The sequence below is a fragment of the Aptenodytes patagonicus genome, chromosome 4 (assembly GCF_965638725.1).
Source record: "Aptenodytes patagonicus chromosome 4, bAptPat1.pri.cur, whole genome shotgun sequence".
Lineage (NCBI taxonomy): Eukaryota > Metazoa > Chordata > Aves > Sphenisciformes > Spheniscidae > Aptenodytes > Aptenodytes patagonicus.
In genome coordinates, this window is record NC_134952.1 from 72,995,700 (window position 1) to 73,067,788 (window position 72,089).

The window sequence follows — 72,089 nt, forward strand, 5'->3', positions numbered from 1 at the left end:
TGTGTGCTGAAATCACGACAGAAGTATTAGGAGAATTATTGAGCCAGCCACTGCTGAGCTGAAAAGATGTTACCTGTACACCAGGTACACCTTGTCTGTTCATGCCAGGTTAACTGTTCTATGACTGAAATAAAGAATGTTTTGTTAAAAGAAATCCTAACTCTACATGGGTCAAGGGAATTACTCTTTTTATTTGAGCAGGGAAGACTGTTGGCTTCTGCTAGTCTGCCATATACAAGAAAGGTCGCCTGCTTCTTCCAGATAGGAATCATGCCCAATGGTATCTATTCTTCGAGGGTAATATCCGGGTTGTGAATTCAACAGCCTCTCCATGCATACCGCTTTTAAGTCCTGTTGAAACTTTGACTGCAGCGTGCCAAGTCTGCATCTTTGTAATAGTAGAGTATTCCTACTCTAATCCATTTTTTCGTTTGTGTGTGTGTGTTTGTTTTTTCCAGGTTATTTGGCTTAGAAGTTATAAAGTGTCCTGAAACAACAGGAACTACCCAAGACATAGCTCTGCTAGCCCACTGATGGCTAGTAGTTCTTCAAACACTGAATTTCATTGCAGAAATTCAGAGCTTACCTCAAAGCTGGACAGTGTATCACAGTGACTGTCATGAGTCGATGCAAAGCTCATCGCTGGTAAAACTCATCTACGTTTATGTTTGCTCATACAGATTCAGATAACTTTCATGGCTCCATAATATATGTAAAATAAAAGTCTTTGGTAAGGATGAAGCACTGGCTGAATTGCTAGCATGCTAGTATGGCTGACTTCAGAACAAATTCCCATTGAATATTTCATTCATCTACCAAGAAATTATCCCAAACCTGGCCTAGAACACCATTATTTGTGAGCTTCAAATTCGAGGAGAAGCCGTACTGTAGATTAGGACTAATTCAAAGCCTCCTTAAAATTCTCTTTTGCTTTTACCCACAGGCTAACTCAATTCTTCTTCCCTCTGGCCAGAATGCATGTCAGTGAAGGAAAAATTTATTTCCTGAAACCATGCTGCCTTCAGCAATTTCAAATAGCTCTAAATTATGTGTAAGTATCTCATTTCTTATTGATGTTTCTCCTTTAATGTTACTGAGTGCATAGGTCTGTACTACTCATTTAGGATTTTTTTTCTTAAATATCAGTTCTAAATTACTAACCCTGTTTGGGCACTTATCATTATTCAGACTATCAAGGATTAAGCAAGTATAAAAAGTTCTTGTGTTCTGTTCTCCTCAATCCTGGCTTATAATTTACTTGAATTTAGAAAGCCTTGCAAACTTCAGATACGTTTAATGGTCTGCCTGCTTTAATGTTATCATAAAACTTTTTAACATTTCACCTTTGCATGCTTCAGGATGTGACCTTTAGCTTTCTCTGGAAGTACTAAGACAAGAATTAATTCTGCCTCTCCAACAATATCAAATTCTCTGTCACCAGCATCCTACTTTTGTTCCATAATGGTCCTATTAATGTCTTTCTTGATAGTTTGCTTATCTACATACAGAATTTCAGAGTGTAGATGAGAGGACCTGGGAACAACTCCACATATGCATTCAGGTCTAACAGTATGAGGGACACTTAGTAACCCATGGTGCATATGCAAGCTTTTGCACACTTCTGCTATTCATATGAATGCAACATGCCTCTATTGCGTGGTATATGTCATCATTTGGGTATTTATTACCAAGCACGAAAGAGTGATGCTGATCAGCCATTCTTGCAATGCCCCTTGACTAATATCTTGAATTTTCTTCATCTACATTTTTCCTATTAGCTGGGGACTTTCACCCTCAGATCTTCCTTTTCAACTGGAAGAAAAGAATAGTGCCAATATTGAACTAAATCTGAACATAATTCAGTGTCTGAATCTCTCCCTTATTCCTTGCATTAAAGTTCATTGGGCCAGGATTTAGAAAAAAACCCACAACCCTATATAAAAGTATTGTTAAAGAAAATACGCTGCGTAAAAGAGAAATTCCTCATAACTTCTCTCTTATGCCGCTTATCCCTTTTTCCTGTCTCCAGAATCATCCTTTAATCCTATTTTTACATTTTCCTGACATAAAAGCCTCAAAAGTTGCTGTAATATGTGAAAGTGTCAGCTCTAATAACACATCTGCTTGGGATACAGTAGTCTTTCTTTCTCTTCAGAGGAGTATAATCTAGTCTTTTATTAATAATACAAGTTATCTTCAGAAAGAGATGCTAAGGAGAACTGAACTTTCTTCTCTGTTTTGAATTCACTTTGTTAAAAAAATCCTGTAAATTCCAGGATTATGTCTGTCATCCAAAAAATCAAAGTGTCACTTTCTCTACTTCACCACAATATCATCTACAGCTGGATTTGCCTCCCCCCATCTTATACAAATTTTATGTTTCTTACTCATGCATTATTCCTATGGCCGGGAATGATTAATTTGTAGTTTTTGCTGTAATATTAAGGTTTTCTTGCACCAATTCTTTAAGAATCTTAGGGTTTTCCAGTCACTTCTATTTGAGCACATATAGTTCTGAGTGTATCCTTTTTGGATGCAGTCATTTCTATTTTCCAGCTCCTCATTTGCATTTGCCATCCTGACTTTGTCCTTATATTTAAAGAATTTGCCCCATACAGCAGTCCACTGGGAGGATTGGAGTTCTGACTTAGTACATCACAGTAGACCAATAACATCTGCTTTCTGTCCTCCATTCATCAAATTATTCAGAAATTAATCTGATTCTGTTAGAGTATGTAAACTTATCAAAAGCACGTGCATGATTTAGGAGTCTAATTTGTATTCTTATAACTGATGAAGCTGTCAGGCCTAGATTTTTTTAAAGGTATTAAGTGTCTAAATATTTAGCTGGACTGGTATTTCAATTGTGTCTAGGTGCCTAACTCATCGATTTCAGTGTACTTTCAAAGTTTCCTGCAGCGATCATTCAGATTATTGGATGTTTAAGCATCTTTCAAAAGGCTTGCCTTTGAAAGCTGGAATTTCAGAGTTTGCTAAGGCATTTCTGAAATTTCTACCGATTCTCTTTGGTTGAGTGAGAAATTACTGCACAGTGAAATTACTTTGTTTGCCTCTGCCAAGGAACCTAAATAATTCACATTTCTTTTAAGAAACATTTAAAAAATAAATCATTATTGATTCTATACAAGTTAATATCAGGTTCAACCTAAAAAATTTCCTCTTAAATGCATCTTCCTGTGATCCATGCCTCTGTTCTGGACAATGAGTACAGTATTTGAAGATTTAAAAAAAATAAGTCTAACACACATAGCGTTATACAGATCATATCAAGAATACACTCTCTGACTGAATATTATCAGAAAATCAACCACCAAAGCAATAAATTATAGCAGGCATAGCAGTGAAATTCTCAAAACAAAAAGGAGAAAATTGTAAATTAAAATAAAGCTGTGACAAGCCCCACAAACCAGATGAAGGAGTAAAGGCCACAGTTTTGTTCTCCTTTCCCTCTCAGAGAGGTTAATTGTTTTTCTGCGTTGGCAGAAAAAGTACTACTGAATGTGAGTGCATGTCTAGGGAAATGAGGTTAGTGATAGCCAAATGAATATCATGTACTGATAAATCAATACGAAAATGAATTACAGAAGCTCTTCCACAAGTGTAATCCATCTTACTTTTAAAGTCTCCTTCAAGTTTATGCACTGCTGTTTATTAGGTCTTTCACCTGAAGAGAGGAGAGCGGCCATGTTTTCCCTACTCCTTTCCATGACTCATTTACCCCCATATTGACTGATGTCTGCACAGTGCTGATTTACGCAGACGCTCCTTTCCTGGCATTGCGATGGAGAGAATAGATTAGAATAAAACAGGATTTTGAAAGTTAGTCTTTATGACCTGGAAACTGGATTTGTTTTGATTTTCTTCACAAATTCCTATTTGTGAAAGTTTTTGAGAACTGTGACTTACTTTCATTTGGTAAGCAGGTGAAATAAAAATAAAATCTTTCAAATGTTTTGAGACATGGGGCAGAACAGAAGCAGATATTCTTTCTGTGGCCAAAATCTACTGGACGACTTTGGTCTTCAGACAAGTTTTCGTTTAAGTTTTGTTGAGAGAAATGGGTTCCAGTAAATGTCTCAATTTAGGTGAAACAGCATATTTTGCTAAAACTATGATTAGTTGAAAACGTCCTGGCCAGCTCTAGCAGGAACACAGAAATTATATCATGCTGTTAGGCTGGTTTGCAGTCTGCTGACTTCACTATGCTTTTATGTTGTTTAAGCATCTGCACAAGAAGTGTGCTGCTGCTTTGAGCTCAAATCATCAGGAAAGCAAAGGAAGAAGCTGCAGCTTCTCATCAGGTCCTTTCTTCCCCTGTCCTGCCAGGTGGCTGGCTCTGTTCTGCTGCTTCCAGGGATTTCTCTCTCTCGCCAGCTGCTATAATTGATCCCCCCTGCAGCATTTTTCCCAGCTTCTACTCCTCTCTGTTCACTGGTCTCAAATGTTGATACTGGGACCCTTTTCTGCTGGTCACCTGAAGCATCCAGACAGCTACGATCCAGGCAGCGCTGCATGCTTCTTCTGCTCCCCTCACCCCGGGACTGTTTTCTTCCACAATGCACATTCTGGAGACGCCCCACTGCTTGGTGAAGGCTCTCCTCTTTCCCATACCTTCTCTTGTTTTGAGCTCAGTCACTGCTAATCCCCAGGACTGCACCCACCATTTCTTTCCAGCTGGCAAGGAATTTCTCCTTCTCTTCATCTGTTCATATCCCATTCCCAAAAGACACAGCTGGAGCTTGAAAGTGATAATTCAATCCACATGTCCAACAGAAGAAGGTAAACTAATAGCCAGAGCCCCTCAATACGTTTTTGAAAATCACAGCATTTAGGGCTTTGAGTACCCTGAATATAGCCACAGCTTATCCCAGAAGCTTGCTGAAATCTGCTATTGGATGACCCAGAGGGACCAAGGTATCATTTCTTCCCAAAGCTGCAGAAACAAAATGTAGCACTTTCAACTGCAATGCCTAATTGTGAACATTCAAAGCATTAAATATTTTGACAGCTGGAGGAGAAAACATGTCCTGGAAATGTCCAGGATTGTTTTTTATAAAGTAATGCAATGAGTAGAAAATCTAGTTACTTTAATAAATAAAAAAGTGAAACCTTGCATTTCCTGACAGAATCTAAATAACATCTTCCCTTGGAAAGGAAAAAGGGCAAGTGAAAGAAATCCTTTCTAGATGGTTACTATGTAATGGCAAACGCTCTGATAGCCTCTCTGTTAGACTGATCAGAATAACACTCGAGCCAGACAAGACCTCCCCTGACTTTAAGAGTCTTTGGATGAGGCTCTTAACTATATAGAAAAGATAGCTTGACATTTGCATGCAATAAATTACCCACTCTTGGCTTTATGCTGTTCCAATCTTAACCAACTTCCCTTACACACACACACACACACACAAAGTGCTTGCACTGGCTGCGAGCACAAAGAGGGTGGTCCGTATAAGGTCCTGCTTCCTCCTCCCTACTCCAACACAAAAGGCAAATGAACAGGAGCACAGGCCAGTTTTTATCCAGAAATGATTGTGAGAAAAAGGAGTTACGCATTCGAGATACCTAGAAATAAATTTACTACAACCAGCTGTCTAAGTAGAGTAAGTATAACACAGCCCCACAAGAGAGAGGATGTTTAAACTTTGAGCATCTGATGCTATGCCTTTGACTTACTTAACTGTGCTGCTTTGCTGAGTGGAAAATCTAGTTACTTGAATGTATAAAGAAAATGAAGACTTATATTTCATGACAGAATCTAAATAACATCTTATCTGTCCAAGTGAAAATCATGTCCATTACACTAGAATGGTTATGTACATCATCCTTCTAGTTTACATTGTTAGAGTGCTTTTACATCAAAGATGTCATTTTATCTTCCATCAGACATCCAGGGGTTTCATGTGCAGCCTCTCTCTCCTCCCGCTCTGCCCTCACTGCTCATTGTTTTACTACCAGGTACTATGAAATTGTAGCTATATTTTCTGAACTGTTTTCACAGGTTGGAGTAAAATATATTTATAACATGAGTAAATTCTTCATTTTAAAACATATAAAAGGTATTTATTCTGAAAACTGTCCGAACTTAGAGCAGCAAGTGTATTATTAGAAACAAGGTTTCACCATAAAAGCTTTAAATGGTGTCTTAAAGCTTTTTAAATACAGTGTGTTGTCTTTGTGGCTCTGTAAATCACTAGCCTGTTAGAGGTCAAAAGATTATCATTTAGAGAAAGGTTTCATTCTTTATGAGGGAAACTGGTAAACCAAAGTTATATAAATAAGCTGTCTGCCCTGAAACTTAGTCATGTGGCAAAATATATCTTTGCTGTCAAATGCAGAGACGCTAATATGAAGACAGTATCTATTGTTTTCATGCGGTGCTCATGGGTAGTACCATTTTGTTTATTGTGACAAAGTGTGGCTGGAGGATCATATATATCCTCAATGCTCCTAACTCTTTATCCGGAAAGATCAAGAATTTAAATTTACAGCAGACTACCTACCGTGGTGAGGTACCTGTAAGAAGGAAGCATTTCTCAGAGTCAATAAACACCCGCTCTACTCATTCAAAATTTCCTTGGTTTATATGTTTGACCTTGGAATAAGTACAGCATTCCAATAATGTGATTCAAGTATTATTATCTTTCTATTTCTGATTCATATTCTCAATCTTTAGTTCATCATAACATAGGTTCATAGTAAAATTACCAGTGTACCTGCAGAAATGCCTGTACGTATACATATATTTCAAAGAACTTGGTTGTGAAATATGACTCTCAAGTGTAAGGTATATAGCGTTATCAATATGCTTCTATGTTAACCTCTAACAAAATTGTAATAAATTAACCTCAAGCATGGCAGCTTGGATCCTTGACTGTCCAACAGCTTTGCCAGTCAGCAACACTATAATTAGGATTTAAGAATATGGAAACGTAAGTGGCTGCAATTTGTAATGCAGAATTCCAGATGCTTTTAAAACTCCCTTTAAAACCCCAGAACTGGGATGAATGTAAACGCCTGACTCCTATGAGCATGTAGGCACACGAGTAGAAGGAACCCTTTCCTAGGCAAAACATACAGGCATTAATTTATATTTTTAGTCTTTTTTTCATACGCTGGCGGCTTAATGCTGAAAGAAAGTTTTCATTATCCGAGTTGATAGCTAACAGTCAAAGTTGTTCTCTTGTCTCTGTATCTTTCAGTGACTGGGAAACTGATTTATAACAATACATGGATGCACTGAATTAGAAAAGACAGTTTTAGAGCAGTGACATGTTTTTTTTCCTACAGTGCACACTCCACTGGGATACGTCAAACAGGCTGTAGGAGAGCTGTGTGCACTTGGAAAGGTTCTCCTGCCCACTCTCTCTTTTTCTTCCTTCCCTTTTCCACTTGTCCTTTTGCCTCCTCTGGCTGCGACTGGAGGACTGCTCTGCCAGCCAGCGGGCGAAGGGGAAGGGGTGAAGGTCTTACTCCAGGGTTAAAAAGGGCACAGCAACTGGTGAGCTGAAACGCCGGCTCTTGAATCGAACTGAGCCCACCAGCTCAGTGGCACAAACAGCTTTTGCTGCTTTGTGGCTTGGCAATTCAAGATCTTATCCCAATTTCACCCTAGCGCAGCTCTAACAGGCTGTAAAGGCTTTGAACTTACACCCAAACTTGCTTTTACTTCTGAAATTTCCAGGAAAGATTGGATGATTTCTCAGTGATACTTAAGCATCCTAAACTGCTGTTTCAAAGATTGTTTCCTTAACAAAACGTCCACGTGCATTTATAAATCTAACACCAGTTTTTCAGGCTGAGATAAGGTCATTTGCAAACTAGACTTTATATGCCATTTTAATTATTTTATTTAATGAAATTTCAGAGATGCTATTTAATTGCACTAAGCTGTGTATACAATTTGATTTGCAAATCTAGGACAATATTCCTTTCCTACCCAGTTGTACCTGTATAGAATAAGCATGTCCTCTGTGGCTTTGGATATGAAACACATTCCTACCGCTGAAACATTTTTCCCAGTTCTTCCACTGTGTCCAGAATGCAAAAGGAAATTTCTTTCATACTTTTATGAAGTTTCAAATCCCATGAGCGGTGTCTACCTGTCCAGCTGGAATTTCTTTTACTTTTGCTAAACAGAGAAGAAATAACAAGAAAAAAATTCCTGTAAGATGTCACAATATGCATCTATCCTGTAACAAGGTGAATCCAAACTGAATATAAAATGGCTGCTCCTTCCAGAAGGCCCTTATGGAATACAGGTCAGTGTGCAAAAAGCACATTTGCAATGGTATACATATATATATATATGTGTACACCTATATGCCATATGCAGAAGTTTCTGACATAGACAAAATTGTCACATTCAGGATAGATTTTGTCACAAATGTCCACCTGACTGGATGAATGAACTTAGCCTTTCCACATACAAATATAGGCACAATAACGTCTAAGAAAATAGCCCTTGGATCTGATCTGCCATTGAGGTCACATCCTTTCATAACTGTTTGGAAACTGTATGCCATTGCTGGGGACTGCTAGAAGAAAATGATAAGATTTCTGAGCAAAATTTGGGCATAAACATTTGAACAGAAAGATGACAGCTGCTTCTGTTTGCCAATGACAAAATTGGAGTTCCTTAAAAAAAAAAAAAAGAAAAATAGCTTACAAAACAAATGTAACTTCATTGGCTTCATTGTAATTTACAAATGTAACTTTTTAAAAATTAATTTAAATATAGTGCTGATTATAGATGCGTGTGTCTGTATGTGTATACACATATTCACATATGCATATCTACAAAAAGGGTAATCATAATGGATTATCTTTTTGTTAGCAAATTTGCAAAATTGCAGAACCAAAAAATAAGTGTGGTTTAGGTGAGGAAGAGTATGCAATGTTCAGAAATAACATTTGCTTTCAGTCAAGCAACTGTGTCAGGAGTTTTCATGAGTAAAGTAAAAATTGTCAGGTCACTCAATATAATGGTTTTTATATAATGAAACAACTGATACAACAATAACATAATAATTTATTAATATTGACATTTGTTTTGATTTTCCACAATAATGAAAATAGTTCGCCATGAAATTTCGCCTAGCAAGGTTTCACTGAGAAGCTGTTTTATAACATAACTTAACACAAAGAGTTAAGATCATACTTACTGATTTATTGGAGAGGCTCCAACTTAATGTAACAACTTCAAATGCAATCAATTCCAGCAATGTATTTCAAGTCCTACTTTTTGTTCATATCTATTATATTTTTTTATTTTCTCATAAATTTTCTCTTTTTTTTTTTTCCCTAGGAAGTAAAATAAAGGTCTTCAAATCCAGAAGTAGTTCTCCACTCGCTGTGTGTTTTTCTCTGAGGAAATTATTGCTTTTTAATCTGCCATTCATCTCATCCACATAGGAACAAAGTGGATTTTCAGGTCAGATACCTCTCTTACAAATCAATACGGTGTCACTGAAAAGTTGAGTCTGAAAAGTATAGTAAAAATATATGTATGTGACTTCCATGTAAACGAGGTATTTACATGCGTACAATATTGAGAGACATTTGAATCCCTCTTCACCACCAGAATCCAAGTGGGTTCTTGGCTGGGCTGTGCAAGTGATGGAAATGAAGTCGTACTGAATTCACATTTTTGTCAAGGAGGTGTGCAGGGTGTTTTTCTTTCAGGCAACTTACTCCTTGAGATTAAATACATCCATGTACATAGACAAATTGGGTCATACTCTATTACGTTTTACAAAAATATAACTAGCAAAAAGTAGACTTTCTAAAAGGCTGTAGAAGTGCCACTGTGAGGCTGTGAGTACCTGGGCAGTGTGAACAAGATTCAGCTGTGTTGTGGGAGTTAGATAATGAAAATGTTTTTTTGAAATTGATCTGGAGTAAAAATAATTGATTTTTCAAAAGTAAAGCTTTTATAAATGAAAGGAAAAAATCTCCTGTTTTAATTTTAAAAGGAATAAATTATTATAATTGAGCTACAAAGACTGAGCTGGTATTTAAGGAATGGGAGTTTTCACAAGTGGATCACTCCAAAGACAAACATCAGGCTGGCCAAGCTTTGAGGCTTTTTTTTCTCCTATGCAGGATAAGCTTTATAAAACAACTGTCCATTGCCAGGTTTAACCATTATGTGGACCAAAGAGATGGGAACTGGCTACTGCCACTGAAGCAGTAAATGTCCTTCATCTCTCCTGATCATTTGAACTTGTTTGGCTGCAGCCAGCTCGTGAGGCATTTTGGCATTGAGACTATTTCCACACCGTGGCATTTGTTTCCACTTGGATCTACACTTGCTCCAATTAAAGGTTGTTCCCTGGTTTTCTGCTGCTCATAAATGCAGTGATTCAGGAGTAGTTTAATGATATGTATTTTTAAAAAAGGCTGACTTATCAAGTCTGATTTTTTTTTATGCCAATGTGTTGGTTCTGACAACATTTTCTGATCAAAACTAGACTCCATACTAAAACATTTAAGCAGCTGTATTTCTATGAATATCTTAACTTCATAACTCATCCTTCCTGAGATGAGGACCTGAAATGTGTCTTCTACGTGAAAGACAAATTTTATTTTTATGTACATAACATATATGTATATGTATACACATATTTATACATATATGCACACATACCTATAGACATGTTTCCCCATGCAAATGAAAGAAGAACCTTGATCTACAAGTAATTATTATATCATGGGCAGATTCCTGTACAAGAAATATGACATGATTCATACACTCTAATAGATTTCACCTCCAAGTAGTGAGGATTCTTCAGTCTTTTGAAGAAGAATTTCATGCTGTTAACAAAATATATTTAGACTGGGTAAACTTACTTCCCGAGTTTCCTTCCCTTTCCCTTCCTTGCAATACTAATTGACAAAACAAAAAGCTTTTGAATAAAATATTTTCTTGACTTGTGGGCTCTTCCCAAATGTTCCACTGCTCAAATCTTGCTCTTTCCTGCTTCAAACTTTCGTAACTTGGATGGGAGTTAATGAGCCCCACATGTCCTGGCTCCCAGCATATGGTCCTCTGCATCATCAGAACCACCCTACTCCGCTGTGCAGGATCATGAAAATGGACATCCTTTCCCAGTACCTTTGTCAAGTCTTTTTTTTTTTTGTTTATACTCTGAGGACTATATTTGCCTGTCAACTGGCCCTGAAAAAGGTACACGGAATTCAGAACACAGCAAATTCCCTGTGCAGCTATAAAGACAGTAGACAGAACAGCACTGCAGCGCTCCATTCTCTCTTCACTTCCCATGAAATATGATACCAAGATCAAAGTTTTAGACTTGATAAAGCCCTCTGCAGAAATTACCTATTTTACCAAAGGATCTACTCCCCTTTCCACTAACAAAATTACAAGGGAGAAAGCCCCAAGTGTGGCACCCGCTTTGAAGGGAAGTGGTTCTGTGGAACAATCAAGAATCTATTTAGTTTTAGAAAGGTATATGTGCATAGACGTATGTATACACGTGTATAAACTACTTTAATCTGTCTCAGAAAACAAATCACAATGAGCAGTAGAGAAGCAGCAAAAGCAACTCATCTGATAAAGCAAAAAATAGAGTAAGGCATCTAGATCAAATACGGTGATAATCATGGGAAAAGGAAAAAAAAAATTCCTCAAATCTCAAAGACAAGGCTGACACATAGATTTTTTCATATGTTTTTTCCGTATCAAGGCAGATGTCCATATCTAGCTATATAGGTATTCTTTGTTATTGCCATAGTAATTGCTTGTAGCATTTGTGTGCCATAACAGCCCTATAAGCCACATAACAGTCTGTGATTCACTGAAGTAGTTTGGCAGAAGAGATTGGCTAAGGGAATGGTCAGTGACTTCAATTACTAATTTTTTGTACTTAAAAGTATATGGGGAAATTCATGTGGGATGGGAAGAAAAGTCTAATTAATTAGGAAAGAAGTATTCCTTCTTAGGGACTGTTTAACCAGCATAAACCATAAGCCAAACAAATGAATGTCATCCTATTTCTTTCTCAGTTTGATTAGTTACTGTGCTGGTTTTGGCTGGGATAGAATTAATTTTCTTCCTAGTAGCTAGCATGGGCCTGTGTTTTGGATTTGTGCTGAAAACAGTGTTGGTAACACAGGGACGTTGTAGTTATTGCTGAGCAGTGCTGACACAGGGTCAAGGCCTTTTCTGCCTCTCACCCCACCCCACCAGTGAGTAGGCTGGGGGTGCACAAGAAGCTGGGAGGGGACACAGCCGGGACAGCTGACCCCAACTGACCAAAGGGATATTCCGTACCATATGACATCATGCTCAGCATATAAATCTGGGGGAAGAAGAAGGAAGGGGGGACGTTTGGAGTGATGGTATTTGTCTTCCCCAGTAACCGTTAGGCGTGATGGAGCCCTGCTTTCCTGGGGATGGCTGAACACCTGCCTGCCGATGGGAAGCAGTAAATGAATTCCTTGTTTTGCTTTGCTTGCGTGCGCAGCTTTTGCTTTACCTATTAAACTGTCTTTATCTCAACCCACAAGTTTTCTCACTTTTACCCTTCTGATTCTCTCCCCCATGCCACCGGGGGGGAGTGAGCGAGCAGCTGGGTGGGGCTTAGTTGCTGGCTGGGTTTAAACAGAAACAGATCTCTTAAGGGTAATTTTCTTTGATTGTTAGATGATAACTGAGTGTATTGGACACTTCAGTATTAATTTGATAAAGCAGAAAGAACTGCTGAAAGAACCCACTCAACCATCTATTTTGGGAGCTATCTCAGATAGTATCGGTTGCAAAATATGTGTGCTATACTTGCCTTATGTAGCATACAGCATCAGAAGCAAGGCTCCATCAAGGAAAACACTTAGGACTGAGGGATAACTTTAAGGCTGCATGTTTGCAGGGTTGGATTTGTTTGTCAGTCCCTTACTACTGTAATAAGTGGTAAAAACAGTGAGAGCAATTTTGCATCATAATACAGTAAGCCTTAGAAATGGTATATGCCATATAATAAGGTAAACATACCAACTGGGAGCCTGAGAACTGAAAACTGCTATAAAGTAGCATTTTTTTCAGTTTTCAATGAAAAGTAACTTATTGGGGGAATTTTTGTTAGGAAGGATGGGACAAAGCTATTATAATAGCACTTGTCTGTTAGCAAAGTCAGGCTGATTTTATAGGATTCATATGCAAATTTATATGGGGCTTTAGTTCAAGGCTGACTTTTATTTTATTACATTTTTTTCCTCTTGGGGTAGTTATGATTCTTAAATATGCAGTGCATGCATTTGATTTAAAATACACCAGGCTTTCATGGTTTTACAGTGTTAGGAAGAAAACACATATAATAAAATCAGTAGATGATAAAATTATTGTATTTTGCAAATAGATTTTGCAGTAGGTTGGTTGCCCTACAAAATACTAATAATGAGATGTCAGAGAAGTGCTCTCTTTCCCTCTTCTTTCTCTCTCTCCCCCTCTCAATTTGTGTATACATACAATGACAAACCTGATAATCTCCAGGGTGCTCAGCTCCATGAAACTCATTTCACATTTCTTCCATTGTGGAAGATCTATTAAAAAAAAAAAAACAACACCATTTCTCTGTTGTGATTTTGGGGCATCATAAATTAAACCTAGTAACAGAGATCAGGGCTAGTAATTTTCAAAGGGAAATATCTCTGAAGTGTCTTTCTCATTTCACAAATGTGTGAATCATAAGACTATGGATACACCTCAGCTGAGAACAGAGGTCAATTTGGTCTCATTTCCACATGGATGGGTCTTACATAGGTTCAGGGTTTTTTTCCTTTTTTATTTCTGTAAAAAGACATATTCTTTCAGGTGGGTTATTGCTGTTACAGTGCAAACACCTCTTTTGTGTTTCAAGGAAATAAATGAATTTATAAAAAATGGAGTTCCCTTCAGTTACACTCGCTTATGGCAAAGGAGATGTGAATGTGGCCCACATCAGGAGTCATACAGCAAAAGAGAGTTTATCTCCCTCTTTTAATCCTGTTAAAAGGAGGGACTTGTGCCACCCAGGCACTCACTGGTGACAGCAGAATTTGGCTCAATAGCAGATATTTCGGGAGGTGGACTTTACAGAGGCAATCAGGTCGGTTAATATATATAATCCAGGTAAAGCAGAAACACAGTACTTCCTTCTGCAGCCTCCAGGTGTTCAGCCTTACTCCAGTTAACTGAAGGGTAAGAAAGAGACGGCCCTTGACATCCACCAAAGCCAGAGAGAGTCCAGTGAGCTCCCTAACAGCACAAACAAATCAAACCATCCCGGGCCGTCAGACACTAATGAAATGAAATGAAGCTTGAGGATTAGTTACGAGAATAATGTCTGCTTGAAGTACTAGTTATGGATTGTAACCACGTTGAATTACTAATGGATCAACTGCTTTTTGTGGTTGAGTGCTGTTTGACCTGGGTGGATATCAGAAAGAGAATATGAACAGAACTTAGTCAAGAGGATATGTAAACTATAGCTACCAAAACTAAACTCTTAAAACATTATTGGCTGCAGATATGAGACATCCATATGATCTAAGAGTTTCCTTTAAACTTGATCTGGATTCAGTGATATGTACTTTGGCTGAAATTAAACCATTAACTCATCTGTACGCGTAGATACTTGAGTCAACACACTTCGTCCTTCTCATGCTCAGGTCAACAAATAGATTGGAGTTTATCTTTATTAGCTGTAAACAAAAGCTGGTGTTAAAGTCAGCTTAGGAAAAGGTTCTTTGACATCCCTGAATAAGCTGATGTGATCCCTAATGAAAATAATAATTATTTAAGAAAAAGGTTTCCACAGTTGAAAAATAAAGCACCCTGGTTTAGTTTCAAACCACAGCAGACGTGGGGAAGTACGTGCTGTTAGCTTTCATAGCACATACGACAGGTTACATATTACTTAACTGGTTTAAAACGAGTGCAGGTGTTTTGTCTAAAGTGATCATAAAATAAAGCTAACAACAAAAAACATCAAACTTGTCAAAACACGGAGGTTTTCTTAATATGTGCTTTGTACATTTATCACTTGGTTTTATAGCTTTTAGAATTCAAGTGACAAATTGTGAGGGATTTTTATTGTTAACTGTTGAACCATTTCTTTACCAAGGTACTCAAAAAAAAAAAAAAAAGATTTGAACTATGTTATAGAAGCTATATAAAAAATTAGTGTTTAAACAATACAGAATGGCTAGGAGAACAGTTCCTAGCAATAATACTAAACATTGCCATGGAGCTTAACTTGTGTAACACTTAATCCCAATAGCAATATACCAATTCCACTTAGACTCTGCCATTTATTTTTATCAAGTTTTCCTTTTATCTATATATTGAACTTCTTTAATGGGAATTATCCATATGCCATACTGTGTGCGCTTGATTTATTCTGCATTTGCTTAATAGCTTCATTTTGTGATAGAAGTCTGTGGAAGGACAAAACAAAAGACCAATATCTTAATAGCATGGGTGCCCTAAGAAAAGGCACCCACGAACAACAATTCTAAATACTTGAACACTGCAAAAGCAGCTTTTCGAGATTCATCACACAGTCCTTTTTACCGAACTTCTTGTTTCTCTAAAGATGTTATATATACATAAATACATACAAATACATATATATGTGTGTATATGTATAACCCTTGCAATTTATTTCAATGAAAAGTCTACACAGCTATATTTGGAAAGTAAGTGTGTCAGTTTATGCTTTAAGTTCCAGTCACCGTAGTATTACTATTTACTGTTTTAGTGAATTTATGAAGAAGAAATGCCAGCTGCCTCATTACATCATACTGAAGTGTTCCAGGATCTGACATAGATATTTTGGACCGCAGAATTAGGGGAAAAATGTGGGTGTACCCATCTTTATGTAGCCTGGTGAGAGAACGCATTCCAGTAAGTTAAGGTTATTTTGGAATAGTCTTGCATATTTATTTTAATTGATGTCCGATTGAAACAAAAATCTTTCTGATGGATGAAAACTATTCAAATGGCTCTAGAAAAACAGGGCACATATTTTTGCTATATTTCCTATACACTTTATATCTTTTTGCTGGCCATAAAAATGTTAAATTTTATAGTACAAAAGAACTATAAAATTATATAGTACGGAAGAACTATATATACAGAACTCCTTCATTTGAACTAATGGGTTTCGAATGAATTTTATGAATGCTAATACGTCCACAATACATTTCCTACAGTTGAGACATAATGCGCTACTTCTAAAATGGGTCTGCGTAAATTAACTTTGAAGGGTGTCTGTGTTAGTCTTTCACCCGTTAATTGCACGATGTGAACTCCCCCAGCAGCTGATTTGAGAGTTCACCCCGGCTGATTCTTGCTGGTGGAAATTTGCCAAAATGATTACATCAACTTTCAACAAACCACATGTGCGTGACAACAGTCAGCAAACAATTACTTAAAACCCTATAATATAATTTGTAATTTGACATAATAGACTCTTCTTTCAGGGTTCACATTTCCATGACAAAGCCGGGGGAATCGGGGCAGTTCTGCAAACAAGCGTGGGCTCTGGACATCGGTGCGGGAGGTGGCCCTCGTCCCTCTTCTCCCCAGTGCTCCAGGCTTGCACAGCTACCGTGCTGCCTGGAACCTGGGATTAAAACCGTGACAGTCATCATTTTGGGAAGCTCACTAAAATGCCACCATTTCTTTCTTTTTAGCCCTGAGTGATGACGATGCCCAGCTTATGTTTTGTCTAACAAGACAGTGAGGGGGTTGAGGAAAATAAATCTATAGTAATGATTTATGGAAACAATAACACTTCCTTGAGTTTTAAAAACATCTGAAAGCAAATGTCATGCCCCTGCCTCGTCCCCAGCTCTGTGTGATATTTTCTATCCTCCTGTGTTACAAAGACCTAGTAAAGGCTGAGTCTCAGGAAAGACATGTTGTAGTAAATATATTTCTGCTTTAATCTAATATTCTTCAGTAAGGTCACAAATCGCTATCTATGCAACATTTGAAAACTGCAAGATTATCGCAGATTCAGGCCTTGAAGCCCTTCTGTTTTCTTTGTTCAGACAGAGATCCTTGACGTATATTCAGGAGACAGATCGGTTTAAATTCTCTCCCTCTTTCTCCTTCCCCTCCTCTCTGCTTTTAGCCGAGTGATTTATTTGAAAAATGTGTGACTTCTCTAATTTTCTATTTACGGGCTAAGGGTTCTTTGTAGCAATAAAAGGACATAAGGCCAGCAAGGAGGAATTACGCAGCATCTATTGTAAGGAAATGTAAAATAATTGCAGTTTTATGTGGGGTGAGGACACTTAGAGGAATGTGAAGTCTTTATCTGCAGATATGTGTTAACATTTTGTTTAGCCTGTGTCTGCCAGAGAAAGATGTCAACAGACTCCTACTTTCTGTGATACTGTAAGGAGCAAAAATCTCACTTTCTAGTCTGGTTTCCAAATTAACTCAAAGATGGAAAATGGACTTTTTCTGTACATAATGAAAAAAAAAAAGGAAAGTTTGTCAGAACTTTGCAAGTGGTTGGGGGTATGGAAGGACAACAGTATTGCTGCGTAATATCTCCTGAATCACAGGAAAAGGTTATAAGCTACTTACAGAAAGCATACGATAGCATAAAACCATAGAATGTGGTTTTCAGGAATAGAGAGACTTACACAGAAGGGAAAAGAGCCATTACTATGAATACTGAAAGTTTATCGGTGGTGCTGTATGCAAGGCAGTTGATTTTAGGCTGTTACTAGCTATTATGTCAATTTGCTCTGCCTTCCCCGAGTGTTTCTCTGTGTGATCTGTTTTCACAGCCCCTTGGCCCGGACTCGGAGGCAGAGGAACCCGTACGTTCAGATGAATGGTAATGAGCATTGTCAGAGAGGCAAGAAAATTGAGTCCCCGCTCTGGCTGCCGGGCCGAGAGCTGCAGGAGCTAATTGTGTCAATGGTAATGAGACTGAGCAGGCAGCAGATGCTCACGTGCCTTTACAATCCAAATCCCACCAACAAATTCCTCCCACAGAAGCTTTGAGGGACGTCTTGGCACCCTGGAGATGGTGATAGACCTGGTCTCAGCCACATGCCACCTGCTAGAGCCATTGTTTGAAAAAGGAGGAAAAAAGCGCCTATTATGATAACAAAGTTGTTTGCTGTCTCTTGCAATGACTTTATGGCACCAGTTTTACCATACTGCAGCTATTGAAAAAAAAAAAAAAAGAGGAACATCTGATTCTTTAAAGAGAAACATTTGTATTGAGCACTGTTAACAACTTACTTGGGAAGCCGGATGTTCAGTATATGTTACATATTCTGCTGATAAACCATGCCTGCCTTTTTCCCATTACAGCTCCCACTGTGCCTGCTTCCTACAGAAGGTTTACATTTCCACATGTTTTCCCATGACATGGGAATGCAGGCAGCATTTTTTTTTCTCTCTTTTTTTTTCCCCAGAAAAATCAAGAATAAAAAAATGCAGATACCCATGTGGAGTGCTGTATAAATATTTACTATAAAATAAAATAAACAACATATCTGGTCCTTATTCACAAAGCAGGCTGGGTGGTGAACTGTGCCTGAGGTTTTGAAGAGAGGAAGGCCATTAAGGGTCCCTTAATGACAGTCCCTTGTAACGCAAGCTTGCTAAATGCTGCAGTAGAGAGAGGTTCAGATCCTACCCGGAAACGTTAGCCCAAGAACATCTATTTCTGGAGAACTCTGATCAAGTGTCCTTTCTTGCCGCAAGACTTTGTGTCCAGCTTTGCACTCCTGTGAGGCTCATGCTCTTCAAGACAATTTAAACTGACCCTGAAGCTGTTCAAAATCCTTCCGTGGATTGGGTTGGTTCCCATCAGCCCCAGTGTCAGAAGAAGACAAAAGTGTCTTAAAAACTTTGGCATTGGCTCTGGCTCCACCGCGGCTGCATGCAGCCGAGCTCTGGCTCTGCTGAAGTTGATGGACCCTTTCCCTTCACAAGAGTGTCCGACGTCCTTAGAGCATGCTGGTGGCAAACAGCTGCTGGCAGTAGGTACACATGAGTGGATCTGGATCATTTGGCTTAGGCTGTCAGTGGAAGATTGAACACATGCTTTGTCTGGTCTGAAGACACTTCAAACAGCAATTATGCTCCTTTTTTAAACTCCCAGGGGCAATGGCGAAAGTTATAGTTCCATGAAAAGCTTGGGTTGAGCTGGTATTTTGACAAAGTATGTATTGCAGCCCAGACTAAATTCACATCTACACCAAACTTCAAACCCTTCCTTTACGGAAACCCCATTCCTGTGAAGAAAAGAAGTACCACAAATGCAGCTGTTCCTTCTGCTCTCTATAAAGTAAGAGTGGCCTTGAAAATATCATCACATGCTGGTTAATGTGTTGCAGGGTACAAGAGCAAGACGTGTGTCAAAGCAGAACAGCAGTAGTGTAAGACACGGAAAGCCTTTCAAATTTATTCACGTAAAGTATTTCAAATTCCAGTGCATGCAGTATATTAATTTGTTAACATCTGGAATAAAACCAGATGTGGGAATGCAAGTACACCAGCATGTAAGGCTGAAAACTGGTAAGCATACCTCAGGCAAAGAGCACAGAGGTTGCTAGTTCTTTCCCCACGGGGAAAAAGAGGTCTAGGGTCTCTGACTGCACTGGTGACTGCTGCAGCCCCACGGTGGCTGCATCATTAGGGGACAGGAGGTGACAGAGCATCTTTGTTCCTCAAATTCCACTTTGCATGAACCGAAGGTTATAGCCACTGTCCTCTGAAGCATCTGGCTCTCCTTATTGTTTGTATTTGCAGCAATAGAGATGGACAGAAGGAAAAAATGATGCATTAGGAAACGGGCAGTTATATCTGTTGTACACAACGGGACCCACAGCTGGTTTTAGGTGGCTTTGTGAGAAAGTGGAACAGGGCCACACAGCCTTACCCTTGTTGGCTTAGCTGCGGTGGGAAGGAAGTGTGCCACAGTTCTGACCGGTGCCTTTTATCCCAAGCGTACGTAACACTCAAAACCTCATTTTCCTTACGTGTATATATTGCTCTTAAAGGCAATTTTGGGTAAACAGCTATCAAATAGAGATATTCTACTTCATGCTTTACCAGGAAATAGTTAAACAAAATGACAAATGCATTAGAGTGAGCAAAAAATGGAATTTCCATTATATACTGTGCCATATTAACTAATCCTCAAAACAATTCAAAAGCATCCAGTGATATATTACAGGCATTTGTTTTTAATAGAGACTTAGTAAACCATAAGTCTCAAGCATTTTTCTCTTTTGCACTTGATAAAACTTTGAGAGATAAATGTTTTATTGGTTCAGAAAGAGACTGAATATCTAGGTACGGTACTTACCATGCATGGAACATGTACGGGTTTAACTCGCTGTTTATATACACAATGCTGCATTGCAAAACTGCCATGGAAATTTACTCATGTAGCAGGAAATCTGATCCCCTGCCCTTTGCCACGATGATTGATGATAATGTAAAATCTAATTTTGAACTCACTTATCAAAAAAAATTTCTCACCCATCAGCAGGTGTATAGAATTTTGTGGTTTGATGTATTTTAATGAATGATCAGATTTTTTTTAAGCAAGTTGAAAAAGTGACAATTATAGATCAGGGCTCTCAACTAAATTTCATAGAATGGTTTGAGCTGGAAGGGACCTTAAAGAATATCTAGTTTCACCACCCCCTCCATGGGCAGGGACACCTTCCACTACACCAGGTTGCTCAAAGCCCCGTCCAACCTGGCCTTGAACTTCTCTGTTTATTCCTACTTCTGGGTACCTGACCTTTTGTTCCAGGGCTTCGACTGGCCGTTTGTTGGGGCAGGAAGTTACTTTTTCCTGACACAGCTATTATCTTTACCGAGTGTTTCCTGGGTGTCTCCGAGGTGATGCAGAGTGGCCTTTGAGACTGCTCGTGCTGGATGCTGCATAGAAGGGGCGGTGCTCTGACTGGGAACAGAAACCGTTAGGCAGGGGTATCTTCAGCAGGATTAATTTAAGGTATAGGTTTATATGTATATAGTTAAGATATAGATTTTGTGGAGGTCAGGATTGATAGTATCAAGCGGGTTTTTTGCTTTTCTGATTTGCCTGCCAGGATCCCTGACCCCATTTTAGATCATCAATTCTCTGCCTTTTCAGGTGAACCAGGTAACTGATGCCTGATTGAGGTACGCTGTTTAGTATTCCACAGATTAAAATATACGCCCTACCTAATGTATTTGGGCTTAATTAAGACAACTGTGATACAGAGGTCACGTTTGACAAGCCAATGGTCCGTTCTGCCTTTACTGTCTCTTAAAGTAATCCAGCCTCTGATGCACCTCAGTTCTGAAAAAGGTATGGGGTATAAGCGTGACTGATGAGATAGTAGATTGGACAAATACAGCATTAATTTGTGATGAGTTCTATAATATGGTTGTCTGTGCAAAAAAACAGACTGAAATGACAGCCTCCTTTCACCCACTCCACTGAACAGCATCATACTGACCTTTGATCAGCTTATTTGTGGGTCCAAGAGCGAGTATAAAATGGCAACACTCGTTTGCCTACAAGGATACTCTTTACTGAATTTGCACTCATGCTGCAACAGATGGAAATGTAAAGTACAAAGACCAGGGAGAGCTCTGTCATTAGTTTTACGTTGGGAAACAAACTTGTTGAAAAGGGATGGAGGGAGAGCAAGAGACAGAGAGAGAGGGAGGAAGAAAGGGAAGGGGAGGGAGAGAGGGAAGAGGGAGAGAGGTTGCCCCCCAGTTTTGTCATTCATTGTGATGGAAATGTTCTTTTAAAATACACTTCTGACTTAGGAAGACTTGTCTTTCACATTCATTATGCAGGTGTCAAATCAAATTTTATCTTGCTATGTCTTGTGCGCTGGAGCATAGTGCATATGACATTTTGTAACATGATGCAACATAAGGCAATAAATCATACTGAGAGTGAATAAAACCTCATTTTTGTGTGTGTGTGTGCGTGCGTGCTGGGAAGGGAATGAACCAAATGGCACTGTGCTAATTTCACCGTGCTCCTATCATTGTTAAGAAAATTATTTTCTTTCTCCCCTGTCCCTGCTGAGGGACTATTTCTCAAAATAGTTCTTCAAAGTAAATTCTCTGTCACCTAAACTTTGCATATATACTGTGCATCTAGGGGATCAGTAACTTTTAGAAGAAAATACATGCTTGAGAGCTCAATAAAGCTCCTCAGAGAAACAAGACAGACTTTAAAATGTATTGACCACAGAAATAAACCTACTTTCAGCTAAGTGAAAAATTAATTAATCTGCTGTGCAGCTGTGGTTTCTGAAATAGTACTGTAGGCAAATGGAAGTGCTATTTGGAGTCAGTTTGTTTTTCTTCCTCAGGTACATCACTGGAGAATTTGAATGCAGCTTTTGAGAAGAACGTTGTGGTGAATAGATCCCTATTAGGTGGGAATAACCGAGATTACTCTCCAGGAGGCCCGCAGCACTCCACTCACGTGCCTAACAGCATTCACAATACCACGCTCCCTAAGAAGTGTCTGCTGGCTGCACGTGGGACTCTCCCTTTTCTTTGTAAGGGAAGTCTGCCATGTCAAAGGTGGACCGGAGTTTAAGAGACTTTCAGACAAAACTCTTTCGCTGGATATGGGAGGAATCAGCCTTGGGAGTGCTGCGGTTGCTCATAAGCAACCTACAGAAGTATCACTTCTAGAAGCACCACGCACTTAAATATTGCTGCATCTAAACAACCAACCTCAAGATGTGTTCCTTCTCACTTGTAGGTTCAAATGAATGTCAGATGGAAAAAAAAAAGAAAATCAAGGCTTTTTCATTACTTTAGTTCAGAATTCAGATAAGGACTATTGTGCCGATGACATTTTATCGTCATTATAAGTGTAAATGGTTAGTTGCAAGACAGTGTGAACTTAAGTGATAATATTACATATAACCTGACTGGTGACGTTGAGAAATAAAAAATAAATTAAAAAAGGGAAAAAAAGAAAAGAGGTGCTGTAATTCCTATCTGTAGGTATCCTGCTATCTATTAATATACAGAGTATGTCTCGGAGAAAGACCGATGTGACGAAGTGGAATTACTATTTGGAAAGTGATAAAAATTGCATAAAGCAAATTCTGCATATCTAAATGTACCAAACAGTTACTTGGAAGATCACGTTATCATTTAAGAGTATATATAATATTTTAGTTTTTAAGCAGTGAAATTATTTTTCCTATGAATTATTCATCTCCTGTACTCATCATATAAAGAAGCAGTGACTTCTTTTATCAACAAAATACTTTTTATTGACACTAAGGACAGCATTTAATTGAACCTATTTCCCCAATTATCGTCAGAAAAGAGTTTACATTGGTGTTTTGGAAAACTGTTTTAGGAAGATTTATCAGAGCTGCAAAAAAAGCTGTCCATGAACTAATGGAATTAGATTATCTTTGAATTCTCTCCACCAGAACTTAGAATGGCCACTAATTCCTTTCTTTGCTCTTTTGGTGTTTGCAAAGGGGTTCACTAAAGCCTGAATTGATATAATTATTGGCTTGGATTGTTAGAGATTTAGGCCAGATGGCTATGGGTTTCTAAAGTCCCAGTTGCTTGTGTTAGCTTTTCTAGTTTGCCTATAGGGTTTGGGGATCAGCAATTTGAAAGGGCTGCAAACTTGTAAAACAGTATTATTCATGGGGGCAGAATGTTCATCAGCGTGACCCAGTACTAAATACGTTCATTATGGGCATTTCTATTCTGCACAATTTGCCACACGGCGCTGGTTTGTGAAAAAAAAAGAGACAATGGCTTATAAAATGCTTTTGAATGCTTAAAAAGAAGGAGAGTTCACGCTGAGCCTCCTCTGCTTTCTTTTTCAGCAAGAGCCTTCTTAGTGACTTTGGCTGAGCTCTGCTGAGAGTAAGTAAATTGGGAAAACCAGAGATTTACTTTTTACATTTTTGGACATGGGGGGGGGAATAGAAAAGAGAGAAAAGAGAGAAAAGAGCAATGAAAAAGAGTGATGGTATTATTATGGGCAACACCAATAATCAAATGGACAAAGTTAGCAGAAAAACAATGAAAAGCATGGCGAGACTGTGGCTAAAATAATAAACTTAAAAAGCAAATGCAAAGAAGAGGAAATAGAAATCACATCATAAATAGATACATTTGAAATGAGAAGAACACATCAGCTTCTGTGACCCGGGTGCAGCCTGAAGCTCACGTAACGACCTATAGCAGTTCTGGTGTACACAAAATACATTATCGACTCAGCCATAAGATTATTTTTTTGTGTGCAAATGTGGTGCAGCGTAAACGTGAAAACAGTTTTCGGCAATAGCAGAGAGGCAAGGAAATTGTCACTTTCCGAACCCTTAATCTATCTTGCGGCTTCCTTTTCTTTAAAACGCTTGGCATGTAGAAGGTGTACTTAGCAGAAATTGTCACGGTGAAGCATGAAGTGCTTTTTCAGCTCGGATGAAAAAGACCTGCTGAAGAACCACTGGAACAGCAAATAAAGAAGCGCAGAAACACACACAGAGGCAATTGCACTCATGCAGACACGGAAGAACCAAGCTCAGGCAAATGCAGCTGCGCTGAGGACAGAAATGCTGCGAGAGGGAGCCAGGGGAAGGACAGGAGTGTGCAAAATGTTACTGACTCGGAAAGAAGGAGGGAGAGGTTTCAAGCAATGAAGGAGATCTCTCCGCGCTCCACGCAGGAGCAGAGATGTTGAGGAAAAGCAGGTAATAGGTAAACGAGCAGCAAGAAGACGCTCTTGAGGCATGGTTAGAGAGACGTCATGCCCAGCTCGTTTACTAAGCAAACGCAGTAAAAGGATCCCAGTTAGTTAAACAAGGGAACCTAAAAGTATGTAAATGAGGAGCGCGATCGCATTTTTCGTGGCAGGAAGGGGAGGAATTAAAATCACAAAAACCCGCTTGAAAGCGCCCTGAAAATGCGGGGGGGGCAGAAGTTGATTTAAAGTTGCCCCTTAGTCATCTGTCTGCTCCCCCCCCCCCCCCCCGCCCACCCGGGCTCCCCCCGGGCCCCCCCCCCCGGGCCTTGGCGGCAGGGCTGGCGGAGGAGCCGCCCCCCCGCCCGCCCCGGCGCGCAGGGCTGCGGGGCGGCCGCGCTGTCCCCGGCGGGGCGGCGGGCTGATTGGCTGGACGGGGCTCTGCACATGCCGGGCAAAAAGCTTTGTCTGGGGAGTTGGAGTGAAGTTGCGGAGGATTTTAGGCTGGAGTCGGCGAGCGAGGGTGTTTAGTCTGGCGGCGAGCGGGGAGAGGGAAGGGAAGAGGAGCTCGGCGGGAGGGTAGGCTGCGGATCCCGCTGGCTTCCCGGCGGTCCCTGGATGCTCGCGGCGGGAGAGGAGCGCGCTGTCCCGGCACGTTTCGCCCGGGAAGAGGAGCGGGGAGCCAAATGAGAAAGCGTGGATTGCGTACAGATTGTATCTGGATGTCCTGGCACGGTGTGTATAGAAAAAAAAAGTTTTCTGATCTGGTAAGATATTACTACTCGGCTGACTAGAAAAGGCGTTTTCAAGTTTTAGAGGACCAGATGTGCGCTGGGTTTAAGGTACCGGAGGAAGTCGAAATAATTGCTTTTTAACTTGCTTGGAGAAATGAATTGCAAAAACTTACAAATGCACCGAATCGGCAGTAAAATGCACTTTATATTCATTTTTGCACTGATGATAATATCTTTTGATAAGGCTGTGCTGGGCAAGAATTTGAAATACAGGATTTATGAGGAGCAGAGAGTTGGATCAGTAATTGCAAGACTGTCGGAGGATGTGGCTGATGTTTTATTAAAAATGCCTAACCCTTCCTCGGTTCGTTTTCGAGCCATGCAGCGGGGGAATTCTCCCTTGCTTGTAGTCCGTGAGGATAATGGAGAAATCAGCATAGGAGCTAAAATTGACCGGGAACAACTCTGCCAGAAAAACTTAAACTGCTCCATAGAGTTCGATGTGATCACTCTGCCCACTGAACATCTGCAGCTTTTCCATGTTGAAGTTGAAGTGCTGGATATTAATGACAACTCTCCCCAGTTTTCCAGAGCTCTTATCCCTATTGAAATATCAGAGAGTGCAGCTGTAGGAACCCGGATCCCTTTGGACAGCGCTTTCGATCCGGATGTAGGGGACAACTCCCTTCACACTTACTCCCTCTCTGCAAATGATTTTTTCAGTATTGAGGTGAGAACTAGGACTGATGGTGCTAAGTATGCAGAGCTGATCGTGGTTAGAGAGCTGGACCGGGAGTTGAAGTCAAGTTACGAACTCCAACTCACTGCTTCAGATAAAGGGGTGCCTCAGAGATCTGGATCATCCCTCCTGAAAATAAGCATTTCTGATTCCAATGACAACAGCCCTGTTTTCGAGCAACAGTCGTATATAATCCAACTCTTAGAAAATTCACCGATTGGGACTTTGCTCATAGACCTCAATGCTACTGATCCAGATGAGGGCGCTAATGGTAAAGTCGTGTACTCTTTTAGTAGTCATGTGTCTGCCAAAATTATAGAGACTTTTAAGATAGATTCAGAAAAAGGACATCTGACTCTCCTGAAGCAAGTGGACTATGAAGTAACCAAATCCTATGAAATTGATGCTCAGGCTCAAGATTTGGGACCAAATTCTATTCCGGCTCACTGCAAAATTATAATTAAAATTGTGGATGTGAATGACAACAGACCCGAAATTAACTTAAATCTGATGTCCCCAGAGAAAGAAGAGATAGCTTACATTTCTGAAGGGTCACCTCTGGACACTTTCGTTGCCCTGGTCAGAGTGCAAGACAAGGACTCTGGCGTGAATGGAGAGATAGTTTGCAAGCTCCATGGACACGGTCACTTTAAACTTCAAAAGACTTATGAAAATAACTATTTAATCTTGACTAATGCCACTCTAGACAGGGAAAAGAGATCTGAATACAGCTTGACTGTAATCGCGGAGGACAAGGGAACGCCAAGTCTTTCCACAGTGAAACACTTCACTGTCCAAATCAGTGATGAAAATGACAACCCACCCCGCTTCCAGACAAACAGATACGAAGTTGTTATCTTGGAAAATAACTCTCCGGGAGCTTACATCACATCAGTCACAGCCACAGACCCAGATCTAGGTGACAACGGGCAGGTGACCTACACTATTTTGGAGAGCTATATTTTGGGAAGTTCTATAACCACCTATGTGACCATCGACCCCTCCAACGGGGCAATCTATGCCCTGAGAACCTTTGATCATGAAGAAGTAAATCAAATTGCCTTTATGGTTCAAGCTAGGGATGGAGGGAGTCAGCAGCTTGTTAGCAATACCACGGTTGTACTAACCATCATCGACGAAAATGACAATGCTCCTGTCATTGTGGGGCCAGCGCTACGCAACAGCACAGCAGAAATCTCAATCCCTAAAGATGCTGGAATTGGCTTTCTTGTCACCAGGATAAGGGCTACAGATAGAGACTCTGGTATGAACTCTGAACTCAGCTGCTCCATAGCAGCTGACAAGGAAAACAGCATCTTTGTGATGGATCCCAAAACTTGTGACATCTCTATCAATGTGAGTGTTGAATCAGTTCCAGCAAAACAATGGGAGTTTTTTGTGATAGTCCAGGATAAAGGCAGTCCTCAGCTTAGTACTAAAGCACTTCTGAAATGTACCGTTTTTGAGTATGTCTATTCATTTTCAAGCACAGAAGCAACTTTGGTAAGCCAACCCTCCCTGGATGTCTCCATGATAACGATTATATCCTTAGGATCAATATGTGCAGTGTTGTTGGTCATTATGGTTATCTTTGCTACAAGATGTAATCGAGAGAAAAAGGACACCAGGTCCTACAACTGTCGCGTGGCGGAATCGACCTACCAGCACCACCCAAAACGACCCTCAAGACAGATCCACAAAGGGGACATTACATTAGTGCCAACGGTTAACGGCACTTTACCCATCAGATCTCACCACAGAGCTTCTCCATCATCATCTCCGACACTGGAAAGGGGCCAAATGAGCAGCCGGCAGAGCCACCACAGCCACCAATCGCTGAACAGCCTGGTGACAATCTCCTCTAACCACGTGCCTGAAAATTTCTCACTGGAACTCACCCATGCTACTCCGGCTGTTGAGGTAAGGTCCATACCTCGTTTTGCACATCCATGCACTCATGCATTCACTTGGGAGCATGGAGGTACTCTGCATGCAACCTGTGAGAGCAATAGGCAATTAGGTCTATGCCTAATGAGAACGTGTTATGGATTTCTCTTTAGATGGCACAGCTTTGCAGTTTTATTCCAGTACCAACTGAATCCATTACCATGGGGAACAGGATTAAATCTATTATTAATAGCATTATTTCTTGGTTCTTCCCTGTAAGGTTGAAGCAATGGAGTGTAACGTAGACGGTACTCTGCTCAGGTTTACTTCTCTTTCTTTCTTGCCTTCCCTTTCCCTCTGTATAGCTCTGTTTAAGAAAGAGTGCCAGAGTATTTATATAGAGAAACAATACAGGAAATTCTTTCATTAATGGGGATGGAGAAGTGAAAGGTTAAACACTGACACGGTTTAAGTACAGCTGCTGTAATATATGATCGTAGTATCTCAAACATTGAGACTACCCATCTCAGTTTTTACTGCAAATGCTATGTAATGGCTTAAATGAGAGCTGTGCCCTGGTAACTCTTTACCTGTAGAGCAATGACATTTTATTTTGAATTAGGATCCTGGAATGGTAAGGGATTGATTCTAATCTATTAAAGCAAAACTCCACCTCTGTTTAATTACTTGTTTTACTTGTTAATGAATTAATTATTATGAGTTCAGAGGCTAATGAACAGCAGTGCATTTCCTCATTGTACAAGGTCCTCAGATGTTTCCTGTGGCAGACACTATACTACAAGGTAGTCTGTTGTACTGCATTATATATGTGCAGGAAGTTGATTTAATTAAACTTTAAAGGAAAAAAAAAAACCACCCAACAAACAAACCTGAGAAGCAAATTAGTGGTTTTACAACTGGGAATTTGAGCTTTCATTTCAAGGAATCAGTCCTTTCACCTTTTCTTTAGCAGGTTTCTCAGCTTCTCTCGATGCTTCACCAGGGCCAGTACCAACCAAGACCAAGTTTTCGAGGAAACAAGTATTCCAGAAGCTACAGGTAAGGATCTGGACCGTTCTGCTGTATATGCATGTACATGTATCAGAAAGTATAGACCTGTATTTTTAATCAAAAAGTAGAATATAACATACATGAGATAATTTAATCCTACCATCACCACAATTCTCTTCACAGGTATGCCCTACAAGATATGGATAAATTCAGCTTGAAAGACAGTGGCCGGGGTGATAGCGAAGCTGGAGACAGTGATTATGATTTGGGGAGAGAGTCTCCAATTGACAGACTTCTCGGGGAAGGATTCAGTGACCTTTTCCTTACAGATGGGAGAATTCCTGCAGGTAAGAGCACAATGGAAGCTGAACAGTTTATTTACAGTGCTGCCTGGCTGTCACTTTGATAAAGCTACTACTGAGAAAGCAAAAATTCTTTAGCTTTCAAGTCCTGTGTTTCCTTCCTTTTTTACTCTGTTTCAAGATAAATATTGAGCTGAAGTCTTCACATATCTAGTAAAATCAATCCTCAGACACAACTGAAAATCTGCCCAGAGCAATGCCTACTTTTTTCTATTATTCACATCATCATGAGCTGGCTCCAAATTCTCCCCAAAAGCACGATTTGCTCCATGTCCTTAGACTTTTAATGACTGGGTGGATGTTTTGCAAAGCCAGGCAGTTGTGGTTTGTTAAAAATACACTAAACTATAATTTGGGAGATACATTTTCCACAGTGGGTTTGATCCACACAATACAAACTTCTACCGTTCAGAACTGGATTGTGAAAGTGGTCTAGAAATACGGATGGAGAAGAAAGAAAAGTGTATTTTTTCCCACTGAGAAACAAACTTGAGTGGCAAGGGAAGGATCTAAATATGTCCCAGACTTTAAATCTTGCAACCCTAATTTCTAGAAGAGCGAGCTTAAGAGGTACAATTCAGGGGCAGAGGGCAGACAAGAAAAAAGCTAGGAAAGGGTGAGTGAAAGTGAGATAAACACACACGTGCATATTCATGTGTTTGAAGTACCACTTTTAAATTTATGCCCAGTTATAAGTTGAATAAAAGAGGCTATGGGAAATCAGGCTAAGTACAGATATGGGAATTTTGTAATTACTTTAATGATTATACAGCCGCTGGTTGTACCCTAGATCTTGTACTTCTTTCAGATCATATTTAGTTTTCTCTGTATAACCAACAGGGCCGGATAATTTCAGTATGGTTCACTGAACCAAGAGTGTAAACTTAAAAAGTTTAGTAAAGTCATTTTATACACAGGGGCACGTTGCTTTGTGCGGCAGTGCAGCGCATATTCCCTCCTAAAGTGACCCCCACATATTGCCCAGGACTGGAGGAGAGGAGCTGCAGTGCTGCAGCTCCTTCCCTCTGCTGCCACGGAAAACACCGGTGAGGGGGTTGTACCTGACCTTGGTGCGTTTTACCCGGAGAAATATGCTGTTAGGCTAGGCAAGAGTAAACAGCAAAAGTTTAATTTGTTCTTCTTATACATTTTAACTTCAAAATTTTCTTTGTATATTTTGCTCCAGACTAGGTCTTGCATCACCTACCCAGGCATTCACCTACCTCCTCAACTTAGTCTGACGTACTCAGTGTTTCAAAACCAGAGACCTTGGAAAGTTACTATTTTTTCAGAATCCTTAACCGAAATTTGGAGTCCTAATATATTTTTTATCCTCATCTCCCCCAGCTCCTACTACTTATTTCTCTGCCAGCTAGCATGAGGCATGTCTCATTCTCTCCTGTGGCTGGCAAGGAGGCAGGGAGGGATCTGCTGGAGCTCTCAGTTGCCAGGGGAACATCAAATGCAATGGTGTTTGCACTGGCATCCAGCCCCGCTGCTGCCAAGGAAGAGCTGTCCCCTTCCCGGCGGGCAGCTGGGGGCTGCCCGCGGGCGGGAGTGGTTGCCCTCTTGGCTAGCTGAAATGCCCATGACTCATTTTCAGTTCTTGCAATTCGGTCTCTAAATAGGAAGCCAAAGGGTAGGATTTCCAGAAGTGCCTGGCCTTTGCCCAACACTAATCACATTCAAAGTAAGGAAAACTCCTGCTGAGTACCGACAGAACTGGGTTGGGCTATCAAGATGGGCATTTAATCTCACCCAGATGTCCATTTGCCGCTATGCGTGGTCTTAATCCATCAGATAAGTATGCTGAACCTGCGCAGATGAGACCTGAATTGATCTGCAATCCGAACAAATAAAAAGGAAAAGAAAACTTCCTGGAGGTTTCCTGTTCTCCATTTTGAAAGGTTTCTGCATTGTCAGGCTGGACACAGGCAAAATGCTGTGAGAACGTCCTTTCAGTTTGTCCCTTTAAGGTAGAACTGGAAAGGAACAGAGACAGTCCCGTTCCATGTCAAAAACGACATGATCAGAAAGTTCAATAACTGTCCTTGAAAGACTTGTTTCTTTCTCTCTCACTTTTTAAATCCTCACCGATAAGCTTTAAGTTCTGGCAAAAAAAAAAAAAGCTTTTGTGCATCTGTTTTTTTTTTTTTATTTATTGCTGATTTAAGGACACACTGTGACACCATTCAGTTTTGTCAGAGTATCTTTCGATCTTATGTTCAGGAATGTCAGAATTTATTATTTTATACCAAAAGCAATCCTGATAACATCAGTAACAAAACTCACAATAAGACAACCCTCACTTACTAATGAAATGTTAGACCACTGAAAGTCTCTCATTAATTTACGGGAGTCTTCTTAATTAGAAGAGTAATCCTCACCTTCTGAGATGAGTTGAGAGCTGGTCCAGGCTCCATGGATCACTTAGATATCTTTTCTCCTTCCTAACTCTTAGGCATTTTCTGTAAAAAGGCACACATGCTTTTCATACATGGGAACAAAGCACTTGAAGGCATTTCAGTCACTCGTATCAAAACTTCAGGCACGGATATTTTCTAGGTTGCTTTTTTTTGTTTGAAGCTCACTGATCAGCAAGCCAGTTGCAATAGCTTGTGCAATATCCAGCCTGTATTCTTGAAGAAATTCATACTCTCACATGTAAGACACAGGGAAAGTTTATATTCAGAGGAAGGGAAAGGTCATTAGGAAAGCAAACAATATGGTAGGCTGTGTAAAGCACAGAGATCAGTAACGCTGACAGGATGAGAGTAGGACTTTATCAATCACTGGCACGTCCTAAGCTGAAATACTCTGTTCAGTTCTGCTTACACCATTGCAAAAAGATTTTTTGATAAACTGAGTGGATCCAGAGCCAGATGGGGAACGTGATGAGAAAGGGAGGAAAACTTACAGGGCATGACTGCAAATGTTACTTATGTATTCAATGTATAAAGAGAGAAAGAAAAAGAAACTATTCTGCGTGGGCTAATCTAACCATTAATTGATAGAGAATTAGGGCAAAAGCTTCTTACGGTCAAAATATGCATAATGCAAAGAGTCTGGCATTTCTGAAAACTTTCTTTTGAAGTATGTGGCTCAAATTCAAGCTAGTGGCCCCTGCAGCGCCTAGGTCTTTTCCAGCAGGTCTGCCAGGCACCCAGGCAGCGCCCAGCCTGAGCCGAGGCTTTCTGTCCTACAGAGTTGGTTCCCTTTGGAGAGGAAAATTTGGCCTCTCTCCTGGCACATCTCTCTTTGCAGGCCTGTCAAATAGGGCTTTGCCTGTCTCCGCTTCCAGGGACCATTCCCAGACCTCTTCAGGCGTTTGCAGAGGACTCTTGCGGTGCCCCTCCAAGGGCCAGTTCAGAACAGCGTAGCTCCCAGGGTTGCGGTCACTTGCCCTATCGTATTGCTTCTCCCTGAGAGACACCACTAAAACCAAGCAGCTGAAAGAGCGGCTCTGTTGTCTTCTGCTTTTCATCCCTCCTGGCTGGCCTGGATGCCCACCTTGTGGGTTAAAGCCCACCTTGTGCCAACGCCTGAGCCAGCACGGTCCAGTAACCTGAGCTACAGAGCTGCAAGTGCACCTCAGAGTGACTCCAGTATAAACACTGGAGCCACATGGGGTGTGAATTAAGCCATAGGTATTCTGATACTGGATTAAAATTTAACGGATTCAGTTAAAAAGGTAATATGGCAGTGGATCACCTTGTATTCAACATACACATCATTGTCAGATCAAAAGGAGGTGTGTTAATGAAGAGGATGATCCCTCTGCATGTTATTGTTCTTTCTTCTTTATTTTCCCTGTCCATTTATTCCCACTTTATTACTCTGATATGCTTCTCTAATTGCATGTGGAAGACTTCACTAAAACTTAAGTAAATGCTTGGAGGTAGAAACACCTTAATTTTATTTATTTTTTTTAATGAAACAGCGCTGTACAAAGGGAACGAATGGCTTTAAGTCACAAGCGTGTTTTCCACCTGGGATTTACATGTTTATCTTCAGCCCTGGTTAAGAGATTGCATTACTGTCTTACATGTTCTGCATTTATCGTTCTCATTTTTTGAGACCATTCGGAAATGGAAGTACATTTAGATCCAGACCATTTGTATTTGCCACCTTTCCGCACACAGAAAGTGAACCCAAACACCAGATTTGAACATCTTTGGAGAAGTTCAGTCCTTGTGTTAGTCCCTGCGAATGTAAGTGATATCTGCAACGGGAGGGGGATGCTCACTCTCCTCTTTTCTCTCTTGCAGCGATGCGGCTGTGCACGGAGGAGTGCAGGGTTCTGGGGCACTCCGACCAGTGCTGGATGCCGCCGTTGCCCTCTCCCTCCTCTGATTACAGAAGTAACATGTTCATCCCTGGGGAGGAGTTCCAGTCGCCCCAGCAGCAGCTGCAGCTGCAGCAGCAGCAGCAGCAGCATCAGGGCCTTGAGGAAGATCCACAGCCTGCTGACGCCAGCGAGAAGAAGAAGAGCTTTTCAACGTTTGGTAAAGACTGCCAGAGTGAGGAGGAGTCAGGGGACACCTGTACCTCCTCTCTCCTCTCTGAAATGAGCAGCGTCTTCCAGCGCCTGCTGCCTCCCTCGCTAGATGCCTACACGGAGTGCAATGAGATGGATCGCTCCAACTCGTTGGAGCGCAGGAAGGGACATTTGCCAGCCAAGACTGTAAATTATCCACAGGGGGTGGCAGCCTGGGCAGCCAGCACACATTTCCAAAATCCTGCCAACAACGGGCCCACTCTGGGGACTCACTCGAGCGCGCAGCCTTCCTCTAAATGGCTGCCAGCCATGGAGGAGATCCCAGAGAATTACGAAGAAGATGATTTTGACAACGTGCTCAACCACCTCAGTGATGGTAAACACGAACTCATGGATGCCAGTGAGCTGGTGGCAGAAATTAACAAGCTGCTGCAAGATGTCCGGCAGAACTAATTGTTTCAAAAGCCTATTTTTCCATAGTTATGGAAAACTGGAAGGGAAAAAAATAAAGAACAAAAAACAAACTGAGAAGAACTGGCATTGCCAACTAGTTGCATTTATCATAAATGTGTCTGTGTATGTTGAATATTAAAATACTGTATTTTCATATGTACACAATGCAAGTGTGATTATCTTTATCTGTATTTTAAAAATACATTTGTACCTTATATTTATGTGTAATTTAACAAATAAATTTTATTTTTGTACACCCACAGCAAGCATGTTTTCCTAAATGTATATAGATGGTACCACCCTTGTCAAACTTCCAGCATTCTTGCCACACAGGCATGTTAAAAAAAAAAAAAAAAAAAAGGAGGGATTTTGCTTTCCCTTATTATTTCTTTTAAGTCTCAAATGTTACAAATACGAATTCAAACCACTGAAAAGTTATGCAAACATTAGTTTCAATAAATGATCCAACACCTTGTTGCAATGTTTCATTCTTATAATAAAGAGTTGTCAACTCCCATGAAACCTAAAATGTCCTTTTTATTTTTATGCTTTTGGTCTATAGAGTCATTTCCCCATTTAATTAATGGATTATTGCAGGCTGGGGTCTTCCTCTCTTTTACAAGTAAGTGTTTTCCCAAGTGAACAAATCATGCAATTCAGTGGTGGGACTTCCAATGTTATCTCTGCAAAAAATTTGTTCTGCCGTTGTTACGCTGCAAAGCCAGTTGAAGTGGGCGGTGTATACTTGAATGACAGCAATAAAATCAGCTTGTCTGACCTCAAGCTGAATTCTCAATTTATGTAAATAAAAAAATTGCAATTGACTGCATTATCCTTGTAAATGACACCAAAATAAAAGGAATGTTGCATCTCCCAGGAAAGCACCTGATTATAGCTATATTTTGCCTCTCTTATAAGTGTGCCTATCTTGTATTTGCAAAGTAGTACAGAAATATTTGGGCTTCCTAGAAAAGAGCTATCCTGCAGGTACATTGGTTCTCGCTGAATCCCATCCTTCCATTGTGGGGCTTCTCCCTGTACTGAAGCTAGCTCAATGAAAACAGTAATTTATACCGTGGTGCCATCACCACTGGGGGGGTGATGTAACTAATATTTCTCAGATAAAAGTCAATGTGGTCCCTTTAATTCCTCTTTTTCAAAAACATTTTTGGTTAGCCTGTCATACACAGGGAGATTTTTGTAATAGTAAACAAAGTGATTTTACAGTTGAGAAACATGGGTGGTTTCTGGACTCCTGATGCTCATTTCAGGAGAGTGTTAAGTTATTAAGAGATGGCCAGAAAAACTGGTATTTTGGGCTTTCATTCAGAGCTGCAGACGCGTATTTTTTACAGGGTATATTTTTTACCAGAAGTGTGAAAAACTTGTAATAATCCAAGTGAACCTGGGCATAAAAACTGGCACATGCCTTTATTCTGGAGAATTGCACTTGTAAAGTACCCTAGAGAATATTTTTTAATGGTAGATACAGAAAAGTCCTGTTTAATGTGTTACCTAAAAAAGCCAGAATTTTGTTGTGTGCATAAGCTTTATTTGTTTGGTCTGTGTGTAAGGAAACTTTAATCTCATTATTGGTTTCACAGTTCTGTAGGTGTGACATCTGTAGACGTGTAGACATTTGTTGACACCTGAATAATGGAGAGATTCTCAGCTTGTTTACGTGTCAGGAATTCATGAGTACATCTATGCTGGTTAGAAATACCAGGACCTCAGATTTCTAACCAAGTATCCGTATTGGCAGATGAAACTATCAAAACACCATTTTGTCAATATGACTTACACATTTAAGGGAACTGGCTTATCAGCATTGGTACAAGAAGATCCTCTAACAGTGGAGGCTCTGTTTCTGTTTTGGAGAGCACCTTTGAATGCCAACGAGACCTCAGTCTCATTGAGCTAACGTCTTGTTACTGAAAGGAAGAAGTCATAAGACCTCATTTATTAAATATTTGAAAACCTCATCCCTGTTTTTCCCCTTCCTTCCCACTAATAGGCCTTAATGGCCCCAGCCAGCCTCACCTGGGTCCCACCTTCCCACTCCCCCTCACCTCAAGGGCTCAGGAGCTCATTTAACCTCAGCCTGGGGCATTCAGCTGTTGTATGAGTGTTGGTCTCTATCCTTACTTCCTGGATAGATCTGGGACTTACTTTATAGCAGTGTCTCCAATCCCATATCCAGTTGCTGCTGACAGGAGTCCTTGGATTGACCCTCATCCTGGTTTGTCCCCTTGCTGTGTTGGGGGCTGTCGATGGATCCCATTACCAGCACCGGGGTCAACCTGCTGCATTCAGGTACTGTAGGATGGCACTTTGTCAGCGAGGGTAGTGGCTGTGTTGGGACTACTCTCAGCTCCTGGCCTGTCTCCTGCCCGCCTCCCTGGAGCAGCCCTGCTCTTGGTGCTCCCTGGCAGTATCTCATGCCCCATGTTCATCCCAGGACTTGCCTCTTTATCAGCAAGGTCGACTCTGAAACCAGTCTAGATGCTGTAGCAGTCCTACCAAGTCCTGAAGTTCACAAGGGCATGGCTGGCTCCTTAGCTAGGTTGTTTCTGCCTCATCTCAGCCCCACTCCCCCCCCCCTCCCCTTGCAGTTTCCCTCTTCATCAGTATCCAGTTTTGGTCCTGCTCTCCAAGTTCCCTTACCCCCACCTCATTCTCCTTCCCTCTCAGCTCTCTGACTCTGCTTCCCTTAAGTCAGTCTTACCCATGTACTAATCCTGCACAGCCCATGGCTGTACTCTTGTGTTTACAAAATACATGGTGTCCCAATAACATTGCCCATGACTGAAATTCCCAGTTTCTACCTCTTCAGCTGGGGTCTAGTTAACACATTCCTCAAATACTCTCTTGCCCTAATTTTTCATGTGTAATTGTAAGCTCCACTGGATTCCTGAATTGCCCCATGCCCAATGGCTTTTAAAGGGTGACTGTACGGGGTGGCAAGGGCTGACGTGCCCAGCTGCACCTCCCTGTCACTGACTTTGCACAGGAGCGGAACGGGAGAGGGAGGCTCAGGCAGAGCAACTCCCAAGACAAAATTTACGCCTGCTTAGGAAATCACTGGTTATTTGATTCCAGCCTGGGCACACACGGTGTGTGAGGTGTACAGGGGGACTGGCGGTTATGTTAAAAGTGTACAAGATGGTAGTTTGACAACATCTATTAAACTTGGAAATTATTTTCGTTTTCTATTGATATGGATAAAAAGTTGCTGTCTGTTACAAAATCAGCAGCTGACAATGAAACTCCCCTTCAAGTGGTGCAGATTCCTCCTTCATAAATAAATGCAGATATATTGCTTCCCATTTCTAGAAGAGGAAATATTAGACCTTCAGGCTCAGACTGGTTTGCGCTGCCTACAGACTTGCAGGGCAGCCTGATAAGCTCCATTTTCACAGTCACACCATCCACTAGGGATTACCACCCTGTTTTAAATTTAAAATCCTTAAATCAGTTTATGCCCACTGGCCCATGTCACATGGATAGTCTCAATGATTTAAAGAGCCATTGTTTGCAGAGGGGGCTTTCTAGCAAAAATAGATTGCAATGAATTTCTCCGGTAGTGCTAGGCATCCAAATATCATAAAATACGTAAAGTTTTCCTAGAGGGATTTCTGTACCAACACACAGTAATAGTATTTGGTATGTGCATTGCTGCAAGAATCTTGTCATGTAAAGAGACTGGTTATAAGACCAGTCTCCAGGAGCAAAAATGTTTACTTAGATTATATCTGAAATGCATCAGAGTTTGAGCTGCATTTATTACGGATAGGAAGCTTGCTAAAAGATCTGTAGATTGTGGTAAATGAGGGAAAAAAATCTATCTTAATCCTACTGTATTTAGAGTTCCTCTTTTCCTCAGGCTTCCCTTATAAAGGAGAGAAATTATATATATATACACACACACACACACACACACACAGACACTTGTATGTGTGTGTGTACACATATATAAAAACCCTAGCACCAAATCTCTTCTATGTCAAGAATAGGGAAAACTGTATTACGCAGCTTAAAAAAGAATAATAATAAAAATCTGGATTTGCTATATTTTGACAACTAATAGAAGGTTAGGGGTTTGTGGTGTATTTTAAGCACCAGACATGAGCATGATTATCCTGTCCAGAACACTGGGCTGCTAGCACTTGTATAAATGCTTGGCACAGTTTTATCCTTGAAGCCAAAAAGTTTTCCTCCTTGGTACCATAATGACAGAAAAGGTTATGAAAGTCAGCAAATATTAATTACCAAAATACTGGTTATTACTATGTGCTGGTGGTTCTGTCATTGCTACCATAGATGAAATTAGTAAGACTTTTGAACAAATACAAAGCTTAATTAATGGATGCTCCACCACTATTTTTCTCCAGACTCCATGTAAGTTTTCTTTTTTAGTCACTTCTGAAATGGATAAACTCAAAAATGGACTGAAATAATGATCAGAGATAGTGGGTTGTTTGACAACTTCTTTAATTTGTGTTTAAAATATTTCTGTAACCACTGCATCGCACTTTGCTGTTTGGTGTCCATTAGGATAAACGCATTGAGAGGATGTGGAGGATGTGGCTGTCAATAATGTCTTTGTTGCATTCTACACCCTGGTTGTGTTTATAGTTACTTGGTTTAAGAACGGCAATAGAGAGCAAACAAAAGCTACCACAAAATATTTAACCTTTACAGTTTCCTATCTTTTTTTAATGAAAAATTGAAATTCATAGAAAATGCCAGGAAATTTAATTTCCTCCTCTTCTCTGCAACCTGCAGAGAATGTCAGATGTTTCCAAAGATTAGAAGACTTGAAAACCTCGATTGTCAGCTGCGTATATAAAACATAAACTTTCCATACTGCAGCACCTAGATTAGGAAAAGCAGCCAAAGTTTGCCTGCAAGCTGTAAAAATAGGCTGGATTCGTGAAGAAAATCTTATGTTTAAACTTTGTCAGGAAGGACAACACATGGAGGTTAGTCCAAGTTGCTTTAAAGAACAAATGCAAAAGGAGCTCTCTCTTGTTTAGTTAGCATTAGGTTAACATAGTACCTAAACTGAGATCCCTAGGAGACTACGGTATACATGCATTTTCTTTCAACAATGTAGACTGTTACAGAGAGGAGTGAAATTGTGCCTGAAAGTGTATCCCAGGGTCAGACTTTGTCTGCACATAAAACTTGTCCTGCAGCATATTCTGTAACGCAGTTTATATAAATAAAAAAAGGAAGTGATAAAATTGTAACTTCAATCAATAAAAAATATTAATAATTAGTAACCCTATTGCACTTTACATCCTCAGAGCTGTAGAACCATAAATGACTGAGCACTTTAAAAAAAAAAAAAAAATTCTGGGATCATTTAACCCACTACTGAAAAAAGAGCCTCTCTGAAGAGACGCACAGGAACAGTATAAACCATACTGTAAAAACTATTTACAACAGAATTGGTAAGTAATACCTTGTTTAATTAAAACTCAAGGGAGACTCCGACAGAAATGAGTAATAACCTAAGCTGAAATTTGACCAGTGCACCCATTCTCCTACCACTTGCCCAAATAGAACTGTGGGAAATACTGAGAAATGATCATGCAGACTGTTTTACAGCTTACATGAAGCATTTAAAGCATCACCATGCATCCAGTTTCATTGCATGACTTTGGTTTAGTACTGATTCAAGAGAAGAAAACACTACATAGTGAATCGACAGCACCCCTTATACATAACCTAGACATTCCTTGAAGGACTTTTATCCTTATAATGCCTGCACACAACGAATGCCAGGTAAGCTTCAGAAATTCACAAAGTCACAGAAGAAAGCTGCATGACTCGAGTGAGACTTCCCATATTTGTGAAGACAAATATTTTTAAGCATACTAAGGTTTAGAGCTACAAAATCTCTTAAGTAACCATAAGTTCATCTAGCATAATTTTTATCATCTAAATCCTAAATGTAGAATCTCAAAACATGGATGTCTACTTGTTGATTGATTTTATGTCTATGACTTATAGCAATGCCAATGATTCTTGACATACAGGTGACTGACTGTATATGTTCCCATGTAAATACTATATTAAATTCTCTAGATGTGGAAAATTTCTGTGCCTGGTCACACCAAAGTCTGTCAATGCCTGAGTGCCTAAATGTCGGGGGCAAGCAATCCATTGCCTAACTCATTTCAGGGCCTCAGTGCTGCAGAGGTTTGCCTATCTGAACATGCACACAAGACCGGACTCCAGAGAAAATACATGAAGGGAAAAAGAGGGCTGCACATGGCAACAGGCACCGGAAAGCCCTTCCAGGTGGTCATCCCTCAATAGATTTGTTTCTTTTCTCTCTGTGGCTGAAAATGTGTGTTTTAAATGTTAAACAAAGACAGCAGCTTCAATGGTAAAAATTGAAATTGTATGGTAGGCTAGTGGTTTGGACAAGAAGTTGAAGCTTCCTGGGAAGAGAAAGGGATTTGAAGCTGGGGTTTCTTGTAGCTCCAGTAATGATAAAAGTACCCACTATACTTTCATATACTTGTATTTTGTGAGGAAGAATTGTCATAAGCTCTTGTCCTGAAGATAGGATTGATCATGGTGGGGTTTTATTTAAAAAAACCTTTTAGCTTTAACTACTTATTATTTTTTAAAAAAACTTTTACCTTTAATCCAAGTCCAGTATGCTGCCCTCCCATCTTCTCCTTCCAACAGCCCCTGGGCATTCCTGCTTGTGCTCTTTGCTGCCACTGTTGCTTGAACAAAGATAAGATGGAACAGCTCAAGGAGTCGATCTGGCTGAAAAGTAATGGCTTCCTCATGATGACATGCATGCTGCTGCAGAGGTGGGTCCCAAGTATAGCGTAGCCGGGGCTTTGGTTGGCATCTGTTGCTACAGACCTATACTCTTGGTCACCAGTGAACACACAACTGTTGTAGTTTAAGCATTGCTAAGAAAGCAGCTATGAGAGCATGGAGTGCAGGGCAGGCTGCAGGACCTGTGTTACATGCCAGCTCTCTGGGTGACGTACTCTGAACTCAGTGCTTTAGGGCTGCTCTGCCAGTAACACACAGCCTAAATGGTTCAGACATGGCTGTGGAGGGTGATCTTTCCCTGTAGACTGGAAGTTTAATCCATACTGCCATCATCTGCCTTTCTTACTGACTGGTTCAGGTCTGACATTCCCTGTCAAGTGGAAAGTTCTTCCCGTGTATTGCACAAAAAGCATGTGAGTACTATAGATCCTGCTATGTTAAAAGGTACATATGTTCTCTTGTGCATTTAGCCTTAAATTGCCATGAAAATTAGTGTGAGAGGAAGCCTACCTCCTATTTGTTTCATTCAAATAATTCCTTCATTGTTTTTTCCCTTCTCTCATTGGTTTGGATACTAACACCTTTCATCTTGCTGAAACACTGAATGATTTTTTGGGGAAAAAAATGAATCTAGTGGCAGGGAGTAAAGGGAAGCCAATGCTGTCCTGTGTGGTCTAGGAGAGCTCTCTGCACATAAAGTCCACAGAGCTTTTACAGCAAATATGGACAGTGATAACTTTGACTTTTTTTTGTGCTAAATTATTCAGTGCAAAACGGTATTTTTGAATTGCAATATTTACCCGCTTGGCAAGATTCGTTTCCAGCTGGCAAGGAAGTGTCCTAGGGTCACCATGGTGATGTTAAGTAGAAACCATGAATTATGCCTTAAAAGGAAGTGTTCTTGCTGCTGTGTATGGAAAATGAAACAGTCTCTCATGTATGGTACTGTGGCTATAATAACATGGCATAACTTAGTGTCTTTATCTTTTAAAAAGATAAGACTTCAGCAATGATTATATTTAGAACTCAGAAGGAGAATTCAGACTATCCAATTACTATTATGTACAGAAAAAATAGCTAAGACAAGGAAAATAAGCAAAGTCTAGATGAGAGAGGATTGTGTTTGTGTCTCCTTTTCACAGGCTCCAGCTGGTCTTGAAATAAAATGGTTGCTCTCTTTACACATAAACAGTTTTATAATCATAGAATCATTAAGGTTGGAAAAGACCTCTAAGATCATCGAGTCCAACCGTCAGCCCAACACCACCATGTCCACTAAACCATGTCCCTAACCGCCTCATCTACACGTCTTCTAAATACTTCCAGGGATGGGGACTCCACCACTTCCCTGGGCAGCCTGTTCCAATGTTTCACCACTCTTTCAGTAAAGAAATTTTTCCTCATGTCCAATCTAAACCTCCCCTGGCACAACTTGAGGCCATTTCCTCTCGTCCTATCGGTAGTTACTTGGGAGAAGAGACTGACACCCACCTTGCTACAACCTCCTTTCAGGTAGTTGTAGAGAGCGATGAGGTCTCCCCTTAGCCTCCTTTTCTCCAGGCTGAACAGTCCCAGTTCCCTCAGCCGCTCCTCAGAAGACTTGTTCTCCAGACCCCTCACCAGCCTCGTTGCCCTTCTCTGGACACGCTCCAGCACCTCGACGTCCTTCTTGTAGTGAGGGGCCCAAAACTGAACACAGTATTCGAGGTGTGGCCTCACCAGGGCCGAGTACAGGGGCACGATCACTTCCCTACTCCTGCTGGCCACACTATTTCTGATACAGGCCAGGATGCCATTGGCCTTCTTGGCCGCCTGGGCACACTGCCGGCTCATGTTCAGCCGGCTGTCGACCAACACCCCCAGGTCCTTCTCTGCTGGGCAGCTTTCCAGCCACTCTTCCCCAAGCCTGTAGTGCTGCATGGGGTTGTTGTGGCCGAAGTGCAGGACCCGGCACTTGGCCTTGTTGAATCTCATACAATTGGTCTGGGCCCATCGATCCAGCCTGTCCAGGTCCCTCTGCAGAGCCTTCCTGCCCTCAAGCAGATCAACGCTCCCACCCACCTTGGTGTCGACTGCAAACTTACTGAGGGAGCACTCGATCCCCTCATCCAGATCATTGATAAAGATATTGAACAAGACCGGCCCCAAAACTGAGCCCTGGGGAACACCGCTCGTGACCGGCCGCCAACTGGATTTAACTCCGTTCACCACAACTCTCTGGGCCCGGCCGTCCAGCCAGTTTTTGACCCAGTGCAGAGTACACCTGTCTAAGCCATGAGCCGCCAGCTTCTCTAGGAGAATGCTGTGGGAGACGGTGTCAAAGGCCTTGCTGAAGTCCAGGTAGACCACATCCACAGCCTTTCCCTCATCCACTAGGCGGGTCACCTGGTCATAGAAGGAGATCAGGTTGGTCAAGCAGGACCTGCCTCTCATGAACCCGTGCTCGCTGGGCCTGATCCCCTGGTTGTCCCGCTCATGCCTTGTGAGCGCCCTCCAGATGAACCGCTCCATAATCTTCCCCGGCACCGAGGTTGGGCTGACAGGCCTGTAGTTCCCCAGATCCTCCTTCCGGCCCTTCTTGTAGATGGGCGTCACATTGGCAAGCCTCCAGTCATCCGGGACCTCCCCCTTTAACCAGGACTGCTGATAAATGATGGAGAGCGGCTTGGCGAGCCGCTGGCTCCTCCGCCAGCTCCCTCAGCACTCTCGAGTGGATCCCATCCAGCCCCGTAGACTTGTGAGCATCCAGGTGGCGTAGCAGGTCGTTAACTGTTTTGTTTACATGTTTTGTCACATGTTTACAAGTGCATTGCTATAAAACATGGTTGAAATGGAAAGGGAGGCACATGTGAGCTTGGTAATCAATTTTACATGTATGGATGGATCAGGGACAGACTCTGTTTAATCCTGGATGGGGTAGTAAGAGAGGCTGATTGCTGATGCCCTGGAAAAAGCTAATTGTAAGAATCTTGTGGTCTAATGAGCTGAAGGTACTGCCTGTGTGTGAGGGAGTCTGTGGAAAAAATCCATTTCCAAATTAATATAGTACTGTGCAAGAAGAAAAGGAAAGGAATAGGTTAAAGAAAATCCAATTTTCTTGTTAATCAGGCCTGTGCTGCTTCAAGTATCGCCTATTATCCACAGTATTTGCAAACTGACAGGTAACCTGGTTGGCTTTTATACAAATGATGACAAACAACCAGAGCAGCTTAGTGCACCTCTGACAAAGAATGATGGACATTTTTTATTCAAATAAAATGGAAACATAAGCTTGGTAAATTGGCAGGTTTGAGACCACCTGGGCTTATTTTGACCCATCTGGCTTTCTTAAATTCTTACGATAATTAGGTCACCTAACTAAAAAGAACACGTTGATTTGAATCCAGACTAGAAAAATGCTTGTGGTGAAGTGATCTATTTATCATCTTTTCAAAATATCAGTGAGTGATATTAAAATCCTTATACATCCTCAGGTTTGGATTTTTGGTTTTTGTTGTGGAAGCCTATGTCTGACCTGACTCTATGAGGAGTCCTATAGTTTAAACTTTTGCAATCTTTTAGGAAGATAATATAATTTGGGCATTACAGTTTCAGTGGTGCAATAGGTGAATGGTGTTTGCACTGCTTTAAGGAACCAAGTGATGCTATCACAATCATGCCTTATGATCTTAAAAATCTGTGAAACAAAACCACAAGTGTAGATGTGTATGTTGAAGGGCAACCAAAATTCACATCTCTCTGATGGTTCTTGTCTCACTACTGTAGTACTTAGAGCAGCAAAGTATATGCTGCACGTTTGAGTGCATAACTTCATATGGGAAATAGCAAAGAGATTTTTCATTGAAAACATTTGTAAACAACTGAAAACTCAGTGGCTTTCTGCCAGTGTGGGTGGACAGCAATAGTACATTCTGTTGCTCTGTATTACTCAACACAGGTTTCTTCAACCTCATTTACGAAAGTCTACAACAGAACGCTCATAGAGAATATGCAGCAGTTCAAGTTAACTGTGCAGCGTGACTGAAGATTTGTCAGCATATGTAGTTCTGCATTTTTGCATGTATTAGAGTAAATTACCTCATTCCTTCATACCACAGGGAAACTGCTTTATGGAAAAAGTAAGGTATGCACATGTCATTAACTGTAATCTGAAAATACAAGATTTAGGCAAAAGAAAGCATGTATTCAAAATGTGTCAGAAAGGAGCCAACATGATTATTTGGCAATTAAACTAGAATGAAACTTCAAAAGTTAAAACATGAAGCATAGCCACTTTTATCCATGTAGACTTTACTCACAGCCAATTGAAGAAAAAAAAATAAAGATCATATTCATGTGAGTGACTGTGCATGCTATCGGGTTCTTAGATGGCTTAATTTCTGAGAAGTATATATATCCAAATATAAAATGAGAATCTGTATGTGGAACGCATTACTGTTTTGCAAGTAAATTTAGTGATTTTTTACATTGAAATATAAACAGATTCTGAAAGAGAAAACACATTCATAAGTATTGGAGGTACAACTCTTTCTGGGCAGGGCACAACCCAGTGTGGGCACATAAGCTTTCCTAAAAGACCAAAAGTCAGATATTATGGCAAATAATTTGTGTAGGTTTTTGAGAGTTTGTAGTTATTTCATCTACTTACAACCCATCTTTGGTATCGTTGCCAAGACTAAAAGAACTTCTGAAAGACTGTTGTGTTAAAGAGTACAGAAAGTAAGTTTTTAATGGTAGTGTTTCGTTGAAAATGAAACTGCAGTGGAATGGCAAACTATGTATCATCAGTATCAACTTTAGCATCTTGAAAGAATAAGAATAGATACTATTTCCCTGAAATTCAAGGGACGCCTCCCAAAAGGCAGTATTATTTTAACAACTTAATTTAAAACTGAGCAAATAGAAAATACATATTCTTCTTCACTTCCTATGCTTCCTTCCTTCCTTCCTAGGAAGGCTCTGCAGAGGGACCTGGACAGGCTGGATCGATGGGCCCAGGCCAACTGTATGAGGTTCAACAAGGACAAGTGCCGGGTCCTGCACTTCGGCCACAACAACCCCATGCAGTGCTACAGGCTTGGGGAAGAGTGGCTGGAAAGCTGCCTGTCAGAAAAGGACCCTGGGGGTGTTGGTCGACAGCCGGCTGAACATGAGCCGGCAGTGTGCCCAGGCGGCCAAGAAGGCCAATGGCATCCTGGCCTGTATCAGCAATAGTGTGGCCAGCAGGAGTAGGGAAGTGATCGTGCCCCTGTACTCGGCCCTGGTGAGGCCACACTTTGAATACTGTGTTCAGTTTTGGGCCCCTCACTACAAGAAGGACATCGAGGTGTTAGAGCGTGTCCAGAGAAGGGCAACGAGGCTGGTGAGGGGTCTGGAGAACAAGTCTTCTGAGGAGCGGCTGAGGGAACTGGGACTGTTCAGCCTGGAGAAAAGGAGGCTGAGGGGAGACCTCATCGCTCTCTACAACTACCTGAAAGGAGGTTGTAGCGAGGTGGGTGTTGGTCTCTTCTCCCAAGTAACTAGCGATAGGACGAGAGGAAATGGCCTCAAGTTGTACCAGGGGAGGTTTAGATTGGACATGAGGAAAATTTTCTTTACTGAAAGAGTGGTGAAACATTGGAACAGGCTGCCCAGGGAGGTGGTGGAGTCCCCATCCCTGGAGGTATTTAAAAGACGAGTAGATGAGGCGGTTAGGGACATGGTTTAGTGGACATGGTGGTGTTGGGTCGGCGGTTGGACTCGATGATCTTAGAGGTCTTTTCCAACCTCAATGATTCTATGATTCTATGCTGCTTCTTATCCCAGACTTCCAAGAAAAAGAAAGGGCAGGGAAAAGACCTGGACAGTCCTTGGAGGGTAACAGTACTCTGCCCTAACTGTGCTTCAGGATTCAAGTACCTCGGAGAAGGTACTGAGCCTGTTTGGGGACACTTAGCTGGATGTCAGACATGCCTTTCTGGATAAATGCTCTGGGTCAGGTGCTGCACTGGACTTAGTAATTTGTGACTGGTAAATCTTGCCAGGTGTCTGTTGCCTTACTGGGTACGGTTCGACTGAGGCTGATAAGGACAGGGTTAGACTCTGTTAATGCGGGAGCTGATTCGTCGAGCCCGGTGATTCCAGCAGGGTCTGTTTAAAGCTTGGCTGAGGCCTGAACAGGCTGGGTGTCCATCAGCGCTAGCGAGAGGAGTCTGAATGAATTCAGTGCCTTGTTCCAAGGACTCTTGGCTGCATGGGTGGCAGCCAAACCTATGGTGGCTCCTTGGGCTAGTGGGACGAGAGTGGCTGGCTCTGCCAGCTCCTCCGCCCACTGATGCGGTGGGTGTCTGGAGAAGGCTTGTGTGCACTCTCTCATATTCTCCCTGCTTGTTGGACTGGTGTCCAAAAAGATTCACATCCTCTTTATGCCCTGGGGCTCTGACTTAGCTGGTCAGGCAGCAAACGATGCTTCTGGAGAGAGCCCAGCTTGTAACTAGGGGAGTGAAGAGTGGTCTGGGGAAAGGAGATCTGGCATCTTTCTTGATTAAGTGCATCGTCCTCGGTAGTGGTCTCTTTCACTGAAAGCAGCAACGTTATTATTATCTCTCTGTGCAGTCAATAGGCAATAAATGAAAGCCTGTCTGGCTTCAGAAATGAAAATTGATTCCTTCAATTTGGAGACAGCTTGTGTTCTCTCCATCCCCCTTGGAACCTGAACACAGAGAAACCTCTGCCAAAATTAAGATGCTGCTGCGAGGGTATCGGAAACAGCTCTTATAAATATCAACAGGAGGCAAACACAAACAAACATGGGTGCAAAAGGGTAGCATCCATTCGGTCATGCTGGGGGCAAATCTGGAACAAGAGAGGAATGTCACCCGGACAGAAGGTGCATGAGAAAATATTTCAGCCCTAGTTTTTCCCTTGAGAATTTTTCTGCAGTATGTTCCCAAGCAATTTACAGAAGAGTTACTTACTGTACATTACATATGGTTGGAATAGTGTCTTTGGGCAATTTAGTTAAATGTTGAGCCTGGGACTCATTGTACAAGACCAGTGAAATTAAATAAGATATGATAGATTACTTCTAAAGAACATTAGCAGCAATGTTACATGTTTAATAGCGTTACGCAGTTTAATGGTATCTTCCCATAAAGCATTCTTTGAAGGAACGATACCTGAAAGCAGAAATAAGGAAGAGTAGACAGAGGTATCTCTCCAAGTCCAAAAAAATGTGAACATTTTTTTGTGAGGGCTGTTGGAGACAACATAATTATCCTTGCTTTTTTACCTCACAGTTTAGAATACTTATTTCAGAAGAGATTATTGATGAGAGAGAGATTCTGGTTGCCGCATGCTAGGAATTGATTTTCCTGTCTTATTCCAATCCACCTGGGGATGGCTGTCTGGTCCTGACTCCTTGGAAGGGCTCCTTGCCCCTCCCAGTATTCCTCTCCATAGCTTTAGTAAATTAGTCTGTGACCCATGAGGGGGTTTAACCACATTGGAAAACTCTCAGATGAACCCTTAGTAAAATAAGTAATTTAAGTATTTAGAAAAATAGCATTTAGTAAGCTTAATTTAACAAGCTTACTTAGGCACAATTTTCTGGTGTCTCCTAGAGCTCCAGTATCTGCTATTCACTCCAACCAGCACTGGCTGCTCAGTAGAATCACTCAATATTTATGGTTATTTAATCTACTGGGCAAATAACCTAGAATATATATTGCTAGGAATCAAATTTATTTTATAACACAACATGAAATTCAGCAAAATACTTACGTTCAATCTGTTCAACCAAGAGGGCTGTTCTCTAAATTATTTTCAATGTATTTTCTTGGTATGGGATTGGGTTTTGTTTGTTTGTTTTCATTGCATTTTGAGGAGATCAATGTGGAGTATGTTAAATACCAAAAATAAAATCAGAAAGACTCATGTCCCAGGTGAATTGAATTGGCTTGATGACAAACAAACTATGACTGAATACAAAAGTGTTTAAAGAGGTTTTCATAAAGTGAATATCAATATTCTGAGCTAGTATGGGTGTTTTTTAACTTTACAAAAAGGATATATATTTTTTCCAAATGTAATTACTTTAAAAGACATTCAATTAGGGAATACAGTGGTTATTTAAACATATGAGTGCATGGAGAAGGGTGCCACTCTGATTTAAAACAATACAACAAAATCAGACCACTGACAAAAGCTCTTTTGTAAAAAGACATCTCTAATCAGCCATAGCCAAGTACATCAGAAAATACAACAGGTTCTTTGATCATGATGATCCTAACACTAGAAGATAAGCACTTTTCTTACTTGCCCTTTCAGAAGGGCTTATATATATAGCTCAGTGACTTCAGGTGACAGGTGGAAAAATAACAGCCAAACTGGAGATAAAAGAAGAATATCTGTAATATCGTTCATTTCACAAACAATGAATGAAATTCACATCATTCTAGAGAGTTTTTAAGAAATATTGCAGTTTTTACAGGTGACAAAGCTGATGCAAGTTCAAAGAACAACTGGAAACTAAAAGCAGGTATTGATGTATGAACAGGCAGCCTTCTGCTCCAAACCACACTCAAAGCAGGGTGAGAAGTGCTTTCAACAGTGAGTTGTCTCAGCCCGGAGATTAACTAGTTCTGTCATATTGATGCAAACCTCTGTTGTACAAAGGCAGAACAAAATTTACAGAAAGGCAGTTCAGGCTAAGCAGCATCACTGGTAATGGAAACTGTGGCAAATGTTCTCTTACGGTTTTCTGGAAAACCACAATTACTTTTTGCTCAAAGTTATGCGTATTAATAAAGTAATTTGATATTGTCGGACTGGCATTTTCCAGCAAAAGCTTGCCAAGTGCAGTATATCCCAGCGGTTTGAACTCCAGGGTGGACAAATATCTCCTTTTTTTAAAAAGGCTTTTCTAAAATAGGGCAGATTGTACTATAACTTAAAGAAAACAGCGCCTTGGTATCTACAAGAATTTAAGGCTGTCTCTTCACTGGTTTGTTGACAGAATAATCTGCTGGATAGTGAAAATGCTTAATCATTTTAGACAATGAGCATACTCTTAATATAACTTCATATATCTGGGTTTTAGTTCCCTCTTTTTCTCTATTCTCTAATGAGATACAGTTTATAAAAAGTTATCTGGTTCCCTAATCCAGAAAACTGACATGTTAAAAGACCCATCCCCCATCTATAACAGTAAAAGCAAAGGTTGAGAGAGAATGAGGAAGATGTGTCCTGGATCTAATTCAAGAAGGACATTAACAAAGAAAATGGTACCTAGTTTACTGAGCAAGAAATCTGATCTCCAAAACATTACAAATGGAAAATGCACGTCTTCATCCTGCTTCCACATCTGAGTTTGTTTTTAAAGTGACTCCTTAACATGGAACATGATTAAGAGAAAAGATTGGAGTATCAACAGCTGGGTGTCCGAGAGAAGTGCTTAGGACCATTTCGGTCAGTTAGAGAACAGAGCACAACTCTCCACAGAGGATATCTAACAAGCATCGTGGAGCAGGATCATGAGCAATAGCCTTAGCAACCGTCATTAGAAGAAATTGGTTGGAGGCTGGGGGAAGATTAGGGAGAAACAAGTATCCCCACGGTATCTCCTGTACTAATCTGTGACAGTAATTTTGTTTTCTCTGTGTGTGTTTCTTTAGCTGGAGGCTATCGGGAGCTAAAGTGATGAGTAACAGAGATGCATGTCTAAATTTAAATGTAGGCTTTCAGTTTGGTTTGGGATTTCAGGACTTTCAAGAAAGTTCTGTAAGAATCAGGAACTTATAGGAATTGCAGGACTGCAAAAGACAGTAAAATGAATGAACAGTCACTAAAAAAAAAAGAAGAAAAAAATGGCAGAAACGGGGGACCTAAGTGAAAGAGCAAAACATTTCTTTTAGTCCGGAAACTGGCAAGGAGCTCTGCATAAGCAGCTCATTCGGTTCCTGCAAAACATAACAGGATGGAAATTAGAGACAGAAAATACTTATTAGGTTATGCAGGCCATTTCCCAGTGCTAGCAGAGAAGGAAAGAAGTGGAAAGTACATCTCAAGTCACTCTCTCATGTCCCCTCTGGCTATATTCGGAAATGACATGAATAAACTCTGGAGGGAGCCCCACCCAGTCACTTTTAGCCAGAGGAAGCTCAACAGCATGTGAAATGGTGGGAGAGGGGAGGGAAAATTTGTGGGGTGCTCATAGAGATGGGAACCCCTTTACTTTGTGACCTGGAGCGCTTTTATTGAATTTATTGGCATAGGAAGTAACCAAATGCTGCAATGATAATCTCGTTTGCTGTAAGAGCTATTCTCTCTTTGTGCTCACACACCAAACCCTTCCCTCAGCCATCCTCCCCGGGGGCTGTACCGCTCCCATGCTGGAGGTGTGCCTACGGGGCCCCGAGACCATTTCTGATGGGCAGCGGGTGACGTGCCAAAGAGGATACTTGACAGCAATTTGGAAATTTTGCAAATTAAAACAAAACAAAACAAAACATGGCACTTGAGCTCTTTTGACTTGGCAGTCAGAAAATGATAAAAGCGATATCAAAGTTTCATTGTAAAAGGGGAAAAGTGCCTTTGACTTGCCTTAAACAGCTGACAGCTAAAAAGAACAGAATTTTAAACTAAATGAGATCTGCCTCTCTCTCTCTCTCTACCTTTGTTTGCTGTTCAGCTCTGTGCTCTTTTTTATTCTGTTTTTGAAGTTAAATTCCTGTAACCACTACCACCAAAGCCAGGTCACGTGGGTAGCAATTCAAGACTAAGTAATTTTGTGAGCCTTTTTCAATCACCCAACTACAGGCGTAACTACAGCTGCCAGAAAAGAATCTAAGTGTTTTCTTTTCTTTTTCTTTTTTTTTTTTTTTTTTACCCTGTGGCATTTTGTTGAAGTGGTTTATCTTGGTTTGATTTTTTTTTTAATTGCATATTTTTTAAATATGTTGGCAGATTACTCTGAAGCCACCTGACTGGGTTTTTGCTTTGTTTAATTTTTTGAAAGCACAGTTATACTTACACTCCCTCTCTTTTTGCTGAGGGTATTTGCTGGTGTGCCTTTTTAAAATGCAGTCCCAAGCAGTCAGAGTCAAACAGTTACTGTAAATAACATGCAGCATGCACACTTGAGTCAGACAAAGAAACAGACATAAAAAATATTAAAAAATGCAACTTATTCAACCTAGCATGTGAAAGGTCTGAATTGAACTAGTTATCAGCTTTAAAGATTAATGAAACCTTTTGTTTGTTTGTTTTGGTAAAAGAATTATTCCAGCATCTTGAAATGTGACACGGTGGGCGTGAAGTAAGCCAAACTCTGCCGGAGTCGTCTTTTAATAGCAAAGATAGTCTACTCTTCTCTGAGACTCTGCACAACAAATGTTTTTACAATTGTTACCATACGATGTCTGCAAGATCTGAGAGTCACCAGTTTATGAGGTATTGTGGGTCTGATCTTTGTGGTGTCAAAATGGCTATGTCCTTTGAAGTTATAATAGCTGAGCAGATTTATATCAGCTACAATATCTGGCCAAACTGATTAACTGATTATTACTGTGTTTTGGGGAAGGCTTGCCTTTGATCTCGGATACTTTTGAATCAAAGGACAGCCCAGTGCATTACTCAAGGTTTTATACTCTACCAGTGTTTTCCTGTGTAAAGCTAGGGGAGATCCAAAAAGAGGTTTATATTGTTGGTGTCTGAAGTAGCCTGTTGCTCACAATCTGATGGAGAAGTCCAGGGAAGCTCATGGTCACCTTCTTAACCACAGGAGATGAGTAGTTACCATTAACCTTTCCCTTGAGCAGCGACGAGCAGAAGGGGAAGAATATCATCAAAACTGACATAGTTTGAACTATATCAGATAAATGAGACCGTTCTACCTCCTGGGGGTAAAAAACAAACAACAAACAAACAAAACCCCACAACAAAACCCAAACAAAAAAAATGCCAACTCTATATCCATAGAATACAATTGTTATTAAAAGTAATATGAACAGCCTAATGGCAATAGCTGTTTAATATCTAGATCAGAATGTTCTGAAAAATAAAATTCATGTTGTGGGTTATTTTTTAAATTTTTACTCTGGCTCCAGTTGAGGCCATTTTAGGACCCTCCTAATGGGGACAGGAGAGAAGAGGTCTTGGGAAAATAGGGGATGGGCATAAATATTCTTACAATCACACGATGAAAAGCAATTAAAATAAATGCTTATCAGCTACCACTTTTTCTTTATATTACTTTATATTTATCTTCCTTTACCATTTGGGAAATAAGGAGAAATTTCTTCAGCCTGTAAAACATGAATTGGAGTTGTAAACTGTTAAACTAGAAATTCAACCAAATAAGTATTGTGGTTTCATTCTAGTTAAACACTCCATGAGTATTCAACTGTAAGCCACCAAATGTTGATTTAATTTTTTACTGCCAAATCATGAAAGGTTTAAATACCTGTTGATTTTTCTCCCAAAAGATCGCCAACTGGTTTATTACACAGAAGTAGATAAAGGCAAAAAAGTGAAAACAAGATGGACTGTGGCAAAGAAATGTATAGATATGAATCAGACTATTAAGAATGGTGTTATACTTGTACTGCTAGGAAGGCCGATACCGTCATATAAATTGGATAATATTTTAAGTAAATGCAACATTAGCAGAAACTGGCAAACAAACTGGCAAAAATATGGATAGTATAAAATTTTTTATGCTTATTTTCTTAGGCAGTGACACAACAAATCAGTTTCTCTTACTGAGAAAGCGTTCTGTAAGAGCTGAAAATAGAAGGTGAGAGAGAATTAAGTGGCCTACATGTATATTTTTTTCAGTTAGTGTTTGTTTATGTTCAGAAACATAAAAGTATGTATTAAAATTCAGTGACATACAGAAGGATTTTTTTCAGTGAAAAAAATTCCATATTCACAATTTCAAAACTGCTTTGAATTAGAAAAGCCCTTGGAATTTTGTAATATTTTCTTTTACAAGAAGCAAATAAGAGGTTAGGCTTTACATTTTTTGACATGTTTTTCCCATAAAACCCCTATAAATTTACCCAAGTGTATTATTTTCATATTTCTAAACAAAATATGAAGTTAAAGCAGGATAACTAAAGATTTTTATTTTTTTGATGACTCATAATATATACCCCTGAAATAATTCCTTTTTTCTGGCAAATAAAATACAATCTTATTTCATAATTAAATACATTATATTATGCCCTATTCCACTATAATCTAAATGATGCTTCCATATGTAATATTTTTAAAAATATACTTATTGTGTTGACTGTCTGTTATCTTCTTACTTTTCACATTAAAAAAATCTATATGCTTCCTGACATAATGGCAGTATGCTTATGGCTGTAAGTTCTACTGCTTAATCATATATTGTTTAAGAGGAATAATTTTAGCAGTTTTGAGAGGCATTATATTATTTGAAAGACAACAAAACACTTGATTTGCATTTTCTATTTCAATATTTTTTAAAAATTGAAAGGCCAGCATTCTTTAGGCAAGTGTGAATATAAATAAAAGAAAATGTATGTACAAATCATTAATCATTACTAATTGAATTACTGAAAAAGATTGTTCTTTTATTCATATCCTGTCTAATCTTAATAGTGATAGTTTAAGTAACTAATCAAGTTATTGAGTTACTAAAAATATTTTTATTTATGTCTTGTGTAATGCAAATAGTAGCAGCTTGTAACTTGTAAGTACAGCATATAGGGACAAGATTTAAACATTACCATTGAAGACAGGAATAGCTGTTCAAAGTAATGTTCAAAAGGAGTTTTTCACTCAGGCTAGAACACATGTCATAGTGAGGGGCTTAAAATTCAAATCAGTTTTAGCACATTAGTCACAAATTAAAGAGTAACTCACCAGCGTTGGTAATAGTAAGTAGTAAGCCTAAAATCATTATTCTCTTCTATTGCAATGTTAATCCCATACCTTTAAGCCGTTTGGGTTAGGACTGTACTTGGATGAGCAACCTTAAGGAATGTTTAAAAGAACTTCAGGCAATTATTCTGATAGTGGTGATTCAATTGTAGTTTCTTATAACTTCTGTTTGAACAAGGTATCATGACTACTTGATGGGAGGAGGAGCTGAGGTTCTGACAATTTGAGGGCGTCAATGAGCTATTGACATTCTCCGTAAGACTTAGGCGCTCATGCAAGTTGAATCTCTGTTCAAACTACAGTCTAAGCATAACCAAACAACATCTGCAAACTCTCCGCTACCCCTTCCATATTCATCAGCATGTAAACAGATCCTGTGAAATGACACTAAAGGAATGTGAACTATAATTAATCTGTCTTCACAAAGTCCATTTTAAATTATTGTTGCTAATCTTCCATCTATTTTTAGACAGGGATGGAAAAGCTGGTCTTACAACATATCTAGGTATTTAACAATCTTGAGCTACCAGGGAGGGCCCCACTGAAAAAAAGCAGCCCCAAAGGCCTGAGAAGCCTGGGGGAGAACATGCTACTCATCACTATTTCCATCCTGTGTCTTCATAAATCAGTGCTAAATACAGCAAGTTTGATGTGCATGTTAAACTGAAAACCAAGACCAGACCTTCTGGGCTTATATACCTATACATGTGGCTTAGATCCTCCTGATTCCTTAACGAAGTAAAAAACAGACTAATGCAGGTACACCCAGGTCTGTTTTTCATTAAAAGAAGTGGGATATGGCCACAGCATGGTCATGACAACTACATTGTGTACTACCTATCAGCTGAAACAGAGGTTCTTAAAAGTAGGCTGCCTGTCCATTTAAATATGCTTAAATCAAACGCAGCATTTATAATCCATTTAGAAACTTGAAAACCATGAACATTAGAATTGGTCTATGAGGCTTAAAAAGAAAAGAAACAACAACCAAACACTATCTTCAGTAAGTAAATTTTTCAACCCCTCTCCTCCTCCTCTCTCCATCTGACACTGTTTTCTTTTTGTGGTTTATCTGGTGTTGGATGAGCTGTTCAGTATTTGCAGGTTTTAGTGATTCCAAAAATATCTGGGGACTAAATCTATAGCTTGAAGGCACTATTGTTTGTTATTTTTTGTGGTTCAGCAGTGTCTAGATGTCCCACTGTGGACTGAAATCCCACTGTGAAAGGGGTGATACAAACACATGATAAAAATAAACTCTTGCCACATCGTGCCACTGGGTAGGAAATGGGCGGAAGCAGATTCTCTTTGGACTGAGGGTAGTGAGGACAAAACACAGCTCTAGCCAGGAATGATGAGGTTTGCAACCCACCCGTCCTCATTTACAGAAGTCTTCAAGACTGAGCCTTGAAGATTTATACTGAAATATTCCCCAGCTGATTTACAATTTTGCAATATATTCACCTTCAATTCACCCCAACTCATGCCCGTATGTTGGCATTTTGGTATATGTGAGTCAGACTTCATCCCTGCATGTTAGGTCATATCTGAAATTATTGGAGACAACAAATGATGGAAAGATTTGACATTTTGATATGAGGTAGATGAGAATCTGTCAATACCAAAATTACTCATGAGTAAGATAAAGTTCTAACGGAAAGCAGAAATCTGAGTTTTGTCCATAGCAGACTAATTAGAAACAATTGACCTGAAATTCAAAAATGGGAATGTTTGATTCTACTCCCACAGGTGATGTGTGCGTTTTTCAGAACTAAGGCGTTTGCTAACAGTGCATATCAAAAGGTCTAGTTGTTGAAACATTTTCTTATGCCAAAAAAAGTCCCCTCTACTCAGGACAATGCAGCCACTTGTAGGTTGGTCTATAAACCAGATCCCAGTAATGTGCTTCATTGGAAAAATCATTGCAACTCTGTGGAGGTTGAATGCAAATAAATGTTGTTGTATTACTTATTAATTACTGTTTATTGTATTATGCCTAGACTAACAGGTAGTGGACTCACAGCAAGAATGTTAAACAGGTGATCAGGAACAGGGACTTGGCAAATTTGAATTAGACTTTTAATTCTTGTTAAATTTTGTTTCAGCTTTTTTCTGAAGAGACTGTTAATCAAACTGTTGGAAGTACCTTATGATCTAAACATCCAAAATATTAGTGAGCATAGCCACTCTTCCAGAGAGAAAAGTTAATGATTTTTCAGCTAACGTCTGCAGTACCTAAATATATTTGCCATGATTAATGGCTTGTATCATCTTTCTTCAAGCAAATTATTGGAAGCAGTTCATTTTCAAAGCTTGTATAAACTGTGGCCCTGAAATATTTGAGAAAGTTGGGGTTTCAAGGCTCAATACTGCAAGCATGTATGGAATTTTATTAGCATGGAATAACTTCATTGGCGTGAGAAATTATACTGAAATTAAATTTGGTAGAAAGGCAACGTGAGTGCCAGTGCTCATGTGTGATACCTAGGCCTTGAGGAGAAAATATGTATTTTATAAGTATAATAATCTTACTATTTTAAATGGACTTATTATATGGGTAAAAATAAAAATGTGTGTTTGGAAAATCAAAGTCTAAATTACTTGCAAGAAGCCCACAAATACTTTTTTTTTGGTGTAAGTGTGGTGACTTTTACATATTAGTTAAATTTCCTTTGGAATTCACAGAGTAGTTTAGTGGGTCAAAAACCAAAGATGCATAAACATTTATAGAGACTGAGGGCATCAGCCTACCTTGAAAAAAGGGATAACGATCTCATTTCCTATGCAACTAAGTCATAAAATGCATCCCTTTTTTTTTTTTTTTAACAAAGATGAAAAGTTTTCTGTCTAGAAACAGCAGTATGAATGATCACAATCAAGCATAATGAATTTCTTAATTCATATGTAATCCATGCAAAGTTTTTAAAAAGTTGTCTTCAGGATATGCCAGCTGGGTGTTGCTTCTTTAAATATATTCTTCAATTTCTATGGAAAGAGAAAAGAATCAATTCCTTAGTAAAGCTGGTGAAAAACTATCATTTGTGAGTGGTGAGGCACTAGACATGAATAACTCTGTGTGTGAAACTACAGGAGGGGAAGCACTTGCCTTTTTTTTTTTTCCTTGCCTGCTTTATGGCTTGTAAATGATAAATGAAATTTACTAGCAATGCCCTGCAGTAATATTTCAAATTATGTTACAGAATACACTGTAAAAAGTATTGAGTTATAGCAGAACCAAAGAAAAAGGCCCTCATTTTTTTCTTTCTAGAAAAGTGGTGCTACATTAGAACATTCCTCAACCACCATTTAAATATTCCAGGATGCTACAATGATTCAACTTCAGTGTGCTCAAACTTTTTATTTAAATAACTTAAAAAACTATGCCCGCTATTAATATTGAGACTTAGGAATTAAGCGAAGTTAAATCTTGGTATTAAAGTATAAATCTGGGTAGCTGTGGGTGCCCACTCTCAGCCCACAAAACAACCCCTACGTGGGAGAGACGAGCCTGAGCAGCACGGAGCCCATGGCACTGCCACGTAAGCCTCTCTCCTAATGATGCGCCCCCTTGCCCCAGCCCATGCTAGAAAATTTGCATTGACACATTTTTATGACGTTTTATTTGTGGCTGTTGTTGAACAATGAAAACCAAGACGAAAAAGACGTAATCCTAAAACAGGGCCGCGGGTAGTGTCTACAGTGTTCTTTAAGCCCTTTAAAACGGGATCCTTTTGTCGGCTCGGGTGAGTGGCGGCTCTTTAACATTCTGAACCTGCTGTGGCTGCTGGGGCAGTTCATCACCAGAGAATAGAAAAGGGCCCCTGGCATATCAAATTAAAAAAAAAAAAAAAAAAAAAGAAGGGGGGGAGGAAAGGAGGAAAGCGAGAGAAAGGAAAGTCCTGGGCGCACAGACAGCGCATTGTGTAAGCGGGGTTTAAAGAGCCTGCCGTTAGGTATATTTCATAATATGAAAAGACAGACCGATTTTGGCCCCCTCGCCTGGTGGGATCAGTGCTGTCAATGCCATTTATTTTCAATCCCCCATGATTTCTGTATCCCCACAACCCTTTTGCATAAAAATGAACCATAAAGGCAGTCAAAACACCTGCTTTACTGACAGGCCTGATTAAAGCTTTGATTTATCCTTCAAAGTGAGAGCTGATCTGCTGTTCCTGGGGCCTCGCACTGGTGTGTAATTCATCGGAGGCTGAAGGTCTCCTTTCTGTGTCCCCAGCTTCAGCTGTGGGCGCCTTTTGTACCTGCTTGAGAGTTGGGCTAACTCCGAGAACACCCACCCCAGCTGGAGGCCGGGATTTTTTCCATGCCTACTGGCACAAGTTTCTTGGTCCGTCTTATTAAGTGACAGTAAATTACAGGACTAATTGGGGAGGCCCCCAAACACAGGGCCGCGTGTTTCTGAGGAGCCAGCCCCGCTCCCACTGTGGGCTCTGGGGAGCGGCTTCACCAGATGGAAAGGAATAGTGTCGCTTACTCCCACTTCGTGCTTTCCCATCGCTAAAAACGTCGACACTCGACGTGGAAGTTTTATGTCATGTGGGAACTCTTTTCTCCTTTATAGTAAGGTTTTGTTCTGTAGTCTGAAACCTTCGTTTTGGGGACTGTACCGATGGGGCTACGCACAGTAACCATCTCCCTGGGCTCATAAACAGCATAGCAAGTGGGAGGAAGCCTTGCAATCTCTTTTGGGGGAGTGGGGGGAAAGGTTCAAAGCTTTATCACTGTAACTGCAAAGCCAGATATTTCTTAAACTTCCTGGAAGATTGAAATGGGTTTGCTTTTCAAAAGAAAGAAAAAAATTACTTAGTGGCTTGTGGGTGTCTGGAGACAGTGAACGTTTGGTTTGGTTTGGTGGTTTTTTTTTTTTTCCTTTCTTTTTAAAAAAAAAAAAGCCCAGCTTGTATCCTGCATATATATTACCCCACCCCACCCCCCAAAAACCCAGCCTTTAAGATATTGTGACAAAATTGCCTTATGAGTATATTTGACTTATGCACCATCATCGATCCATGAAACCACTAAGCTGTGATAGAACCAGAGCATGGTATAAAAGAATGCCGAGCAAATAATTCCCTGTGGATCAATGCTCAAAAATTTCTCAAAGTGAGATTTTTTTTTTTAATTGGAAAGCACCTTTTCACTGAAACTAAAACATTCTGAGGAAAAAATATCTGTGTATTGTTATTTATAAATAAACCAGGAACGAACAGGGTGATTACATTAAAAGTTTTTGTTCTGAAACAATACTTGTTTTTGAAGTGTTGATTAAGTTAACACATAATCTAACATAGTAATAATGTAATGTGCTGTTTCATTTTGATAAAAACAATGTTTCATTTGACCAGGTGCAACATTAAAAAAACACATCAGGAGAGACTGAAAAAGTCCTTTGAAATTAAACAAAATCCATAATAAGAGTTTCCTATTAAAAAAAAAAAAGCTATTTCTTTATTGAAGAAATTGCCACATTATTGGGAACTGGACCATTAATTTAAAAGTAGCTTTGCTATAAATTCTTTAAATGGCAGAAACAAACTGTATGTAGAATTTACATTTGCAGTTGAGCTAGCACTCGGCATGTCTACAGTGCAGACAGTTTTCACTGTTCGGAATGTAAAGTAACAACATAGTTTAAATTCTGATGTGAACTTCAGCAGATCTAAGACGTGGCACCACAAAGGCTACGGTGAAGTTGCAGAAGTTGAGAGCACCTGGCCGTTTCCTGACCTCATGTTCAGGTGTGAGGTAGGCATGGGCTGGTCTTTAGCTGGATGATTTGCTTGCTTAAGAAGGATGCATGTGCACAGGGCAGGCAGGAACCAACCAGCCTCAGCTGGATGTAGGTAACACATGTGCTAAGAAGGCCTTGGGTTGCCTATATAATTTGAAAATCTGACTCATGACCTTTAGGTGTCTGGAAGTACAATTTAATCAACCTCAAGGCATAAAAATTGCGAGCTTTCTTTGCAAAAACAAAGACACATCCTAGGTCTGCAATAACATGTAGATAGATGTTGGGTTATAATACAAAACCATCAGAGAACAAAACTGGCAGCAGTTATTAATGTCAAAGAAATTTCATCTGGTGAGCAGTGGGAAGGTAAGATACTAAAGCATCTGCTTATTCCTCATCTATCATTGCCTTTCCCAGTCGTCGCCTGACTTGCCCTATGCTATTTCCCTGTTTAGATGGGCATGTGGCTTACAACCTTACGTACAATAAATATGATCTTTGATTTTAAGGCAGGCAAAACTCTTACAGCTGATATACTTTTAAATAGACAAAACCGCCTTAAGAAAATCTGAAACAATGCATGACAAAAATAAAATTCCTGAAGATTTGTGTTGACATAAACACTGATTTTTGTTGAAAAAGACAAAGGTCAGAAATAGAGATAACCAAACTTTAATTTTGTTCTGTTTTTGCAAAGGAGGAGACATTTTGCATGAAAATGGTCAGTCCTGATTTTTGCCTGGTGGATATGAGTTATTAGTCTTGATACTAGTTTTAGTTGCTGCTGGAGGGAAAACTTTCAATCAGCTATGACTAGCTGATGCAGATTTAAACAAATGACACACATATTACAAAATGCCACCATTCTTTTTCATTTATACAGAGCATATAAGAATTTTTTCATGTCTCCCTCATCCATAGATGTGCCCGTCCCACAGAACCCTTCTCATTGCTAGTTCTTTGCTTGTATTCCCTTCAAGCCGTATTTTTCTTCACCCTCCATGAAATTGTAAATGAGAATTCAGTGCCCTCTGCCTCCTAAACTTCTATTTTCACCTACCTTCTCTCTATGTATAGAATGTATAAGCTATGTATATACACAACATAATATACATACAAAGTACATGTGCGTGTGTGCACCTTTATATTGTATAACACAGTTATGAATAGAAACCTTGACAACATATCTCACAAAGACTGTAAGCTCAGAGATGTTTAAAGTATTGCAGAAACAAGCTTGTGAGAATGTCAGCTCCTCTTTTGTTCCTCGTATATATCAAATTCAGTGGTGCACCATAGAAAATAACATTGAATCCTATTAAAGCGTTCCTAATGGGAATAAAGATAATTTGTTAAATAGGTTAAAACCTATGTCCACCAGCCCTATGTTGCTCTGCACTAGTATTGAGATATGATGACATGTCCTGATGGAGACTTGAGGGAGCAGGGAGACGGAGCAGTAGATGATGTGAGGAGGGGGAAACAGTGGAAAAGGGCTCAAGCAGGAATTCCACTCCACAGTCTCAGTTAAAGATGGTATTTAGATGATTTTTAGATCGTTTAAATGATTTAGATAGGTCAGGTTGGAGGGGGCTCTGAGCAACCTGATCTATTTGAAGATGTCCCTGCCCACGGCAGGGGGGTTGGACTAGATGACCTTTAGAGGTCCCTTCCAACCCAAACTATTCTATGATTTAAGATAACTGTACCCAGAGCCTAAATTAGCTCCGACTTTTGAATTTTCAGCATCAGAGGTGAAATAGCTGAACATCTTTAACAGCTTCTAAAGAGAAGGGGCATGAATGGCCTCTTGGGCATCGGCACCTTACTCTCCTCTACATGTTTTTGTTGACACACATGTCCTCTTTCTGGACAAAACCTACTGATAACCCAAAAGAAGTTTAAAAAAATATCAGCCTTGGATTTAGATTAGTTTTTCTGCTTGGCCCTAACTGCTATTTCCCAGAGTCCAGCCTCATCATAATCCTTATCTTTCTATCCAGTTTCTCCAGCGAGGGTTTGAGCATTGCTCCCTGCTCTACCTGAAAGTCAGAAGGAAACAATCAGCATCTGACTGTAGTATAACTGTATAACAGTCTAAATACTGTGTAATAAACATAACAGGTTCTCAGTGACTCAACTGCCTTGTAAAAGATATTAGAAAATTATGCAAAATACTCATTTGACTTTCAGTGTGTGAAGTAGAAGGAAATATTGTGGATGATATATAGGTACAGGACCAAGGGTTCTGTATTGCTTCCTTGTTATGCTTTATCAAGCCTTTATTCAGAATGTTTCAAAGGATGTTTTCTTTACTCATGTGTTACACCTTGTGGGCTCTCACAATGGTGGTCTTTGTGAAGAAATATTAATGGTCGTTACTAACTCTATAGCAAAAAAAAAAAATTGTAGGTCTTAGTAAACTCTTTAAAACAAAATGAAGGAAAACCTTCAGAGGTAAATCTCCCAGTAAAGGCTTGGCAACCCTGAAACAGATTTGCAGCCAAATCTCTTTAGCCTGAGGTAAGCAGAGAAGGCGGCTCTCAGTGAAATTCTGGCAAATATCCACAGCTTAACTGTGATTGAAAAAAATATGAAAGAAAATAGAAAAGAAACCCATACCTGTTATTCCAGATGATATATCAGTTTTAAGGTATTTTTCTGACAAAATGCTTAGTTTTACTTTTTAGAGTAAGTTTCTCTGTATAAAGCAAAATTGCTTTCTTATACAAACCAGAGCAGGTTTATGAATTTTAAATCACTTACCCGTAGCACATATAATAAACTTTGGATGTTAGACACAACTGGTTTGAATAAAATATTTACTTCTCTTTTTGGTCTTTAAAATGTTACTTAGTCTAAAAGATATTTTAATAAATGCATAAAACATGTTCATCAAAATGCAAAATTAATAGAGTGCATATATCTTTCCAGATACTTTTGTAATTGATTTTGCCAAGGGTAGTTTAGTTCAGATGCAATCTCTGTTTTTTTGCTGAGGGCCTGTTCATTATATTTTATACAATTCCACTTTATTTTCTATATCATGTACTTTTCATACTGTAAAATTTTAATTTTAGCCTTATTACAAAATGGTTCTATTTGCTACTATATGCAATATAGACTCATATGAAAAAGGACAAGAGCAACTCGCTGTAATAAAATAAATTAACTTGACCTCACAGTGATGTAGCATTTTCCAGCTGTTAGAGCTAGACCATACTAAAAACCTTACATACTAATCTCACGTTGTTCATAAACATTCAAAACCAAACCCTGGATACCACCCTGGAGTGTTGCTGTTGACTTCAGCAGTACAAGGCTTTACCTCTCTCTTGATGTCTTCATACTTGTACGATATATAGAACTCCAGCTCTGCAATGGGATCTAAGCAGAGTCATGACTACAATGGGACTTCTCGTAACACGCTCGTGAGGAACAATCTCTCCTGGGAATAGAATCAGAAAAAATTTTGGCTAAACATAAGCATTTAGGGATGCTGTACCTGTTTGGAAAGCCAGCTCTGGGAGTACAGCATGCCCAGAGAAATTTTGTTTATCAAACATGTGGTGGTCTAGAAACAGGGAAAAAAGAAAGATCAGTAACGTACAGTACCTAACAGTGTATCTCTTCATCTAAAACAAAAAGATTATTTTTATTAAGAAAGAAATAGCTAAAATATCTAGAGAGGGTTGCTTTACAAACATAAGCAGAAAATTTAACAGCCCGGCAAGACTAATTTTTTCTCTTTTCTTATTTGAAATACTCTCCTATTTAACAACTGTACCGCATAATCTGTGCAACAATAACCCAGAGATCTGTTAGAAAAAGGTTCATATATAGGGTCAGAGTAGACTACTCTTTTCCCTGGGATTCGAATAGCTGCAAGTCAAAGTTACCTCAGGCAATGCCTGACTGGGCTCAGTAAGTCCTCTTTTGACAAGACCTTTCCTAGGACAGACATCACCAGAGAGAAAAACTTACTCAAGCTATGCATATGGAAGATACCTTTTACTGACAAGTGGGCACAAGTACTAATCTAAAAGTACTTTCTAGGATCAGACAGACACTGTAGTTGCAAGCAAAGGAACTGGTGAAAATTAGACTAACCATGGCAAAGCTTGACTTGATAAGGGTTTATCGTTTAGCTTTGGTTTGCTTAAAATGTTTTCTCTGCACATATAGCAGGAGATTCGCCTTTAATATTTTTGCTTGTAGCGTCTTCAGTTGATTTTACTGCTGAAAGGTTGCAGTCAAAAGGAGAAAAAGAACATTATAAAATGATTCAGAGCAACACGGCATTCTGTCATGCCATGATTTGAGTCTACATGGCTCTAGTTTTAAAGCTTGAAGAGGACAGCAGCATGTGGTCAATAATACATTCTCTCTAATTAAACACTGATGACTGTGCCTAGATGAATTTCGTTTCTAACAGAAGTGTGTCCTTAACATTTTCTGTAACAACAAATTGTCAGAAAAGAAATCATGTTTGTTTTCCCAGTTGGTTCAGAACATGGCAGTGGATTCAGTACAGGTTTCATCAATTCCTTTGATGGTTTTGTTCATGGTCTTGGGAGACTTGCCACCAAAATCTGACTTTGTATGCATATATTTTCAGTAAGTTACATATGTCAAGGAAACTGATACTGTGTGTTCTCACTGCCTACAAATAGCTGATCTTCCTCTACCTAGGATAGAAATGTAGTTTAGTTAATTTCTATGAGTCAAAAGGTGTTTGAAAGCACACTGCAAAGAAGCCAGCACTTTAGGTTAGCTAAACTTACATTTTGACATTTTATCTCCCTTATAACATACATCTGCTTTTACTATCCAACTGTGATATAAATAAGCCACCTACTTCAGGCTAGTGCATCTATCCTATTCCATCTTATTGTCTGCAGTCAGTCTACCTTTGGCTGAAGACCAGTCTAGACTCATAAACACCATCAGGCTTGTTCATCTTTTAGATGGGGGATGTCCAACGAATGCTTATAATTAATTACACTGTTGATTACATAGGAGTAGCTGCATTTCCATATTGAACGTCCTTCTGTTCCCTTCAAAGCTCATCACCCATGATTAGTCTGATCGCACTCCAGTATTAAGGAAGGAAGACCGGCTATGGGAATACCTAGGAGTACCTTTCAGCTTACTGGAAGAACCACGGCTTAGTTCGGTATTTTTGTATACACAATCAGCTTGTGGTCACACTAGAGGTAGTTGTTTAAGTAAGAAGATAGTGATCAGAGACCACAGAAAGATTATAATACTACAGTGGCAGAATAAAAGCTTTGGCATAACATAGCAAAAGATTGGAATGCCAATTAGCTTCTTTGCACATGTTCAAAAGTTATTTTGTCAAAAAATGGAATAATTTCTGTCTGGTGGAGCAATAGGAAAAGGTGCAAGATTAATTAGTTCCTATCACTGAAGGCAAAGGACAGGATGACATCTATTACTGAATATAGCTCAAAGCCGCCTTCTGCTCTTTCATGCTCAGAATGGTAACCCTAATATAGGTAATGTTACCTCTGAGTACACAATACTTTTTTCTTATTATTTTTCTGCCCTTTAGAATTCTTTCTTTCATATTGCTCTATATTTGCCAAGTACCTCAAATTTAAAATAGGATCTTTGAAGACAATGGAAAGCGATAGCCTATCGCAGGGGATTACTTATCTAAGGTAGAACTTGTTTAAGGGTATGTATCCTGGCCATATCAAAGAGGATGAAGAACTGTTTGGGACAATGTCCCCTATTCTTTGAAGATGATTAGAGAAAAAAAAGAAAAAGAAAAACCACAAAAAAACCCCCCAAAAGAAAACATTCCTTAAAACAAACATTTAGTTAGATATGTAAGACCCTCTGGAAAGATGAATGTTTTTCTCAGATGCTCTGTTTAATATTACCAAGTCAAACTCAAGCGATTGTTCACCACTTGTACTTAGCTTTGAATAACACTATTTCTATTTCCTACCTGAAAAAAAGCTTACACACTTGAGAGTTTGTCTTTTTTTTTAAGTTTTTCAGTTGGCCAAATAAGAGCTATTATCTACTGCATAATACTAAAGTTGCATCTTACCAGCAAGAAATAGGGTCTCCCTGTTGTAATAATTTCTCATGACAATATTTATTGCAACTTCCATCTGAATTTCTAAGCCCTAACATTAAATTTCTTTTTGTACTTGGCTGTATCTTGCAACAGTTAATAGATTCATCGTAACACAATGAAATCATTGAGTGGCAAGGCACAGAGTTCACTGGCACAAGTTCTTGCATGTCAGAACATTTTGATAAGCAGCTCATGAGAGACAGCCTACAGTTTACCTGGAATGTGAAATAGGTGACATGAATTTGGCAGGGCCCTGAGTTTTCCTGTACAAACGTTTTGAATCAGCTTGTGACACTATGCAAAATGTACCTAAAATACTGGTTTCCTGATCACAAAGCACAAATTTGGCACTTGATTCACGGAACAGGGATACGAAAATAAAATCACCCCCCCCCCCCCCCCAAAAGGGGGTGTGTGTATTTTTGTGCCAATGTTATTAGGATCATAAAATACTTATGAAAGTAAAAATGTTCTTCCTTTAAAAATAAATTTTTAAAGAAGAGCAGTATTTTCATTTTGACATTGTCAACTTCTGGCTCTGCAGTGACATGTGGATATGTGTCAGCCCAGAGGATATTTTTCCAGTAACACAGTGTTCTGAATAAGTTATTCATGAACACATGAGCAATGAGCAAGTTCCGTTAGCTTCCCTTTTGATTGAGAAAACAACTGCAACAACTTATGTTCTCCTTTAACTTCCTATTCCAAACACTGTCAGACTAACCACAGATTTGAATGAACTTTCTGTCCGTGGTAAATCCAAACCAAATCTGACATGATTTAAACGTTTTTAGTTAACAAACACTGTTATTGAGGAAATGAAAAAAAAGAAGAAAGAGTAAAAAAGATCATGCTGGATGTTTTTCAAAAGAGATCCTGAGGCGTTGGGACATCTTCATCGTTCCTTTTTTCCCTTTTTTTTTTTAGTAGGGCTGGCATCTGCTGATTTGTTTAAGAAATGCATTTCGAAGGATGAGGAAAGTAAAAACATATTAACAGTTAGTAGGTGACTAGAAGGTGGCAAAACCAGAAGGATAGTAGAAAGCTGATTTAGAGTCAACATCTTCCCAAATGTCCCAGAGGATGGGAATTCATACTCAGCAGACTCATTCTGTTTCCACCCTTAAGGGCTGCTGTAAGGATGGAATGATGAAACAACAATCTATTTTCTAACTTAATGCTCCAGTATAAGCTTTCATAGCCAGCAGGCGAGGAAGCTCCCTTTGAGAAACATTTCTGGTCTTTTTCCTATCCACCAGTGGTGGAAAATAAATTTCACTGGTGGAAGGTCTTCTATTTTAGTTCGGGAAGGGGGATTCTGTTCCTTGCCACAAGATCATTCCGTTCCTTGTCTACAGATCATGTTGCAGAATAAATATATGTTTATTTTAATTTTTTTTCTCTTTCTGTATTCATTATTTTAAACAGAATGAGACTTGAGTCTAACACGCCTAAATGGAATAAAACTTCCACTTTCAAAACTATTTGTTTTCCCCATCTCTTCCCCTGCACAGGAAACTCTTATTATGTGGCTTAATTAGAAACATATTTCTGGGATGGGAATGTACAAGACATAATGTTAGCCAGCTGAGGAACAGAGACAGACTTCTTTGGAAATCTACTATCTGATGAAACAACAAAGGTTTGGGAATGAATTATTCAAGACCATACTCAAACTATTCAGGAACCCTGATACAGGGCTTTAAAAAAGCAAGCCTGGAATCTGTTTAGTGAATTTCTCCAACTTGGGTCTCTTGAGGTTTGATGAGCTCCCTACATGGGAGTAAGAGAGAAAGACATTTTAATGATCTTGGGAATGGGAAGAGAGGGGATATTATCATTAACAATGTGCCAGCACTTCCACCACTAATGGTGGAATATCTACAGGAAGGGCTGTATCACAGTTACATTGATTCTGCATGGATGCATCTACCATGAAAACTAAATTTGATTTATACACCAGCTATACTTTGAGCCAAGCGTATGAGAGAGTAACCATGCCTGGACATTCTCTGTGACAAGAAAAGTACTCTTGTGTAGGTGGGTGTGTGTGCATGCGCACACATATCTGATTTTTCAATGACAAATTCCAAGTGTCTAAGAAAAGCAAAAATTTTCTGTGAAATTTTTTTTGGTCAAAAATCTTTTTTTTAATGGCAAAAAAAAGAGGTAAGATCTAGATATAAAAATTATACTATTAGATTTATAAATGATCCATATAACCAAGCCATTCAGAGTTCTGGTATGAGCAGCTGAACTCTCTCTATTTCCATGCAGACATACATGAAAATAGACATCTTTACAAGGCCTAGGTTATAATGAACATGCACCACTCAGCTGTGGACCATGGACAAAATAATTAACTCTGAAGTTTTGATTTGTCCGTCATTTATCCATGTTAATAATTACTTCACACAAGTCAATAGCTATTTTATGAAAATGTCATATAAAAAGCATATAATCACAGTTTAGAAATTTTATATCAATCATTTGAACTATCTGTTTATACTGCATCAGCATGCCAGAAAGTTTTATAATTAAAGCCATATTTTATTTCAGTTGCTACCTAAATTTTAAAAACAGCTCTAAAGTCATTTCAAAATCAGGATAATCACACCTGTAATAAGTACCTCAGACTTCGTCTCAACACGAGTAACATTGCTGTATACAGAGATATCGTCTGTCAGCAGTGATATTATCAATTCATAAATTATTTGCTGATAAACCTTGTAAAGTGCCAGAAGATCCTGTTCTTTTTCCATTTCTCCAGAAATTCCAAGTATTTACTTGTTATATTAGTCTGAGCTTACAGGGGCAATGGCAAGATGGAATCGTCGATACACAGAACCAGGACACAAAAGCTTAAAACGGGACTGAGAACTGTCTGATCTGAACAGAACTAGGTTTAAGCCAGTTTAAATCACTTCAGGCGAAGAATTTCACAAGGCACCTACTGCTGAAGAGCAATATGATCTCCAGTTCTAACATTAAGTTTCATCATCTTTTTCTGCCTTGCTAGGGTACAAGGATAAAGTCACTGCTAAAATAACTGTATTTCAGGATGGTAACAGCCCAATAAATTTGGGTCACGATCAGCTCAGAAGTGGTTGAGAGAGGCAATTACAGCCATGTTCCTCTGATGTGACTCAATCTCTTAGTTTGAGTGGTCTCAATTGCCTTGCCATAGTTACTGCATTCCCCTCATGGTATTGGTTACATATGTTCATACCGGGGTTGATCTTAGATCTTCTTTTCAGCTCTTCTTGTATATGTATATGTATACATTTAGACACCATGTAATGTAATTTTATAACAGTAATGTATGTTATTTGGTGTCAAGAGCAGTGCTTGTTTTCAGCTGTCAAAAGAACAAAAATGGTCAGACCACTTATAAATGTGTTGTTTTAATACATGGATGAGCCTAATCTAAAGCTCAATGATATACAGTAACTTCTTCAATAAACAAGGCTGTAATACAGAGCGATTTTGGCATTCCATGATGTTTTCTACGCTGAATTGGCTGCTATAGACAAAAATGCCCAAGTGACTTAAAAGTCTCTGTCCTACAGAAAGTCATTATGATCTGAGCTCTTCAGTCTCTTCTGAAAATGAGACATACTCTTCTAAGCCACTCAGGCACTGTGGAAAGTATTTTATGCCTACTAATTTCACAGACAATTTCATGGAAATGATAATTAGGTAGTGAAAACTTAATTACAAAATGAATGCTTTCATGTTAGAAAAAAATTATACTAAATTAAGCCTGTTGTTACTGGAAAATAACACAGAAATTTCATTAAAATAGCTTGGCTTTGAATTAAGAGAGAGGATCAATGGTATTCTAACTTTGGGCATTTAAAACACACGTGAACATTTGACCCAGCTGCTAATAGATATAGTAGCATTTACATTTGAATACTTGGTTGTGTCAAAGTTGTAATTGTTGTAAAGAGCACATCAAAAAGATTGAAAATTCTCAGTTTTGCAATTCTCAAACTAATTTGCATCTGTAAAACCAATATTATAAACATTGACTGGACTAACATTATTTTTCCCTATCAGTTAAAACCATTTTTTCCTTTTTCCCAAGGGTGAATCACGTCAACAAATAAAAAAAAATAGTTTACTAATCAAAAGGAAAATTTTGTTATGAAACATACTGTGCATATCTTTTGTCTTTTCAACATTAAATTTTCTAAGCTAGAAACATAGTGAAATATGCATGCGGTTTTTGGCTTTTTCCTTTTTTGAGGGTTTTTTTTTGTTATTCCTTTTTGTCATTGGAGGTGAGGAAATGAGAATTTCTGCTTATTTGCTATTCTGGTCTTGAGACTCTAATAGTCATGCTAGTTTCATAACCTGTGAAAAGTACTTGTAGTTTTTCCATGAAATTTGTGTTAGAGTAGATTTAGCCTGCAGGCAACTTTGACTCCTATAGCTGGTTTAAGTACCCTGGGAACACCTCCTTTATGGGATGTGTGAGAGGTAGGCATAGAATTACAAAAATGAGTTATGGAGCTTTGACTGGGAAAGTTCATACTGTGAAAGAGTTCTGCATTGAAAAACAAGCTGTAAACGCAAAGTAGGAAATTCTTTTTGTAAGAGAAGGGCAACAAAAAACCCCTTAAGAACCCAGATTAGGAAAGGTTGGTTTTAAAAACAGAATCTTGAGAAATCGTAGACTGAGAAGACAAAGTAACTGCTGCTGAATCCTGCCAGAAGATCCTATTTTCCCCCTTTTGCTCTTGTTCTCATTACTGCTTTCGTGATAATCTGTCTCACACTATATAAACTCAAGGAGTTCAAAGCAAGCTTTCAAATCTATAGCATACAAGGCCCTATTATTATAAAGCACAGTGCATTCACAGTGTCCATATTCATGAAGACTAGGTTTAAGTGCATTGTGTCAAATCTTGAATGAATCCATGCTACATCACAATACATTTAATAAGTATTTTTATTTTCATCACAAAATAGATTTGGCTACAGGAATGATATTAAAGCATGACATTCATGACAATGGATGAATTTCTGCTCATTTAATTTCTCTGTGGTACTGAATAGTCTAACAGTATAGTCACTTGATGTAACT

The 72,089-nt window shown here is 39.6% G+C and overlaps 1 protein-coding gene across 2 annotated transcripts; it reads left to right on the forward strand.

The window, feature by feature from the left end:
- Positions 1-25,275: 25,275 nt before the first annotated feature.
- PCDH18 (protocadherin 18) lies at positions 25,276-35,325 on the forward strand. Of its 2 annotated transcripts, none has more exons than XM_076337221.1 (4): positions 25,276-28,145; positions 29,083-29,171; positions 29,307-29,470; positions 33,754-35,325. In XM_076337221.1, exons 1-4 carry the CDS (start codon positions 25,641-25,643, stop codon positions 34,434-34,436), a joined length of 3,441 nt encoding a protein of 1,146 aa, XP_076193336.1. In that variant the 5' UTR covers positions 25,276-25,640; the 3' UTR covers positions 34,437-35,325. The 2 variants fall into 2 exon arrangements, with proteins under 2 accessions (XP_076193336.1, XP_076193337.1); XM_076337222.1 differs by having other exon boundaries at positions 29,086-29,171.
- Positions 35,326-72,089: the final 36,764 nt, after the last annotated feature.

Coding starts and splice junctions, on each gene's coding strand:
- PCDH18 (XM_076337221.1), top strand. CDS start 25,641: ATGAATTGCAAAAACTTACAAATGCACCGAATCGGCAGTAAAATGCAC. Junction 28,146..29,082: donor ATGCTACTCCGGCTGTTGAG/GTAAGGTCCATA, acceptor CCTTTTCTTTAG/CAGGTTTCTCAGCTTCTCTC. Junction 29,471..33,753: donor AGATGGGAGAATTCCTGCAG/GTAAGAGCACAA, acceptor TCTCTCTTGCAG/CGATGCGGCTGTGCACGGAG.